This window comes from Tamandua tetradactyla, chromosome 23, assembly GCF_023851605.1.
Source record: "Tamandua tetradactyla isolate mTamTet1 chromosome 23, mTamTet1.pri, whole genome shotgun sequence".
NCBI classification, from domain to species: domain Eukaryota; kingdom Metazoa; phylum Chordata; class Mammalia; order Pilosa; family Myrmecophagidae; genus Tamandua; species Tamandua tetradactyla.
This window is the reverse complement of record NC_135349.1, coordinates 54,143,332-54,215,420: the sequence shown is the minus strand read 5'-3', so window position 1 is coordinate 54,215,420 and position 72,089 is coordinate 54,143,332. Positions and strand designations below refer to the sequence as shown.

At 40.5% G+C, this 72,089-nt stretch overlaps 2 protein-coding genes and 1 long non-coding RNA gene across 4 annotated transcripts; 1 reads left to right on the top strand and 2 right to left on the bottom strand.

Annotated features, from left to right (window-relative positions):
- The first annotated feature begins 14,851 nt into the window (after nucleotides 1-14,851).
- Nucleotides 14,852-60,584, top strand: LOC143667635 (uncharacterized). 2 transcript variants are annotated; one of them, XR_013168129.1, is made up of 5 exons: nucleotides 14,852-14,980; nucleotides 38,270-38,361; nucleotides 42,338-42,443; nucleotides 55,409-55,567; nucleotides 60,479-60,584. It is a non-coding gene; the product is annotated as an uncharacterized LOC143667635 (long non-coding RNA). The 2 variants fall into 2 exon arrangements; XR_013168130.1 differs by lacking the exon at nucleotides 42,338-42,443.
- On the bottom strand, nucleotides 39,727-41,138 carry LOC143667623 (olfactory receptor 1F1-like). Its single transcript, XM_077142034.1, has one exon. It carries the CDS (start codon nucleotides 41,133-41,135, stop codon nucleotides 40,191-40,193), a length of 945 nt encoding a protein of 314 aa, XP_076998149.1. The 5' UTR covers nucleotides 41,136-41,138; the 3' UTR covers nucleotides 39,727-40,190.
- Nucleotides 58,307-59,281, bottom strand: LOC143667822 (olfactory receptor 1F1-like). Its single transcript, XM_077142382.1, has one exon. It carries the CDS (start codon nucleotides 59,276-59,278, stop codon nucleotides 58,307-58,309), a length of 972 nt encoding a protein of 323 aa, XP_076998497.1. The 5' UTR covers nucleotides 59,279-59,281.
- Nucleotides 60,585-72,089: the final 11,505 nt, after the last annotated feature.

Genomic DNA, 72,089 nt, shown 5'->3' with positions numbered 1-72,089 from the left:
ATAGTTGTGTATTCATTACTATGATCATTTTTTGAGCATTTGCACGTCTTCCAGCAAAAGAAACAAACTCATACATGCCATGCCTCTTACCTCTTCTTCTTACTGACCACTGGTATTTCAATCTATTCAATTTACTTATCCTTTGTTCCCCCTATTATTTGTTTATTTTTATCCATATTTTTTACTCATCTGTCCATACTGTAGACCAAAGGAGCATCTCACGCAAGGTTTCCACAATCACACAGTCACACTGAAAAAGCTGTATCATTATGCAATCATCTTCAAGAAACAAGGCTACTGGAACACAGCTCTGCAGTCTCAGGTACTTCCCTCTAGCCACTCAAACACACCATAAACTAAAAAAGGGATATCAATATAATGTGTAAGAATAACTTCCAGGATAACCTCTCAACTCTGTTTGAAATCACTCAGCCATTAACACTTTATTTTGTCTCATTTCTTTCTTCCCCCGTTGAGAAGATGTTCTCAATCCCTCGATGCCAAGTTTCATCTCATCCTAGGATTTCTGTCCCATGTTGTCAGGAAGTTTTACACCCCTGGGAGTCATGTCCCATATAGAGTGGGGGAGGGCAGTGAGTTTGCTTGTTGTGTCAGCTGAGAGAGAGAGAGGCCACATCTGAGCAGCAAAAGAGGTTCTCTGGGGGTGACTCTTAGGCCTAGTTTTAAGTAGACTTAGCCTATTCTTTGCAGGGATAAATTTCATGTGGGCAACCCCCAAGATCAAGAGCTCAACCTATTTATTTGTTTGTCCACAGTGCCTGTGAGAATATCAGGAATCTCCAAATGAGGAATTTGAATTTTTCCGCCTTTCTCCACATTCCCCCAAGGGGACTTTGCAAATACTTCTTTATTTACTGTCCAAATCACTGTGGGATTTATCGGGGTGTCACACTAAGCTGGACAAACCAAAAAAAATCTCATGCCCTATTCAAGGTTCCATGTACTTATGGTGTTCAATTAAACTGTCCATATAAGTGAGATTAGGAAATGCACTAGTCCAAAATATAAATTTTGCACCAAATGAACATTTCTCACTCTAGTCTCACACGCAAAAACATTTTTTAATTTGCACATTTAGTCACCATCATTGCACACTTTAGGCATTCCTAATTTATAGCATCTCAGTCTTACCGTCTATCTTTCTTTCTGGTTTCATATATGCCCCCAGCCCTTCTCCCGCTATCATTCTCACATTCAGCTTCATTCAGTGTACTTACATTACTGTGCTAGCTATAATCAGGCAGTATTGTGATATCCATTTCTGAATTTTTACAATCAATCCTGTTGTACAGTCTGTATCCCTTCAGCACTAATTACCCAATCTCTACCCTATTTCTATCTCTTGATAACCTGTGTTCTAAACTGAGATTCTCCAAGTTCACCCATTAACATTAGTTCATATCAATGAGACCATACATTATTTGTCCTTTTGTTTCTGGCTAATTTCACTCAGCATAATGTCCTCAAGGTCCATCCACATTGTTACATGCTTCATGACTTTATTCTGTCTTACAGCTGTGTCATATTCCATTGTATGTATATACCACAGCTTGTTTAGCCACTCATCTGTTGATGGGATTTGGGTTGCCTCCATCTCTCGGCAACTGTAAATAATCCTGCTATAAACATTGGTGTCCAAAACAATGTTTATAGAAGGATTATTTACAGTTAATCCTTGCCCTCATGTCCTCTGAATAGATACCTACGAATGGTATTGCTGGATCATATGGCAATTCTACACTTCGCTTCCTGAGGAGCTGCCAAACCGCCATCCACAGTGGTTGTACCATTTTACATTCCCATCGACAGTGTGTCTCTTTCTCCACATCCTCTCCAGCACTTGTCATTTTCTGTTTTTTTTTTATCACGTCCATTCTAGTGGGTGTCAGATGATATCTCATTGTGGTTTTGATTTGCATTTCCCTAATAACCAGCGAAATTGGGCATCTTTCCATGGGCATTTTAGTCATTTGTATTTCTTCTTTTGTGAATTGTTTCTTCATGTCTTTTGCCCATTTTTAAATTGGATTGTTTGTCTTTTTGTTGTTGAGTTGAAGAATCTCTTTAGATATTCTGGATACTAGACCAAATTTTGTCTCTGATTGCATAGGCTGCCTTTTTCCTTTCTTAAGGTTCTTTGTTGCACAAAAGTATTTAATTTTCAGGAGTTCTCATTTATCTATTTCTTTCTTCAATGCTCGTGCTTTGGGTGTAAAATCCTGGGAGTCAACCCTTATTACAAGTTTTATAAGATATTTCCCTACATTTTCTTCTAAAGTTTCATGATCTTAACTCTAATGTTTATGTCTTTGATTCATTTTGAGTTAATTTTTATATAAGTTGTGAGATATGGGTCCTCTTTCATTCTTTTGCTTATGGATATCCAGTTCTCCATTTATTGAAGAGATTGCTCTGTCCCAGGTGAGTTGGCTTGACTGCCTTATCAAAATTCAATTGTCCATAGATGAGAGGGTCTATATCTGAACACTCTATTCAATTCCATTGGTCAGTATACCTACCTTTATGCTAGTACCATGCTGTTTTGACCATGGAAGCTTTGTAATACACCTTAAAGTTTGGTAGTGTGACCTCAGACTTCATTTTTCTTTCTCATGATATTTTTAGCTATTCGATGTGTTCTAGTTCGCTAGCTGCTGGAATGCAACACACCAGAGACAGATTGGCTTTTAATAAAAGGGGATTTATTTCATTAGTTCTTCAGAGGAAAGGCAGCTAACTTTTAACTGAGGTTCTTTCTTATGTGGGAAGGCACCTGGTGATCTCTGCTGGTCTTCTCTCCAGGCCTCTGGGTTCCAACAACTTTCCCCGGGGTAATTTCTTTCTGCATCTCCAAAGGCTGAGCTGTGAGTGCTGAGATGAAGTATGCTGAGCTGCTTGGGCTGTGCTATGTTGAGCTTTCTCATTTAAGCACCAGCCAATTAAGTCAAACATCATTCATTGCAGCAGGCACGCCTCCTAGCCAACTGCAGATGTAATTAGCAACAGTTGAGGTTCACATGCCATTGGCTCATGTCCCCAGCAATAGAACTAGGTATCTTCACCTGGCCAAGTTGACACCTGATTTTAACTACCACACAAGGCACCCTGCCCTTCCAAATAAATGTGGGTATTGATTTTTCTATTTGTGTAAATAAGTTTCTGGGATTTTAATCGGTATTGCATTGAGTCTATAAATTAATTTAGGTAAAATTGACATGTTAACTATATTTAGTCTTCCCATTCATGAACACGGCATGCCCTTCCATTTATTTAGGTCTTCTGTGATCTTTTAGCAAAAGTTTTCTTTGTATAGTTCTTTTGCATCTTTAGTTAAATATGTTCCTAAATATTTAATTCTTTTGGTTGCAATTGTAAATGGATTATTTTCCTTGATTTCCATCTCAGATTGCTCATTATTAGTGGACAGAAACACTAGTGATTTTTGAGTGTTGATCTTGTACCCTGTCACTTTGCTGTGCTCATTTATTAGCTATAGTAGTTTTGTTGTGGATTTTTTGGGGTTTTCAACATATAGTATCATATCATCTGTAAACAGTGAGAGTTTTACTTCTTCTTTTCCAATTTTGATGTCTTGTATTTCTTGTTCTTGTTTAATTGCTCTGGCTAGAACTTCCAATGCAATGTTGAATAACAATGGTCACAGTGGACACCCCTGTTTTGTTCCTGACCTTAGGCAGAAAGCTTTCAGTCTTTTTCCATTGAGGATCATGTTAGTTGTGGTTTTTTCACATATTCCCTTTATCATATTGAGGAAGTTTCCTTCTATTCCTATCCTTTGTAGTGTTTTCTTCAAGAAAGGATGTAGAATTTTGTCAAATGCTTTTTCTGCATTAATCGAGATGATCATGTGGCTTTTCTGCTTTGATTTGTTGATATGATATATTACATAAATTGATTTTCTTATGTTGAACCACCTTGCATACCTGGAATAAATCCCACTTGGTCATGATATATAATTCTTTTAATGTGCTGCTGGATTTGATTTACTAGAATTTTGTTGAAGATTTAATTTTCTAATTTAGTTTTTTTTTTATTAATTAAAAAAAGAATTAACAAAACAATTAGAAATCATTCCAATCTACATGTACAATCAGTAATTCTTAATAACATCACATAGTTGCATATTCATCATTTCTTAGTACATTTGCATCGATTTAGAAAAAGAAATAAAAAGACAACAGAATAAGAATTAAAACAATAATAGAAAGAAAAAAAAAACAGAAAAAACAAAAACAAAAAACCTATACCTCACATGCAGCTTCATTCAGTGTTTTAACATAATTGCATTACAATTGGGTAGTATTGTGCTGTCCATTTCTGAGTTTTTATATCCAGTCCCGTTGTACAGTCTGTATCCCTTCATCTCCAATTATCCCTTCTCTTTTTTTTTTTTTTTTAATTAACGGAAAAAAAGAAATTAACCCAACATTTAGAGATCATACCATTCTACACATGCAATCATTAATTCTTACCATCATCACATAGATGCATGATCATCATTTCTTAGTACATTTGCATTGGTTTAGAAGAACTAGCAACATAACCGAAAAAGATATAGAATGTTAATATAGAGAAAAAAATAAAAGTAATAATAGTAAAATCAAAACAAAACAAAACAAAACAAAACAAAAACCTATAGCTCAGATGCAGCTTCATTCAGTGTTTTAACATGATTACTTTACAATTAGGTATTATTGTGCTGTCCATTTTTGAGTTTTTGTATCTAGTCCTGTTGCACAGTCTGTATCCCTTCAGCTTCAATTACCCATTGTCTTACCCTGTTTCTAACTCCTGCTGAACTCTGTTACCAATGACATATTTCAAGTTTATTCTCGAATGTCCGTTCACATCAGTGGGACCATACAGTATTTGTCCTTTAGTTTTTGGCTGGATTCACTCAGCATAATATTCTCTAGGTCCATCCATGTTATTACATGGTTCATAAGTTTATCTTGTCTTAAAGCTGCATAATATTCCATCGTATGTATATACCACAGTTTGTTTAGCCACTCTTCTGTTGATGGAGATTTTGGCTGTTTCCATCTCTTTGCAATTGTAAATAATGCTGCTATAAACATTGGTGTGCAAATGTCCGTTTGTGTCTTTGCCCTTAAGTCCTTTGAGTAGATACCTAGCAATGGTATTGCTGGGTCGTATGGCAGTTCTATATTCAGCTTTTTGAGGAACCGCCAAACTGCCTTCCACAGTGGTTGCACCCTTTGACATTCCCACCAACAGTGGATAAGTGTGCCTCTTTCTCCGCATCCTCTCCAGCACTTGTCATTTTCTGTTTTGTTGATAATGGCCATTCTGGTGGGTGTGAGATGATATCTCATTGTGGTTTTGATTTGCATTTCTCTAATGGCCAGGGACATTGAGCATCTCTTCATGTGCCTCTTGGCCATCCGTATTTCCTCTTCTGAGAGGTGTCTGTTCAAGTCTTTTTCCCATTTTGTAATTGGGTTGGCTGTCTTTTTGTTGTTGAGATGAACAATCTCTTTATAAATTCTGGATACTAGACCTTTATCTGATATATCATTTCCAAATATTGTCTCCCATTGTGAAGGCTGTCTTTCTACTTTCTTGATGAAGTTCTTTGATGCACAAAAGTGTTTAATTTTGAGGAGTTCCCATTTATTTATTTCCTTCTTCAGTATTCTTGCTTTAGGTTTAAGGTCCATAAAACCGCCTCCAGTTGTAAGATCCATAAGATATCTCCCAACATTTTCCTCTAACTGTTTTATGGTCTTAGACCTAAGTTTAGATCTTTGATCCATTTTGAGTTAACTTTTGTATAGGGTGTGAGAGATGGATCTTCTTTCATTCTTTTGCATATGGATATCCAGTTCTCTAGGCACCATTTATTGAAGAGACTGCTCTGTCCCAGGTGAGTTGGCTTGACTGCCTTATCAAAGATCAAATGTCCATAGATGAGAGGGTCTATATCTGAGCACTCTATTCGATTCCATTGGTCGATATATCTATCTTTACGCCAATACCATGCTGTTTTGACCACTGTGGCTTCATAATATGCCTTAAAGTCAGGCAGCGCGAGACCTCCAGCTTCGTTTTTTTTCCTCAAGATGTTTTTAGCAATTCGGGGCACCCTGCCCTTCCAGATAAATTTGCTTATTGGTTTTTCTATTTCTGAAAAATAAGTTGTTGGGATTTTGATTGGTATTGCATTGAATCTGTAAATCAATTTAGGTAGGATTGACATCTTAACTATATTTAGTCTTCCAATCCATGAACACGGTATGCCCTTCCATTTATTTAGGTCTTCTGTGATTTCTTTTTGCAGTTTTTTGTAGTTTTCTTTATATAGGTTTTTTGTCTCTTTAGTTAAATTTATTCCTAGGTATTTTATTCTTTTAGTTGCAATTGTAAATGGGATTCGTTTCTTGATTTCCCCCTCCGCTTGTTCATTGCTAGTGTATAGAAATGCTACAGATTTTTGAATGTTGATCTTGTAACCTGCTACTTTGCTGTACTCATTTATTAGCTCTAGTAGTTTTGTTGTGGATTTTTCCGGGTTTTCGACATATAGTATCATATCATCTGCAAACTGTGATAGTTTTACTTCTTCCTTTCCAATTTTGATGCCTTGTATTTCTTTTTCTTGTCTAATTGCTCTGGCTAGAACCTCCAACACAATGTTGAATAATAGTGGTGATAGTGGACATCCTTGTCTTGTTCCTGATCTTAGGGGGAAAGTTTTCAATTTTTCCCCATTGAGGATGATATTAGCTGTGGGTTTTTCATATATTCCCTCTATCATTTTAAGGAAGTTTCCTTGTATTCCTATCTTTTGAAGTGTTTTCAACAGGAAAGGATGTTGAATCTTGTCGAATGCCTTCTCTGCATCAATTGAGATGATCATGTAATTTTTCTGCTTTGATTTGTTGATATGGTGTATTACATTAATTGATTTTCTTATGTTGAACCATCCTTGCATACCTGGGATGAATCCTACTTGGTCATGATGTATAATTCTTTTAATGTGTTGTTGGATACGATTTGCTAGAATTTTATTGAGGATTTTTGCATCTGTATTCATTAGAGAGATTGGTCTGTAGTTTTCTTTTTTTGTAATATCCTTGCCTGGTTTTGGTATGAGGGTGATGTTGGCTTCATAGAATGAATTAGGTAGTTTTCCCTCCACTTCGATTTTTTTGAAGAGTTTGAAGAGAATTGGTACTAATTCTTTCTGGAACGTTTGGTAGAATTCACATGTGAAGCCATCTGGTCCTGGACTTTTCTTTTTAGGAAGCTTTTGAATGACTAATTCAATTTCTTTACTTGTGATTGGTTTGTTGAGGTCATCTATGTCTTCTTGAGTCAAAGTTGGTTGTTCATGTCTTTCCAGGAACCCGTCCATTTCCTCTAAATTGTTGTATTTATTAGCGTAAAGTTGTTCATAGTATCCTGTTATTACCTCCTTTATTTCTGTGAGGTCAGTAGTTATGTCTCCTCTTCCATTTCTGATCTTATTTATTTGCATCCTCTCTCTTCTTCTTTTTGTCAATCTTGCTAAGGGCCCATCAATCTTATTGATTTTCTCATAGAACCAACTTCTGGCCTTATTGATTTTCTCTATTGTTTTCATGTTTTCAATTTCATTTATTTGTGCTCTAATCTTTGTTATTTCTTTCCTTTTGCTTGCTTTGGGGTTAGCTTGCTGTTCTTTCTCCAGTTCTTCCAAATGGATAGTTAATTCCTGAATTTTTGCCTTTTCTTCTTTTCTGATATAGGCATTTAGAGCAATAAATTTCCCTCTTAGCACTGCCTTTGCTGCGTCCCATAAGTTTTGATATGTTGTGTTTTCATTTTCATTCGCCTCGAGGTATTTGCTAATTTCTCTTGCAATTTCTTCTTTGACCCAGTCGTTGTTTAGGAGTGTGTTGTTGAGCCTCCACGTATTTGTGAATTTTCTGGCACTCTGCCTATTATTGATTTCCAACATCATTCCTTTATGGTCCGAGAAAGTGTTGTGTAAGATTTCAATCTTTTTAAATTTGTTAAGACTTGCTTTGTGACCCAGCATATGGTCTATCTTTGAGAATGATCCATGAGCACTTGAGAAAAAGGTGTATCCTGCTGTTGTGGGATGTAATGTCCTATAAATGTCTATTAAGTCTAGTTCATTTATAGTAATATTCAGATTCTCTATTTCTTTGTTGATCCTCTGTCTAGATGTTCTGTCCCTTGATGAGAGTGGTGAGTTGAAGTCTCCAACTATTATGGTATATGAGTCTATTTCCCTTTTCAGTGTTTGCAGTATATTCTTCACGTATTTTGGGGCATTCTGATTCGGTGCGTAAATATTTATGATTGTTATGTCTTCTTGTTTAATTGTTCCTTTTATTAGTATATAGTGTCCTTCTTTGTCTCTTTTAACTGTTTTACATTTGAAGTCTAATTTGTTGGATATTAGTATAGCCACTCCTGCTCTTTTCTGGTTGTTATTTGCATGAAATATCTTTTCCCAACCTTTCACTTTCAACCTATGTTTATCTTTGGGTCTAAGATGTGTTTCCTGTAGACAGCATATAGAAGGATCCTGTTTTTTAATCCATTCTGCCAATCTATGTCTTTTGATTGGGGAATTCAGTCCATTGACATTTAGTGTTATTACTGTTTGGATAATATTTTCCTCTAACATTTTGCCTTTTGTATTATATATATCATATCTGATTTTCCTTCTTTCTACACTCTTTTCCATATCTCTCTCTTCTGTCTTTTTGTATCTGACTCTAGTGCTCCCTTTAGTATTTCTTGCAGAGCTGGTCTCTTGGTCACAAATTCTTTCAGTGACTTTTTGTCTGAGAATGTTTTAATTTCTCCCTCATTTTTGAAGGATAATTTTGCTGGATATAGCAGTCTTGGTTGGCAGTTTTTCTCTTTTAGTATTTTAAATATATCATCCCACTGTCTTCTAGCTTCCATGGTTTCTGCTGAGAAATCTACACAAAGTCTTATTGGGTTTCCCTTGTATGTAATGGATTGTTTTTCTCTTGCTGCTTTCAAGATCTTCTCTTTCTCTTTGACCTCTGACATTCTAACTAGTAAGTGTCTTGGAGAACGCCTATTTGGGTCTAATCTCTTTGGGGTGCGCTGCACTTCTTGGATCTGTAATTTTCGGTCTTTCATAAGAGTTGGGAAATTTTCAGTGATAATTTCTTCCATTAGTTTTTCTCCTCCTTTTCCCTTCTCTTCTCCTTCTGGGACACCCACAACACGTATATTTGTGCGGTTCATATTGTCCTTGAGTTCCCTGATACCCTGTTCAAATTTTTCCATTCTTTTCTCTATAGTTTCTGTTTCTTTTTGGAATTCAGATGTTCCATCCTCCAAATCACTAATTCTATCTTCTGTCTCTTTAAATCTATCATTGTAGCTATCCATTATTTTGTCTATGTTTGCTACTTTATCCTTCACTTCCATAAGTTCTGCGATTTGTTTTTTCAGTTTTTCTATTTCTTCTTTATGTTCAGCCCATGTCCTCTTCATGTCCTCCCTCAATTTATCAATTTCATTTTTGAAGAGGTTTTCCATTTCTGTTCGTATATTCAGCATTAGTTGTCTCAGCTCTTGTGTCTCATTTGAGCTATTGGTTTGTTCCTTTGACTGAGCCATATTCTCAATCTTTTGAGCGTGGACAGTTATCTTCTGCTGCTGGCGTCTGGGCATTTATTCAGATTTCTCTTGGTGTTGGACCCAGCAAGGTTGTAATATTTTTCTGTGAAATCTCTGGGTTCTGTTTTTCTTATCCTGCCCAGTAGGTGGCGCTCGTGGCACACGTTTGTCTGCGGGTCCCACCAGTAAAAGGTGCTGTGGGACCTTAAACTTTGGAAAACTCTCGCCGTCCTGGGGGTTCGCTAGCCGAAGCGGCTTGAGCCAGCCCGGAGTCCGAACGCAGGGAGGGTTGCTGGTCGCCGCAGCCAGGGAAAGAGCCCGTCCGAATTTCCTAGTCGGCCCTGGGCAACAAGCGTGGCGGGAGGGCGCCAGCGGCAGCGGCCCGCCTGAGAGTGCACGTTCCCCGGGAGTCACGGGGTCACCGTTCTCCGCGGCCTGGGGGTTTCCGATCCAATTCTCTCAGTTGGTCCGGGGGCTGCGCGTGGTGTGGGCGCCAGTCGCCTTGGTTTCAGGGGACCGCCTCTCCAATTCTCCCAGCCGGCCCGGGAAGGGGGAAGGGAGTAACTCCGGCCGCTTGCCACCCCGCCCGGTAAGGCCCGCGCGCCTCGGCGATCTCACCCGAGCTGCTTCTCTCAGCCAGCCAGCCGTTCCAGGATGGGGTACGCTGTCTTTTTTATCTCTGTTGTGGCTTTGGGCGCTTTCTGTATCGTTTCTACTCCCCTAGTAGGTGTTCTGGAGAAGAAACTAAGATCCGCGCATCTTACTAAGCCGCCATCTTCCAGGAAGTCTCTAATTTAGTTTTGATTAGAGTTTTCTAATAATCTTTAGAGAGATTGGCCTGTAATCTTCTTTTCTTGTAGTATCTTTTCTGGCTTTGGTATAAGAGTGGTGTTGGCTTCATAGGATGAGCTAGGTAGCCTTCCCTTCTCTTCAATTTTTTGAAGACTTTGAGCAGGATTGGTACTAATTCTTGATGTTTGGTACAATTCACATGTGAAACCATCTGGTCCTGGACTTTTCTTTTTTGGGAGCTTCTTGATGACTGATTCAATTTCTTTACATATGATTGATTTGTTGAGGTCATCTATTTCTTCTCGAGTCAATGTTGGTTGTTCATACCTTTCAAGGAAGTTGCTTATTTCATCTACATTGTCTAGTTTATTAGCATAATGTTGCTCATAGTATCCTCTTATTGCGTCCTTTATTTCTGTGGGGTCAGTTGCTATGTCTCCTCTTCCATTTCTGATTTTATTTATTTGCATCCTCTCTCTTTTTATTTTTGTCAACCTTGCTGAGGGTCCATCAATTTTATTGATTTTCTCAAAGAATCAGCTTCAGGTTTTGTTGATTTTCTTGATTGTTCTAATGTTCTCAATTTCATTTATTTCTGCTCTAATCTTCCTTATTTCTTTCCTTTTGCTTGTTTTGTGGTGTTTGCTGTTTTTTCTCCAGTTCTTCCAAGTGAACAGTTAATTCCTCAATTTTTGCTCTTTCTTCTTTTTTGATATAGGCATTTAGGGCAATACATTTCCCTCTTAGAACTGCCTTTGCTTCATCCCATAAATTTTGATATGTTGTGTTTTCATTTTCATTTGCCTTGAGATATTTACTAATTTCTTCCTTGACCCACAGACTATTTAAGAGTGTGTTCTTTAGCCTCCATATATTTGTGAATTTTCTGGCACTCTGCTTATTATTGATTTCCAACTTCATTCCTTTATGATCTGAGAAAGTGTTTTGTATGATTTCAATCTTTTTAAATTTACTGAGATTTGCTTTGTGTCCCAGCATATGGTCTATCGTTGAGAATGATCCATGAGTACTTGAGAAAAAGGTGTATCCTGCTGTTGTGGGGTGTAAAGTTCTATAAATGCCTGTTAAGTCTAGTTCATTTATTTCATTATTCAACAATTCTGTTTCTTTATTGATCCTCTGTCTAGATGTTCTATCCATTGATGAGAGTTTGGAATTGAAGTCTCCAACTATTATGGTAGACGTGTCTATTTCTCTTTTCAGTGTTTGACTTGTTGAATTGTTCCTTTTATTAATACATAGTGTTTTTCTATGTCTCATTTAATTGTTTTACATTTGAAGTCTAATTTGTTGGATTTTAGTATAGCTACTCCTGCTCTTTTCTGATTGTTGTTTGCATGAAATAGCTTTTCCTACCCTTTCACTTTCAACCTATGTTTATCCTTGGGTCTAGGATGCATCTTCTGTAGACAGCATATGGATGGTTCTGTGTTTTCATTAATTCTGCCAGTCTATGTCTTTTGATTGGAGAGTTTAAGTCATTAACATTTGGTGTTCTTACTGTATGGGCAGTATTTTCTTCTACCAATTTCCCTTTTGGATTTTATATATCATATCCTTTTTTTTTCCTCTCTTTATCTTTACTGATAGTCTTCATTTCGACCATCTTCTCCACCTCTCTCTGCTGTCTTTTCCTATCTGTCTCTAGTGGTCTCTTTAGTATTTCTTGCACAGCCAGTCTCGGTCACAAATTCTCTCAGTGATTGTTTGTCTGCAATGTTTAATATCCTTCTCATTTTTGAAGGACAATTTTGCTGGATATAGAATTCTCAGTTGGCTGTTTTTCTCTGTTAGGATCTTAAGTATATCATACCACTATCTTCTTGCCTCCACGGTTTCTGCTGAGAAATGTCCACATAGTCTTATTGGGCTTTCCTTGTATGTGATGGATTGCTTTTCTCTTGCTGCTTTCAAAGTTCTCTTTCTCTTTGACATCTGATAGCCTGATTAGTAGATGCCTTGGAGTATATCTATTTGGATCTATTCTGTTTGGGGTACACTGCACTACTTGGGTAGGTAATTTTATGTCTTTCATAAGAAATGAGAAATTTTCAGTGATAATTTCCTCTATAAGTCTTTCTCCTCCTTTTCTCTTCTCTTCTCCTTCTTGGATACCCACAACATGTGTATATTCATGTGGTCCATGTTGTCATTCAATTCCCTGAGTCACTGTTCATATTTTTTCTTTCTTTTCCATATATATATATTTTGCACGTCAGATTTCAGATGATCAGTCCTCCAGTTCAATAATCTTTTCTTCTGCCTCTTCAAATCTATCATTGGTGGTTTCCATTTTTTTTTTGCATGGGCAGGCACCAGGAATCCATTGTTTCTTTCTTTTTTTTAATCTCTTCTACTGTGTCTTTCATTCCCATAAGTTCTGTGATTTGTTTTTTTTCAGACTTTCAATTTCTTCTTTTTGATTACCTATTCCCTTCTTTATATCCTTCCTCAATTCCTCAAAGTTATTGGACTTTTTACATCTGTTCAAACATCCTGTATATTGTTTCAACTCCTATATCTCATTTGAATTGTTAGTTTGTTCCTTTGACTTGGCAATATCTTCAATTTTCCTGGTATGACTTGTTATTTTTTACTGGCGTCTAGGCATTTGATTTCCTTAATTAGTTTATTCTGGAGATTGTTTTCACTCTTTTACCTAGGACTTTCTCTTGCTGGATGGCTTTGTTCTCTATCCATTCTTTGACATTCAATTCAGCTTATTCTAGACCTCCAGCATAGGTTTTAGGTGACGGATCAGAATTTGTTAATTCTTGTTTTTCTGTTTCTTGCCATGCCTTTAGGGAGAATTTTTTTTAGGAGGGTTTACTTAGATATTATAGACCCCAATCTGATTTTCCCAGACCGAATGGCCTCCTCTCAGGAGGAAAGTGTCACCTGCATCAGTCTTCCCTGAGGGAGAGACCTAGCAGATTGACAAGCTTTCCTATGAAGCCTCTAGACTCTGTGCTTTTCCTATCTTGCCAAGTATGTGGTGCTTTTCTGCCTACAGCTTCCCACCAGCATAAAGTGATGCAATACCTTTAACTTCAGCAGATTCTTCCTGCTGGGGGCAGGTTGAGCAAGAAAAGAGGTTGTAGGATGGCATTAATCGCTTCAGTTTTCCAGTCCTTGGGGCCCGAATTCCTTGAGGGAAGGATTCCACCCAAGCTGGGCCCCACCCCTCTCCTGGGGAAGGAACAGCCTCCAGGGAATTATCTCCTTTCACCTAACCGGTCTCTTTGTCTCTTAGACAAGCTTAATCCCACCCTTGCCTTGGGCAGTTTGAACCTGAGAAACTTTGCAGTTACACCTAATGAGCTATTAAGTAGTAGAAACAGAGCAAAAAAAAGAAAATTCATTTCAGAGAAGGACCCTTATCCCTCAGGTTTGTTAATCTAGAGTTTAAATTGGTACATGCTCTGTGTATCTCCAGGTTGTATGTGTCCCCCCACCCCCCTTATTTTTAGCACCCAGCACTTTTCAAGTATTTTGCACTGACATATCCAAAAAGCCTCCGTTTTTTTTTTTTTTTTCCCATCAGCCCTGTCCCCTCTCTGTTGGGGCAAAAACTCCTACTCCTACTATGTTTAGCTCTTTTGGAGGTTTATCTCAGCTGGGGGCCTATTTTCAGTAGTCAGAGGTTGTTAATTTCACAACTGGAGCTTGGTTGAGCTCCTCCCCTGCTGGTAGTAAAGTCTCTTTCCTTTCCCCTAGGGGCACTAGCCAGTGGGGGAGGGGCACCCTCTGCTTTGGGGACTTAAAAGTTCTGTGCGGGATCGCAGCTGGTCCAGCTTGTCCAGACTTGCATATGCTATGTGCCCTGTCACTGACCTGGCGCCAGCAATTGTTCTGTACTGCTCCTGGCTACTTACTAGTTGCTCTGGAGGATGAACTAAATTCCACACCTCACTAGGCTTCCATCTTGGAACCTCCATCAAAAATTACTCTTGACCAAGTAATAATCTTAAATAAAGTTACAGTCATTTCATAGATAGTTTGGTCATGGATATATATATATGTTTTTGGCATTAATTTTGTTTTTTAAAAATATTCTGTTAAAATATTTATCTTGATTTCTAAGATTTTTGGTGCCCATTTGGATTTGCACTTCCACCACCCCATGGTGTCTCCCATCTCCTCCTGGGGAAGGACTTTTTCCAGCGGAAAAAGCCATCAGCAGCCGCCGTCTTAGGAGGGTTCCCTACACGCAAGCAGGAGCAGAGCATGCTTTCCAACGGGACCAATCAGAAGTTGTCACGTGGGTCCCTTTGTCCTGACCCACCTCATCCGAAGAGCCCTCTTTAATTATCCAATAAAAGTGGCCCAATTTTCTGGGCTGGCATTCTCCTGTCCAATGAGAATGGGAAGGGGCGGGGCCTCAAGCTTAGCGCAGTCTCCCTGGGGCAGTGCGGAGCCGTGTTTCACTGAAGTGCCACTGGCTGGGGGCTCGGTGTGGAGCGGGAGGGACAGGTCTTTGTTGGAGCTGGTAGGACTGGCGCTTTTATTCTCAAATGGCCTGAAGTAGCTCCCCAGGGTGGGTCTCCGTCATACCTGGGCAAGTGGCGGGCCCATGATCCTTCCCCACTCCACCTGTGTCGGGTCCTTTAGGTCTCTGTCCAGTCTGGCCCTTGCGGGTGAGGGTGGGTCCCAGGATGTGCGGGATTCCTCTCTCCTGATGCGCATCCTGTGGACTGAAGGACTGTGGGAGGTGAAGGTCTGACTTCCAGTCTGGATAAAGTTTAAAGAGGCGAGGTTGGCAGGGGAACCAACTGTGCATAAACTGTTGTAGGTAGCTTTGAGAGCAACAATGCCTCTTCTTCTAAGGCTCCAAGGAGCAGGCATCCCCAGGGTTAGAAATGCAGGCTATCAGACTTCATCCCAGACCTACTGAATCAGAATGTTCATTTTAACTACATTCTCAGGTGATTTCTGTCCACCTTCATGTTGGGGAAGCCAAGCTTTAAGCTTCCCCAAATTTCCAGCTTAGGAGGCAGTGTGAGGCTTGTATATGTTCTGCAGACAGTGGTTTACACCACAAACATAAAGAAGGTTATGAGATTTGAGACTTGTTAGACTCAGGCTTCCTATGACTACTAAATCAAGGTGTCACCCATCAGTTTGGCTCTGGTGAATCTGTTCCATACCTCTCTCCTGGCTTCTGGTGGTGGCCAGCAATCCTTGATGTTCCTTGGCTTGTAGACAAATCACTCCAGGTACTTCCTCCATCATCATGGCCTTCTCCCTGTGTAACTCTCTGTCCAAATTCCCCTCTTGCTATAAGAATACCGGTTATTGGGTTAGACACACCCTGACTCAGTATAATCTAATTTTAACTTAATTACATCCCTGATGACTCTATTCCAAATAAGGTCATATTCACAGGTACTATGGAATAGAATTTGAACATATCTGTTTTGGGGGACATAGTTTTGTTTTTAAATTTTTATTCATAAAATAACATAAAAAACACATACATTCTTAACATACATACATTCCAAACATGGTGTACGATCAATGGCTCACAGTGTCATCACATAGTTGTATATTCATCACCTTGATAATTTTTTATTTTTTAATTTATTTATTAATTAAGAAAATAAAATAAAACAACATACATAATCAGTAATTCACAATATCATCACTTAGTTGCATATTCATCATTTCTTAGAACATTTGCATTAATTCAGAAAAAGAAATAAAACGAACACAGGAAAGAAGAAAAAAAAGATTGTACCTACCATACCCCTTACCCCTTGCTCTCACTGATCACTAGCATTTCAAACTAAATTTATTTTAACATTTGTTCCCCCTATTATTTATTTTTATTCCATATGTTCTACTCCTTTTTTGACAAGGTAGATAAAAGGAGCATCAGACACAAGGTTTTCACAATCACACAGTCACATTGTGACAGCTGTATCATTATTCAATCATCATCAAGAAACATGGTTACTGGAACACAGCTCTACATTTTCAGGCAGTTCCCTCCGGCCTCTCCATTACATCTTGAATAACAAGATAATATCTATTTGATGCATAAGAATAACCTCCAGGATAACCTCTCGACTCTGTTTGGAATCTCTCAGCCATTGACACTTTGTCTCATTTCTCTCTTCCCCCTTTTGGTTGAGAAGGTTTTCTCAATCCCTTGACGCTAAGTCTCAGTTCATTCTAGGGTTTTTCTCAATCCCTTGATGCTGAATCTCCGTTCGTTCCAAGATCTCTGTCCCACGTTGCCAGGAAGGTCCACACCCCTGGGAGTCAGGTCTGGGGGACACAATTTAACCCACATTCTCAAAAAAGGGAGATCTGTCATTAGTTGGGAAGCCTCCCAAGAGCACTGTAAGAACATGGATTTTCTGAATTATGGCCTGCTGTGCTTTCCTGGATATAGCCTCTCCCAATTACAAACAAGTTGCCTTTTTTTTTTTTTTAACTTTTTAAATTGTATGATATAACATATATGCAAAGCAAAGAAAGAAAAAAGCAGTAGTTTTCAAATCACTCTTCAACAGACCCCAGACTTTGTCGTGGGCTGCCATACCATCATTTCAGATTTTTCCTTCTAGCTGCTCCAGAATATAGGAGGCTAGAAGGAATAAATATTTTTTATTGCCATAATTGACTTTTCTTTCTTTCTTTTTTGTTAAAAATAACATATATATTAAAAAGTAATAGATTTCAAAGCACAGCACAACAATTAGTTGTGAAACAGAGTTCAGAATTTGGTATGGGTTACAATTCCAGAATTTTTGGTTTTTACTTCTAGTTGCTCTAAGATACTAGAGACTAAAAGAAATATCAATTTAATGATTCAGCAATCATGTTTGTTTGTTAAAACCTACCTTCTCTGTAAAACTCCACCACCACCTTTGATCTTTATATCTACTCTTTAGGGGTATTTGGGCTATGCCCATTCTAACTTTTTCATGTTGGAAGGGATTGTTAATATATGGTGTAGTGAGATGGAACTATCTGATGTCCTAGAGAGGCAGGGCCCTCTAAGTTTCAGGACTTACCTGGTCCAGAGGACCCATCTGGAGGTTGTAGATTTTTGGAAAGCTACCCTAGTGCGTGGAAACTTTGTAGAATCTTATATATTGCCCTAGGTGTTCTTTAGGATTGGATAGAATGGTTTTGGCTGGGGTTTGGCAAATTATGATAGGTAGCAATGTCTAACTGAAGCTTGCCTTAACAGCAACCCCTAGAATAGTCTTTCAACTCTATTTGAGCTCTTTAAGCCACGAATATTTTACTAGTTACACTTCTTTTCCTCCTTTTTGTTAGGATGGAATTATTGACGCCACAGTGCCAGGGCCTGACTCATCCCTGGAAGTCATCTCCCATTCTTCTAGGGACTTTCACCCCTAGATGTCATGTCCCATATAGTGGGGAGGGCAATGATTTCACTTACAGAGTTGGGCTTAGAGAGAGTGAGGCTGCATCTGAGCAACAAAAGAGGTCCTCCAGAAGTAACTGTTAGGCATACCTACAGGCAGGCTAAGCTTCTCCGCTGCTTACATAAGCTTCACAAGAGTAAACCTCAGGATCAAGGGCTTTACTGCAGGGTGCTGAAAATAGATGGTAATTAATATTTTAAAATTTCAACTTATATGTGAGACTAAAACAAAAAATGTTTATTTGGTACAAAATTTATATTTTGACTAGTGCATTTCCTGATATAACTTATGTAGATAGCTGGGTTGAACACTGTAAGCACTTGGAATCTCAGGTAGGACATGAGATTTTGTTGGTTTGTCCAGAGTGAAGCCCTGATGAATCCCAGAGTGATTTAATCAGTGAGTGGAAAAGTATTTGCAAAGTCCCCTTCGGGGAATGGTGAGAATGGGGAGATATTCAACTTCCCCAAGGTGAATTCTTGATATACTCATAAGCAGCATGGACAACCAAAGCTATAGGCTGAGCCCCCAGTCTCGGGGTTTGTTCATATGAAACTTAACCCCACAAAGGATAGGTCAAGCCTACTTAAAATTTAGGCCTAAAAGTCACCCCCAAGAGAGCCTCTTTTGTTGCTCAGATGTGGCCTCTCTCTCCAGCCAACACAACAAGCAAACTCACCACCCTCCCCCTGTCTATGTGGGACATGACTCTCAGGGGTGTGGACTTTCCTGGCAATGTGGGACAGAGATCCTAGAATGAGCTGGGACTCAGCATCAAGGGATTGAGAAAAACCCTGGAATGATCTGAGACTCAACATCAAGGGATTGAGAAAACCTTTTCGACCAAAAGGGGGAAGAGTGAAATGAGACAAAGTGTCAGTGGCTGAGAGATTCCAAACAGAGTCGAGAGGTTATCCTGGAGGTTATTCTTATGCATTGAGTAGATGCCACCTTGTTATTCAAGATGTAATGGAGAGGCTGGAGGGAACTGCCTGAAAATGTAGAGCTGTGTTCCAGTAGCCATGTTTCTTGAGGATGATTGAATAATGATATAGCTTTCACAATGTGACTGTGTGATTGTGAAAACCTTGTGTCTGATGCCCCTTTTATCTACCTTGTCAACAGACGAGTAAAACATATGGAATAAAAATAAATAATAGGGGGAACAAATGCTAAAATAAATTTAGTTTGAAATGGTAGTGATCAATGAAAGCAAGGGGTAAGGGGTATGGTATGTATATCTTTTTTTTTGTTTTCGTTTTATTTCTTTTTCTGTTGTCTTTTTATTTCTTTTTCTGAATTGATGCAAATGTTCTCAGAAATGATGAATATGCAACTATGTGATAATATTGAGAATTACCGATTATATAGTAGAACGGAATGATCATATGCTAATGTTTTTGTTCGTTTGTTGTTAATTTTTAAATTAATAAATAAAGAAATTAAAAAAACAAAAACAAAACAAAAAAAGATCAAGGGCTTGGCCTATTGATTTGGGTTTCCTTAATGTTTGACACAGTATCAGGAGATTTCCTGATGGCATAGTTTAATAGTTCTATATATTTTCTCCCATTCCCTCAAGGGATTTTTGACAATACTTTTTGATTATCTGCTTAATATATTCTAGGATGTATCCAGGGATTACATTAAGCTATACAGGATTAATTAATTTTTATTGTGAGCTCCCTGTATTTCAATCGTTGAAACACCAATGAACCATCCAGACAGGTTGGGTTAGATTATGTGCTACAGAAAATTTAGGTTCCAGACAAAATAAACCTTCCTTTTTTGATCTCAAAGAATAGGTGTGGTTCTAAAATATAGACAGTGTCTTCAAACAGGTTATCTTTTATGCTGAATGCTTTAAGGAATTACGTGCAATTCTGAAATGTCCCCGCCAGTATGCCCATCTCAAACACATCGCTAAGTCTACACAGTTGAAGACCAGAAATGAGGAAAAAAAGGTTCACTCAGATAACACTACAGTACCTCCAGTTTCTGAGTTGAGAGAGTAAGAACAAATGTTTTAAGAACTCAATTTCCATATCCATAAATATAAGCCCACATAAGCAAGCGAAGAGATTCCAAATTCCGGGGAACTTTGTCTGGAAATTGTCTCCACCTGTAGTGCTTCATCTCTTAAGTTCTAACCCGGGAGCTAGATGATATTCTTTGCTATCATTGTTAGGTCCAAAGGGACCAGGAAGTAGGTAGGGTAATTACTTTCTACTTGTTTGTAATGGGACTCTCAGGGGAATCAGGTCCCAGGGCCATGGACATTCCTGTAAATGCCTGCTCTGTGATTCTCCCAAATATTCTTCGTGCACTGAGGGCTAAGGCCATGAACTTCTGCTCCTCATTCCCTCATGGCCTAGATCTGTAAGACTTTCCAGTCCTTAGACTAAAGAGGAGTATTGACCAGTTCTTTAAAGATGAAAAACAGTGGATCACAGCAGCTTCGGTTCATCCCAAGTAAGATTATAACAGTGGAGATGTTAATACTTGTTTATTAAGGAGTAAAGTTCTTTTAGGAGCTCACTGCTAAATTTTCTGGATCCAGACAGCCATGTAGTAGGAGTCCTGAATTGATAGGCTGGAGTCTTAGATAACCCAGAAATAATTAGCTGTTTATTTTGTCCCCTTATGATAAAATCTGATGTCTCTTTTGCCCCCCCAAAGGAGTAATTTTAAAGACACACATAAAGTTGCAAAGATGGACTGTGCATGTGCCTGTGAATTGTTTTTATGTTTCATTTTATAAAATGTAATGAATGAGTACAGTGGGATGAGCATCATTTAGAACTGGAGTTGGGAGTTGGAAGTTGGGGGCAGATTCTTACTGCACAAATCTATATGTGTTTTGTTAACATGACAGTGGCTGGAGCCTGACTTGTCACATTGGAACCTTAAGATTCTAGCTTTTTAAACTCTGTTTCTTTTCTTTGCATCTGGGCCTGGGCTCATGAGAGGGACCAATGAGTGAACTGTCTCTGAGTTTCTCTTCCTAGGTCTCTCCAAGCAGCTCCACCAATAGTAGCTCCTTTTGGTGCTCTTCCTGATTATGTACCTGGCCACAGTACTAGGGAACCTGCTTCATCATCCTGGCCTTCAATGCAGACTCATACTCTGCACCCCATGTACTTATTCCTTAAGCAACCTGTCCTTCATGGGTATCTGTTTCTTCTTTACTAGTGTCTCCAAATGCTGGCTAATCACATATTTGGGATTCAAGTAATTTCATAACATGTGTGTTTCACACAGATGTAAATTTTTCTTAAAGCACTTTAATTGAGATATATTCATACATCATAGGCTCTATCCAAAGTATATAATAAATGGCTCACAATATTATCACAGAGTCACACAGATGTATTTTGTCATTCTGTTTGCCAACATGGACAAGTTCTTCCTGGTTGTGATGGCCTATGACTACTGTGTCACTGTATGATACCCCTTATATTACTCAACAAAGATGACCCATCAGCTCTGTGCCATGCTGGTCATTGGATCATGGACCACTGCCAACCTGAGTGGTGTGTAGAATACTATTTATCTGACTTTCATATTAGGGTGATATTGGCCTGATAGAAGTGTTCCCTTCTCTTCATTTTCTTGGAGGAGTTTGAGAAGAATGGGTGTTAATTCTTGGAGTGTTTGGTAGAATTCACCTGTGAAACCATCTGGTCCTGGACTTTTATTTGTTGGGAGGTTTTTGATTACTAATGCAATCTCTTTATTAGTTATTTTTTGTTAAGGTTATCTATTTATTCTTGAGTCAGTGTATGTAGTTTGTGTATTTCTATGAATTTGTCCATTTAATCTGGGTTATCTAATTGTTGGTGTATAGTAGTTCATAGTATCCTCTTATAATCCTTTAAATCTGTAGGGTCAGTAGTAATATCCCCCCTTTGATGTCTGATTTTAGTCATTTGCATTTTCTCTCTTTTTTTAACTTGTCAGTATAGCTAAAGTTTTTTTGATTTCATTGGTCTTTCATGGAACCAACTTTTGGTTTTGTTGATTCTCTATTGTTTTTTATTCTCTAGTCATTTATCTCCATTCTGATCTTTGCTATTTCCTTCACTTTTCCTGCTTTGGGTTTAGTTTCTCTTACTTTCATAGGTCTTTCAGTTGTGAGGTTAGGTCTCTGATTTGGGATCTTTCTTGTTTTTTAATGTAAGCATATAGAACTCTAAATTTCCCTCTCATCACTTCCTTTGCTGAGTCCTGTAAGTTTTGGTATGCTTACCAAATTAAATAATCATGGCTCACATGATTATAGATTTTATGATTTTTCCCTTGTGATTTTTCTAATCTAATCACAAGGGAAAAATCATAAAGTTTATCGTTTCCCTTGTGATTTTTCTTTGACCCATTGGTTCTTTAAGAGTGTGTTGCTTAATTCCCATATATTTGTGAATTTTCTAGTTCTCCCCTGTTGTTGATTTTTAGTTTCATTCATTGTGGTTGGAGAAGATACATTATATGATTTGAATATTTTTGTTTGTTTTGCATGGGCAGGCACCAGGAATAGAACCTGGGTCTCTGGCATGGCAGGCAAGAATTCTGCCACTGAGCCACCATTGCACCATCCAGTTTTTTTTTTTTAATTACAAATTATATCTTTATACACTGTGTGTCCAAAACCATAGATTTATCATTATTTTTTATGCACTTGCATTTTAAAACGTCTAAGAAGTAAAATGTGAAGTTACATATAAAAAAACTACAATACGGTAGTACTGGCATTTATAATTATCCATATGGTTACTTTTATCAGAAGCCTTTATTTCTTTATGCTGCTTCAATCCCCAGTCTAGGGCCCTTTCCTTTCAGTCTGAAGACCTCCCTTTAGCAGTGCCTATAGGGCAGGTCTAGGGGAGACAAATTCCCTCAATTTTTGTTTGTCTGGGAATGTCTTAATTTCTCCCTCTCTTTTGAAATAAAGTCTCACCTAATATAAAATTCTTGGTTGGCAATCATTTTCTTTCAGCACTTTATATATTTCATCCCACTGCCTTCTCTCCTCCGTGTTTTTTTTTTTATGAAATTGGCACTTAATTTTATTGGGATTCCACTGTACATACATTCTTTCTTCTTGTAGCTTTCATAACTCTCTACTTGTCCATAGCATTGGACAGTTTGATTACCATATGTCTGGGTGTGGTTCTTTTTTTAGTTCATCCTGTTTGGGGTTTGTTGAGATTCTTGAATGTGCTTTTAAATGTCATTTGTTAATTTTGGAAAATTTTATGCCACTATTTCTTTGAATATTCCTTCTGTACCTTTCTCTCTTTCTTCTCCTTCTGGGATTCCCATAACAAATATATTGGTATGCTTGATGGTGTCCCACAGGCCTCTTAGGCTCTGCTTTTTAAACTCTTTTTTCTTTTTGCTCCTTAGCCTGAATCATTTCAATTGTCTTGTCTTTGAGATTACTGGCTCTTTCTTCTGCCAGCTCAAATCTGTTGATACCCTCTAGGGAATTTTTCATTTCAGTTATTGTGATCTTCAATTTCTGTATTTCTGTTTGGTTCATTAAAAGTATTTCGGGTGGGCCACAGTGGCTCAGCAGGCAGGAAGGCTTGCCTGCAATGCCAGAGGACCCGGGTTCAATTCCTGGTGCCTGCCCATGTTTAAAAAAAAAAAAAGTATTTCTATCTCATGGGCGGGCCATGTTGTGACTCAGCAGGCAGAGTTCTTGCCTGCCATGCTGGAGACCTGGGTTTCATTACTGCTGCCTGCCCAGGCAAAAAAAAAAAAAAAAAAAAAAAGAAGAAGAAGAATATTTGTATCTCTTAATTCATTGTTTTCCTCATATTCTTTAATTATTTTTCCTTGTTTTCTTTGATTTCCTTGAACATTTTTTTAAAAGTTTGTCTGGTATGTCCAAGGTCTGGTCCTCTTTGTTAATGGTTTATGGATTTTTATTTTGTTCCTTTGGATGGTTCATCGTTCCCTATTTCTTTGTCTTGTATTCTTTTATTGTACACTGTACATTTTAATGTTTTAAAGTGTTAACTGGAATATACTCCTTGAGCTGGCTGTTCCTTAAGTTATTATCCAACTAGTGATATGACAGAGATTTCCTTGAGTGCCAGGAGCTAACAAAAACAAACAAATAAAAGCAAAAAGCACCTTTTATAGTCTGCAAATTGGTTCTGCCCTGGCAGTTGGCCTCCTTTTGAGTTTAGCCCTCCTCTCAAGAAGATTAGCCTGAGGTGAATGTGAAATGCAGGGTTCTCTCTGTCTTCTTGTCCTGAACTTGTGCTTGTTTGTGGCCTTAAGAATTCCTCCATTTACAGGAATTTGAATGTTTACTCCAGTTCATTTGAAATAGATTTTCACTCCCTTTGAGTGCTCTGTTGAATGACTTAATTATTTCTCACATTTTTTTAGCTTTCTGCAAGCTGTTTCTCTGCCTTCCGTACAAATTCTGGGAGGGTGAGTTCAAGACAAATTTCCTGGCTCTGTCTTTCAGACTTTCACTCAGTAGATGACACTGATGTATAGGCACACCAGTATGCAATAGGGGTTATTCTGCTCCCTTAGGGACAGGGTCTTTCAGACTTTCACTCAGTAGATGACACTGACGTATAGGCACACCAGTATGCAATAGGGGTTATTCTGCTCCCTTAGGGACAGGGTCTTTCAGACTCTCACTCAGTAGATGACACTGACATATAGGCACACCAGTATGCAGATAGGGGTTATTCTGCTCCCTTAGGGACAGGGTCTTTCAGACTTTCACTCAGTAGATGACACTGACGTATAGGCACACCAGTATGCAGATAGGGGTTATTCTGCTCCCTTAGGGACAGGGACAGGGACCCACAGTAGGAACACAGGCTGGCTCCACACCTTTCTGGTGAGGAGTAGGGCAGGAGCTACTAAGGGCACCGCAAGCTTTGCCCACTGTTTTTCAGGCTGTTTTCTAGACTTGCCCAGTTACTACAATCCTTTGATTGTTTTCTGGAATTTTGAGGAAGATGGCTTTTTCAGGTTTTTCTAGCTGTTCAAAGATTCTGCTAAGCATCTTACACCACTGCCTTGGCTGACCAGAAGTCATTCCCCAGTTCATTTTTAGTAATCCTTCCTTTCTTTACTAGTTTGTAGTAGCATTTCTATCATTTGGAAAATGCTAATAATTGAATCTAATACGTAACATGTTTTGAGAACTTATGTGCCAGTGATAGCTGGACAGTTAGGAAAAAATATTCAATATAATCCTTTAGCTGGAAAATGCTTAGTATAGTCTTCAATACTAGAAAAATATTTATTATGATCACACAATCAAACTTGAGTGATTTTAGGCCTAAAAACTCTTGTTGAAATAGCTTGCTGTTGATCTGATCTCAAAAGTTTACTCTCTGTTCCTTGAAACCTTCCCAGCATTGCCTGTAGGGATGAGATTACAGGTCAAAGAAGGATAGAAAGATGCCAAAAAACACCATATGGCGTGTTAGTCAGGGTTCTCTAGGGAAATAGAACCAACAGGAGAGATCTGTAAATATGAGATTTACAAAGGTGTCTCATGCAACTGTGAGAATGGAAGAATCTAAAAACTGTAGGGCAGGTTGTGAAGGTGTGAAGGGTCTGGATGAAATCCACAAGAGAGACTTCCTGGCTGAAGCAGTGAAAGAGTCTCTCTTCTTCCTTAAAAGCCTCCAACAGATTGGATTATTTCATGTGGGAGACACACCTTAGTTGATCACAGATGTAACCAGCCACAAATGCAATGAGCTGACTGATGACTTAATACACCAGCCTCTAGTTTATCAACCAGTTTCAAAATATTCTTATAGCAGTGGTCAGGCCAGTGCTTGCCTTACCAGACAACTAGGCATAATCACTTGGCCAAGTTGATACCAGAACCTAACCATCACATACGGTTTGATAATTAGTTCCTTCTTCGCCTTGAAAAACAATATCAAAGACTGAATGAGGGTAGGACTTCTAAGAGAACAAGATATGCTGACCAAATAGCTTTTCCTTTTCTATTTTCTTCTGGATCCTGGCCATTTCTTTGTCTGTTAGGACTATAGAAGCCCAAATTACCATTCTCACTCTGACTTGGCCAAACATCATACTCAATGATAAACTCAATACTGAAAGCTTTCCCCCTAAGATCAGGAACAATACAAGGATGCCAGCTGCTATCACTTCTATCAGCATTGTACTGGAAGTTCTGACCAGAGAAGTTAGGTAAGACCTTTGATCTTTCTATCCCTCTCTTTAGGGGTGTTTGGGCGATGGCCATTCTAACTTTTTTATATTGGAAAGGTCTGTCAATAATATGGTGTAGGGAGATGGAACTATCTGATGTTCTGGAGAGGCTGGGCTAGGTTTCAGGACTTATTTGGGCCAGGGACCCATCTGGAGGTTGTAGGTTTCTGGCAAGTTACTCTGGTGTTTGGAACCCTTGTGGAATCTTATGAATTGCCCTAAGTGTTCTTTAGAATTGGCTAGAATGGTTCTGGTTGGGGGTTGGCAGGTTATGATAGGTAGCAAGGGCTACCTGAAGCTTGCGTGAGAGCAACCTCCACTGTAGCCTCTTGACTCTATTTGAACTGTCTCTGCCACTGATACTTTATTAATTACACTTCTTTTCCCCCATTTGGTCAGGATGTAATTGTTGATTCCATGGTGCCAGGTCTGGATTTATCCCTGGGAGTCCTCTCTCATGTCACCAGGGAAACTTTCACTCCTGGATGTTATGTCCCACATAGAGGGGAGGGCAATGATTTCACTTGCAGAGTTGGGCTTAGAGAGACTGAAGCTTAGAGAGACCTGCGCAACAGCAGAGGTCCTCCAGAAGTAACTCTTAGGCATGCCTATAGGCAGTCTAAGCTTCTATGCTACCTACATAAGCTTCACAATAGTAAGCCTCCTGATCGAGGGCATGGCCTATTGATTTGGGTGTCCCTAAAGTTTGACATAGTATCAGGGGATTCCCTGATGGTAAAGTTTAATATTTCCATAGTCTTTCTCCCCTCTCTTAGGGGACTTTGCTAATACTTTTTGATTATCTGGTTAATATACTTTAGGATGCTTCCAGGCATTATAATAATCTATCCAGGCATTATAATAACCTATACAGGATTAAAGGTCCTCTTTCTCATTCTGTGCTCGCTGTGTTTCGATTGTTCAAATGAGCTATACAGGTAGGTTGAATTAGGTTATATCCTACAGAAAATTTCAGTTCCAGATCAAATAAGCCTTTCTTCCATTGTTCTCAAAAAGTATGTTTGGTTCTAAAATATAGACACTGTCTTCCTTACCCCTATGTTCTGGATTACTTTAACCCCAACCTGTTTGGCTTCATTCTTATCTCTAAATATTAGGTTATGTATATAAACCAGCCTCTCAAAATCCAGAAATAATAATCACCACTCTGGACTTAATGTGTCTGCTCTAAAAGTTGAAAATCTAGGCCCTTGTTTTCTTATAAGCATTTTCTAAAGGTGACCACACCATTGTTGTTTTTTGTTTCTGGCTTATTTTGTCTCACATGTTCATTCACATCATTGCATGCTTCACGACATTGTTCCTTTTCATAGCAGCACAACCTTCGTTCATAAGTATACACCATTGTTTGCAGTTCTACTTCTCCATCAGTGCATCCCTCAGCTACCTTCATTCATTTGGCATCATGTAGAGGGCCCAAAGTCCACAGTCCATGAACATTCTCAATTTTGGATAGAGCTAATGACTTTTAAAAAAGTGCAGGGTATATGATAAACAGTCAGAAATAATTTGTGTTTCTATATACTAAGAATGAAAAGTCTGAAAAGGAAATTAATAAAACAATTCCATTTACAATAGACTCTAAAAGAATAAAATACTCAGGAATAAATTTAACCAAGGAGGTGAAAGTCTTGTTACACTGAAAACTACAAATTTGCTGAAAGAAATTAAAGAAGACAAAGAAATAGACATACTGAGTCTTGGGTTGGAAGTCTTAATATTGTTAAGATGTGTTAAGTAATATAAAATGTCTGTCTTCATTCTTCATTGAGCATTTCTTGGTGGGGCGGGGAGAGACCCCTTTCTGAGAAAGGATTTTCCAGAAGACAAAAACAATTGACCTGCTGGGGCTTTCCAAGAAAATGGAGCAATGGAACATATTCTAATTCTAGAGATTTGCAGATAAAAACACCCTGGTATAAACCAGTGTCAGTCCAGTAGAATAGTTATCTAAATGAACAAGCATACCATACTAATCAATATATTCTTGTCCCCACTTTGTTAGCCTCCCTTTCATGTAAAATGGAAACTTAACATCAGCCAATCAGAACATTTCTTCATTGCTTCCATATTTGCCCTATATAAGCTCCCCCTTTCAATCCTTTTGTTGGAGCTCCCTTCTAATTTCTGAATGTGTTACTGCTTGATTCATTAATCACTCAATAAATCTGTGGTATCCTTAATTGCATGAAAAGTTTTTCTCTTAAGAGATGTCAATACTATCCAGAGCAACGCACAGAGTCAATGAAATTCCTATCATACTCTTCATAGTTTTTTTATAGAAATGGAAAAACTGATCCTCAAATTCATATGGTATTGTGAGAGGCCCTGAATAGCCAAAAACAGTTTTAAAAAGATGAATAAAGTTGGAGGGCTAATACTTCCTGATTTAAAAATTTACCACAGTGATTTCTGGGAACGATGGTGGAATAGATTGCTCCAGGACCCAGTCCTCCCACCAAAACAACTATTAAACATGCAGGAACTATCTGAAATAACTACTTTGAAACTTCAGAAGCCAGAAGAACACTGCCCAGCATCCAGGGAAGAGCGGGAGAAGGAGACAGATAAATTATAGTAAAGAGGTAGTTGCCTATCCATGAGGTGGCTACTGGTGCCCATTTCCCACTCTCATAGCAGGCTGCCATGGGATCCAGTCCCTGTTTAGTTGCTGGTGACATAAAGGGATGTAAAAATCATCTTCCTTAAGAACAGAGGTGGTCACAGCTGATAGGATTTTGATCAGTGAATTCAGATCACTGTTCCTGGCTCTGAGAGCAGCTATTGTTTCAATCTGCCCAGGACAAAGGCTGTGGCAGCCATGGTTTCCACCCTTCCCAGACAGGGGCAGAGGCTGTGGAGATTTAAAGAGGTAGCATCTCCTCAGAGCTGTGGAAGATAGTTAGATGAAGAGCTGCATTTTGGGGGGCATGTTAGGAAAGCTCCCTGTGCTGGTTTGAAATGATGTGTGTACCCTAGAAAAGCCATGTTTTAGTACTAATCTCATTTTGTAAAGGCAGCCGTTTCTTCTAATCCCTATTCAGTATTGAATGTTTGAAACTATAATCAGATCATCTCCATGGAGATATAACTTAATCAAGAGTGGTTGTTAAACTGGATTAGCTGGAGGTGTGTCTCCACCCATTTGGGTGGGTCCTTATTAGTTTCTGGAATCCTATAAAAGAGGAAACATTTTGGAGAAAGAAGGAGATTTGGAGAGAGCAGAGAATGCTGCAACACCATGAAGCAGAGAGTCCACGAGCCAGTGACCCTTGGAGATGAAGAAGGAAAATGCCTCCCAGGTTGCTTCATGAAACCAGAAGCAGGAGAGAAAGCTAGCAGATGATGCCATGTTCGCCATGTGCCCTTCCAGCTGAGAGAGAAGCCATGTATTCGCCATGTGCCTACTCACTTGAAAGAGAAACCTGAACTTCATAGGCCTTCTTGAACCAAGGTATCTTTCCCTGGATGCATTAGATTGGACATTTCTATAGACTTGCTTTAATTGGGACATTTTCTTGGCCTTAGAACTGTAAACTAGCAACTTATTAAATTCCCCTTTTTAAAAGAAATTCCATTTCTGGTATATTACATTCCGGCAGCTAGCAAACTAGAACACTTCCTTTCAAGGAGCTATCAGAAGGCTTTGAAACCCTTCCTGGTCCCCTCCCCAGGGCATTTTGAAGACGGTCTGCACCCTCTTTGTGAGTTCATGACCTTGTTTTGGCTGGGAGAGACTGAGTGAGAAAGTCCTCTCCGGAGTGACCCTCCTCCCAGAATTTGCCCTCCAGGCAAAAGCAGTATGAGATGACAAAAGGAATGTCAAAACCCAATAGAGGTAATCTAGGACAACGGCCTACTGGCATCAAGACAATCCCTGTTTCATCAGTAGCTGTGTACAAAACCAAGAAACATACATCCAAGGGAGTAAATCCCAGAGTTAACATTTTAAAATATTAAAATGAACTGTGTGCAACAAAAAAGTACAAGACAAAGAAACAGAAAGTGATGGCTCTTCCAAAGGGAGACTATAAAAATATAGAAAACACCAATGAAGGCGATGAGGATGTGGACATGCCGAACAAAACCTTTACGAAAGTATCTTAAAAATGCTCGAGGAGATGGAGAAAAATACAGAGAAAGAACTAAAGAATATTAGGAAAATAATGAATGAACAATACGAGTCTTAGTAAAGAGACAGAATTTTAAAAAAAGAACCAAACAACTACTGGAGATGACGACTACAATAACAAATGAAAATGCCCAGAAGGATTTCAAGAGCATATTGGAGCTGGAAGAAGAAGGATCAGTGAAGCTAAAGACAAGATACTTGAAATGAATCAGGCTGAGGACCATAAAGGGAAAAGAAATATTAAAAGCAAAAATAGCCTAAGACAGCTAGGGGACACCATCAAGCACACCAATATATGCATTATGGGAGTCCTAGAAGAAGAAGAAAGAGAAAGGGGCAGAAGGAATGGTAAAATAAATTATACAACTTCCTAAATTTAGCAAAGGACATGAATATCCTTTATTCAGGATAAACAATAAAAACACAGGATAAGCAATAAAACACACCCCATCATAGATTGATCAACCATCGAATACAAAGGACAAGGAGAGAGTTCTGAAAGCTGCAAGAGAAAGGCAATGGGTTAAATACAGAGGTGTCCCAATTAGATAAAGTGCCAATTTCTCAGAAACCATAGAGGTGAGAAGGCAGTAGGTTGAAATACTTAAAGTACTGAAGAAAAACAATGCCAGGAATTTTATATTCAGCAAGCTCTCTTTAAAAAATGAGGGCTAGATTAAGACATTCTCAGATAAACAAAAGCTGAGGGAGTTCATCACCACTAGCCTGGCCTATAATAAATGCTAAAGGGAATTCTTCAGATTGAAAGGAAAGAACACAGTGGTTCAAAGCGCATAAAGAAATAAAGACCAGTGACAAAGGTAATAATTTGGGTAATTATAAATGCCAGTATTATTATATTGTATTGTTTCATATATAACTCCATATCTTACTTCCTGCAGGTGCTAAAATGAAATGCATAAAATATTGATAAATGTAGGTTTTTGAACAATGTACAAAGACATAAGTGATAACAGGTCTAAAAAAAGTGAGGGGTCAGAGGAGTAAAGAAAATGTATATGTGAATACATTTGAAGCTAAGTTGGCATCAAACCAAATATAATTATTATATATTTAGGATATAAAATTTTAACCCATAGTAACTATAAGGAAAATGGGTGAAAAATATATCCAGATAGAAGTGTGAGCAATAAAAAAAGCAAATAAATATAAAAGTAGGCTTTAATAGAAGTGAAGGAAAAAAAAACCATTTGACTTACAAAGGGTAAACAGCAAAATGGCAGAAGAAAATCCTGTATTATCAGTAGTGACACAAATGTAAATGGATTAAAATTTCCAGTCAAAAGGCAGGGACTGGAAGAATAGATAAAAAAGCATTACCCAATGTTCTAGTTTGCTAGCTGCTGGAATGCAATATACCAGAAACAGAATGGCTTTTAAAAAGGGGGAATCTAATAAGCTGCTAGTTTACAGTTCTAAGGCCGAGAAAATGTCCCAATTAAACAAGTCTGTAAAAATGTCCAATCACAGGTATCTAGGGAAAGACATCTTGATTCAAGAAGGCCAGTGAAGTTCAGGGTCTCCCTCTCAAGTGGAAGGGCACATGGCAAACACAATCAGGGCTTCTCTCTCAGCTGGAAGGGCACATGGTGAATATGGTGTCATCTGCTAGCTTTCTCTCCTGGCTTCCGGTTTCATGAAGCTCCCCGGGAGGCGTTTTCCTACTTCATCTCTAAAGGTTGCTGGCTCGTGGACTCTCTGCTTTGTGCTGCTGCAGCATTCTCTGCTCTCTCCGAATCTCCTTCTTTCTCCAAAATGTTTCCTCTTTTATAGGACTCCAGAAACTAATCAAGACCCACCCAAATGGGTGGAGACATGTCATCACCTAATCCAGCTTAACAACCACTCTTGATTAAATCACATCTCCAGGGAGATCTAATTACAGTTCCAAATATACAATACTGAATAGGGATTAGAAGAAACGGCTGCCTTTACAAAATGGGATTAAGATTAAAACATGGCTTTTCTAGGGCTCATACATCATTTCAAATTAGCACACCCAACAATATGCTGCCTGCACGAGACTCACCTTAAAGTCAAACATACAAGTAGGTTGAGGGTGAAAGTATGGAAAATATATACCGTGCAAGTAGTAACCAAATGAGAGTTAGGGAGGCTATACTAATATTGGATAAAATAGACTTTAAGTAAAAAAGGTTATGAGGGACAAAGATGATCATTACACTGATAAAAAGGATAATTCAACAGGAAGATGTAACAATTATAAATATATATGCACCTAACAGAAGAGCCTATAATATACAAAGCAAATACTGAGAGATTTGAAGGGAGAAAGTGATGGTTCTACATCTATAGGAGAGGAGACTTTAACACACCATTCTTGATAATGGATAGAACATCCAGTTGGAAGATCAATAAGGAAGTACAGGACTTGAATGATTTACTAAACCAACTAGACCTAACAGGCATATATAGAGCACTGCACCCACTGAATGCAGAATACACATTCTTCTCAAGTGCACATGGATCGTTCTCCAGGATAGATCGTATGTTCAGTCACAAAACAAGTCTCAATATATTTAAAAGTATTGAAATTATACAGTGTATATTGTATGACTACAACATGATGCTAGAAGTCAGTAACAGAGGGAGAAGTGGAAAATTCATGAATATCTGCTTCATACTTGTAAACAACCGATGGGTTAAAGAGGAAATCAGAAGTGAAATTTGGAAATAAGTTGAGGTGAATGAAAATGAAAAATATGGCATACCAAAATTTGTGAGATGCAGTCAAGATAGTGCAGAGAAGGAAATTTATAACTCTAAATGCTTACATAAAAAAGAAGAAAGAATTCAAATCAGAGACTTAACCTCAAAATTGGAAAAACTAGAAAAAAAGGAGCAAATTAAACCTAAAGTGAGCGGAAAGAAGGAAATAAAGATGAGTGGAGATAAATGAAGTAGAAGACAACAACAACAACAAAATAGAGCTTGTCCACAAAACCAAAAGTTGGTTCTTTGAAAAGATCAATAAAATTGACAAACCTTTAGCAAGACTGACAAAGAAAAAGAGAGGATACAAATAATGAAAATCAGAATTGTAAAGAGGGACTTTACTACCAACGCCGCTGAAATAAATACATCTATAAGAGGGTACTGTGGACAACTGTACACCAGCAATTAGATAACCTAGATTAAATGGACAAATTCTTAAAAACAAACTAGCTACCGATACTGACTCAAGAAGAAACAGAAGATCTAAATAAACCAATTATTAGTAAAGAGATTGAACCAGTAATAAAAAACTTCTCAACAAAGAAAAGCCCAGGACAGATAGTGTCACAGGGGAATTCTACCAAGCATTCTAAGAATTAACTCCAATTCTGCTCAAACTCAAAAAGAATGAAAGAGGAGGGTACACGTCCAAACTCATACTGAAGCTGAATAAAGATACCACAAGAAAAGAATACTACAAACCAATATCTCTTATGAATATAGATGCAAAAATCCTCAACAAAATGCTAGCAAAAGGAATCCAACAGCATGTTAAAATAATTATATGTCATGATCAAGTGGGATTTATCCCTGGTATGTAAGGTTGGTTGAACATAAGAAAATAAGTAATATAATACACCATATTAGCAGAATGAAGGAAAAACCCCACATAGTCATCTTGAGCGATGTGGAAAATGCGTTTGACAAAATAGAGCACGCTTTCTTGATAAAAACATTTAGAACATTAGGAATAGAAGAAAACTTCCTCAATTTGATTAAGGGCATATATGAAAAGCCCACAGCTAACATCCTACTTCATGGTGAAAGATAAAGTTTTCTCTTTTAGTTCAGGAATTAGATAAGGATGTTCATTGTCATTGTTATTATTCAAAATTATCCTGGAAGTTATTTCCAGAACAATCAGGCAAGAAACAGAAATAAAAGGCATCCAAACTGGAAATAAATGAGTAAAACTTTCCCTATTTGCAGATGATATGCTACTATATTACAAAAAAAAAAAAACCACCAGAAAAATCCACAACAAAGCTCCTAGAGCTAATAAATGAATTCAGCAAAGTGGCAGGATACAAGATTGACATTCCCAAAAATCAGTAGTGTTTCTATACACAAGCAATGAACAATCAGAAAAAGAAATCAAGAAAGAAATTCCATTCACAACAGCAACTAAAAAAAATTGAATATCTAGGAATAAATCTAATCAAAGATATAAAAGACTTGTACATAGAAAACTACAAAATATTGCTAAAAGAAATTAAAGAAGATCTAAATAAATGGAAGGGCATTCCATGTTCATTGACTGGAAGACGATCATTAAGATGTCAATCCTACCCAAAGCAAGGTGGCAAAATAACTTAATTGAGAAAAAAATAATCTCTTCAACAAATGGTGCTGGGAAAACTGGACCTCCATTTGCAAAAAAAAAGGACCCCTACCTTACACAAAAATCTACTCAAAATGGATCAAAGACCTTAATATAAGAGTAGAACTATCAAACTCTAGAAGAAAATGTAGGGAAGCATCTTCAGGGCCTTGTGATGCACCTGAAACATGAGAAACAAGAAATAATAGATAAATGGGACCTCACAAAACTAAAAACTTTTCTTTCCCAAAGGACTTTATCATGATAGTAAAATGACAACCTACACAATGGGAGCAAATATTTGGAAACTACATATCCGATAAAGGATTAATATCCAGAATATATAAAGAAATCTTTCAACTTTACACCAAAAAGACAAGGAATCCAATTACAAATTGGGCAAAAGACTTGAGCAGACTTCTCTCCAACTCTCTCCAGAGAACATACACAAATGGCCAAATAAAGCATGTAAAGATGGTCAACATCATTAGCTATCAGGGAAATGCAAACCAAAACTACAATGAGATACCATTTCATAGCCATTAGAATGGCTGCTTTTTAAAATATAGAAAATAACAAGTGTTGGAGAGGGTACAGAGAAATAGGAACACTCATTCATTGCTTGTGGTAATGTAAAATGGTGCAGCTATTGTGGAAGATAGTTTGGTGGTTCCTCAGAAAGCTAGGTTTAGGACTACCTCATGAACTTTCGATCTTGCTTCTAGGAGGATTTTTTCAAAAGAATTGAAAGCAAGTACTCAAACAGATAATTTCATATTGATGTTCTTAGTGGAATTATTCACAATTGCCAAAAGATGGAAGTAACCCAAGTGTCCATCAACTGATGAATGGATAAACAAAGCGTAGTATTGCATAGAATGGTGTAGTATTTAGCCACAAAAAGGAATGATACTTGCAACAATATGGATGAAACTTGAAGCATATTGTGTGAAATAAGCCAGGCACAAAAGGACAAATATTGAATGATCTCACTGTTTTGAAATAAATAGAATAAGCAAATTCATGGAGTCAGGATTTAAAATATAAGTTACCAGTGGACAGTGGGTATAGGGATTGGGAGGTTAAGGTTTAAAATGTACAGTGTTCTTATTTGGAATGATGAAAATGTTTTAGTTATGGTGATGATAGAACAACATTGTGAATGAAATTAATAGCACTGAAATATATTTCTGAATGTGATTAAAAGGGAGTAATGCCCATATGGTAATAGAATAAAGATGTAAAGAAAATTCCATGGAACTATACTACACAGACAGTGAAACCTGAGTTAGATGATGAACTTTAGTTAATAGTACAAATATGCTATTGTAATAAATGTTCTACACCAGTGCAAGGTATTGGTGGTGGAGTGGTATATGGAAATCCTGTATTTTATTCGTGATTGTTCCATAAATCCATTACTTCTCTAATAAAAAGTTATTACAAATATACAGTAACAAAAAGTGCATGGAACTGTCATAAAGGTAGACATATAGACCAATGGAATAGAATCGATTCCAGAACTATACTCATACATCTATAACCAATTTATTTTCAACAGTGGAGCCAAGTCATTTCAATGGGGAAAAAATAGTTTCTTTAATGAATGGTACTGGGAAAATGAAATCCATATGCAAAACTCCATGTACAAAAATTAACGTAAAATGGAGTAATGACCTAAATATACAAGCTAAAATGATAAAATACTTTAGAAAAAAATTTAGGGAAAATCTTCAGGAACTTGTATAAGGCAATGGATTCTTGGTTATGACACCAAAGCATGAGCAACAACAGCAAAATGGTTAAATTGAACTTCATCAAAAACCATTTTGTGCATTAAAGTACATATCAGGGAGAAGAAAAGACGACCTACAGAATGAGAGAAAATATTCGGAAAACATATATAAAACAAGAATTTAATATCCAGAATATATAAAGGGCTACTACAACTCAACAACAAAAAAGACAAACAATGCAATTTAAAAATGGGCAAAGAACTTGAATAGTCATTCAAAGAAGATACAGCAATGGCCAATAAACACAAGAACAGATTCTCAGCATTGTTAGACACTAGGGAAATGCAAATCAAAACCACAACGAGATACCACTTTGTTGCTATTTGGATGGCTTCTATTTAAAAAGAAAAGAAAAGAAAATAAATTTAGGTGAGGATGCAGAGAAGTAGGAACACTTGCACATTGGTTGGTGGTAACGTAAAATGGTGCAGCAGCTGTGGAAAGCAATATAGTGGTTTTTCGAAAAAGTTACATATAGAATTATCATATGACCCAGCAATTCAACTATATATATATTTTTTTTTTTGGGGGGGAGAAGTACATGAGCCAGGAACCTGATCAACCAGATATATTTTTTAAAAAGTGAAAATAGCATCTCAAACAGATACTTGTATAACAACGTTATAGCACTGTTACTCACAATATCCCAAAGATGGAAACAACCCTAGCATCCATCAATAAATGAATGGATAAACAAAATGTGGTACATGTGCACAATGGGATATTATATGGCCATAAGAAAAATGAAATTATTTGAAATTATGAGACATGCTGCAACATAGACGAACGTTGACAACAATACACTCTGGGAAATAAGCGAGGCACAAAAGGACAAATATTGTACATCACTTCAAGAGATGGTAGAAATAGCACATCCACAGACATAGAAAGTAGATTTGAGGTTACCAGACAATGGGGGTAGGGGAGGTGGGGAGTGTTTGTTTGGAAAAATAAATAATAAATTTAAATAAAAAGGGTTTTGGAAGAACTTTTAACGATATTGGTAAAATTTTACATAATAATGTTAAAGTTCAGAAAAAGCAGAATACAGCATTTTATATAGAATATAATCTAAATGAATAACTGCATAAATATAGATACACTGATTAGGCGCACAAAGGAGAAAGACTGGGTAGAAATGCAAAAACTATTCATGAAGGTAAAAGTGACAAAATGCAGTAAACTACAATTGGGTTGGCTTTTACAATGGGGATTTATTAACTTACAGGTTTACAGTTCTGAGGCCATGGAAAAGTTCACTTCAAGGCATCTACAGGCAATGCTTTCTCCCTAGTGACCGGCTACTGAGGATCTGGGACTCCCCTGTCACATGACAAGGCACAGGACTGGGATCTGCTGGCCCCTCCCTCCGGGTTTCATTGCTTTCAGCTTCTGGCTGCTTCATCTGTGGCTTTTCTTTCTGAGCTTCTCAGTGTTTTCTCCTTTAGCTTCTGCCTCTCTTAGCTTCTCTGGCTTTTCTGAGTTTCATTTCTCATAAAGGACTCCAGTAAGAGCATTATGTCCAATTTAGGGTATGCCTCAACTGAAATGACCTAAATAAAAGGTTCCACCCACAACTGATCCACACCCACAGGAATGGATGACTTTTAAGAACATGATCCTTTCTGGGGTACATACAGCTTCAAACCATCACAATTGTACTACCAGAGGTTTAAGTTCCCTTCCATAAAATTATCTGCACTTTCGGAAGAGAAATCTGCAATGAGGATATATTATATTGTACAATAAAAAAAATTTAAAGAATGAATGTATGGTGGAGGCATCACCTGTAGAATCTTTCCAGAAGAGGGTCTGGAGTCTGATTTTTTTCTCACTGAAACAGGACAAGAACCCATTTCCCAAGTCACACCATGCAGTCAGGTGATGGAGAACGGAAAGGTATACACCTGGCAGCCCAAACAGCAGAGAGCAAAGGTAATGATTTTTACCATTAAACAGTTATAGAGTTTTAGCAAACGAAAGATTAAAAGGACAAAAGCACTGCATGCATAATCCAAAGATGAGTCTAGTAAATTCATGACGTTCTGGGCTTGGCTGATTGCTTTGCACTGAGTGAATTTGGGGGTCCCTTACCTACAAACCTGAGGTGTGGGACCCCATGGTAATCAAGGCCGGTGGGATCAGGTGGAAATAACAGAATAAAGGAAATATGATTCAATTCTTGTCCCAGCTGGTGAAGTGAGTCGCTTTGTTTACCTGTGGAAATGGTCATGGTTGCGGACAAAGCTGAGTGACCCTGGATGTGAATCCAATGTAATTTACAGCTGGGGAAACTGAGTCTACTTAAAGTTGGGATTAGCTGAAACAAATTATAATACATCTAAATCATGAGATATTATACAGCCATAAAAATCATATTCTTAAGGCATTTAATGACATGAGAAACGGAAAGTGGAAAAATCAGGATAAAAATTGTAATAATAGCTTGAGATCAATTTTGGTTAAAACAATTTTCATGTGTTTTTAACAGTAGTGTTACAGGTTACTACAAAATTTCCTTATATATTTTTAATATTTTTCAGTATATAAATATTCTTGAATATAAAATGTAAAAATTCCCAAAATGTAATTTTTAAGCCTTTTGACCAATGGGTTGTCAAATAGAAAGCTAAGATAATGTCCATTCATTCAATTATTCAGTAAAATGTGTTGTGTAGGAACTTGGTGTTGGGAGCCAAGCCTTGCACAGGGCATCCAAGGAAAGCAGTGAATGTGTGAGTCCCATGCATCTCACAATTTATATGAGGCTTTGATGGGGAAGAGGGTGGAAGGAGATGACCTTTTAATAAGCAGACAATACCACATGTACGATAACACAAAAAGGACTTTTCTGTGAGAACCCAGAAGAGATAATGACAGTCTCCATCAAGAGGAATCAATAAAGGATTCAGAGGAGGTGACATTTGATTTGGATCTTGAAGGTTCATGGAGAATTTGCTACCTAGGAAGAAGGGACAGGGAGGTATCCCGTTTAGGTGGAATAGTAAATGTTTAATCTATTTTTTAGAAATCAAAGACATACCTCATGCTAACTATAAGTTAACTTGGAGGGGGCCACTAATAATTATTCATGAAGTATTCTTAGGATTCTCTTTGAATGGCCAAAAGTCTGATGTTCTTAGCACTAGAATTTGTGTTGGTCTGGAGAGAACTTCCAGTGACTATTTTTCACCTTTACTAAGATTACCCACATTAGACCTCAGAGTTCCTCTAAGGGTTTTCAGGTATTTCTTCATGATGAGCAAGCAGAAAGGATATTCAAAGCAGCATGACTGCCAACTTAGTACATTAGAACACCTCCCCACCCGCAAGTTTACCCCGCTCAACGATGGGCAAAGTAAAGGAAGAAAAATTCTGAGATTCAGATTTAATTGTTAGAGGTTTGGCCCACCAACATTTTATTTTCAAAATTCCCTATGTGATGCTGAGATACAGCCAGGACTAAAAACCACTGCTGTAGATTTGGAAAGGATTTCCAAAAGGGAAGTGCAAACTATTTGTATTAGAAAACGTAAACTAGACCATACTGGGAAATAACTTGAATCATGGTAATTAGAAACAAATATAATTCTCTTTTAGAAAACAGGGTTGTATTTAAATAGGAGTTCATTGATAAATGTCTATTAGGAGTATTTATTCTTATTCTCACAGACACTTTTTTTTTTTGAAATACAAACATTGCTACTTATAGTCACTTGGCAAAGATTTATATGACCGGGGATGACAGGTCCATGGTACCTTCATCAGTAAGAACATGTCTTCCTGCCCATCACTTTGCTTAGAGCCCCTTTCAAGTCCCGGTTCCTCAGGCTGTAGATGAAAGGGTTTAGCATGGGCGTCACCACCGTGTACAGCACGGTCGCTGCGGTGTCCTTCTCAGCCGAGTGCGAGGATGAAGGGCTGAAGTACACAGCAAAGATGGTGCCATAGAAGAGGGAGACCACGGAGAGGTGGGAGCCACAGGTGGAGAAGGCTTTCCATTTTCCCTTGGTGGATGGGACTCTCAGAACAGCCCCGATGATACGGATATATGAAGCCAGGATGCAGACAAATGGGGTGACCATGATCAGGGCACCCTCAGTGAGGATCATCATCTCATTGAGGTGAGCGTCAGAGCAGGAGAGTTTCAGAAGAGGGGCAATATCACAGAAGAAGTGGGGGATGGCGTTGTCTGCACAGAATGAGAGTTGAGCCACCAGCAGCGTGTGCAACAGGCTATTTAAGTTAGCTGTGACCCATGATCCTATGACCAGCAGGGCACAGAGCTGATGGGTCATCCCTGTGGAGTAATGTAAGGGGTGGCACACAGCAACAAAGCGGTCATAGGCCATCACAGCCAGGAGGAAATTGTCCATGTCTGTAAACTCAAAGAGAAAATACATCTGCGTGAGGCATCCAGGGAAGGAGATGGTGTGGATCCCAAGGATGTGGTTGGTCAGCATCTTGGGGACGGTGGTGGAGGAGAAGCAGATGTCCACGAAGGACAGGTTGCTGAGGAAGAAGTACATGGGAGTGTGCAGGCGGGAGTCTGCACCGATGGCCAGGATGATGAGCAGGTTGCCCAGGACTGTGGCCAGGTACATGATCAAGAAGAGCCAAAAGAGGAGCTGCTGCTGCTGGGGCTGCCTGGAGAGACCCAGGAGGAGGAACTCGGAGACACTGGACTGGTTGGCCCCTCTCATGGGCATGGAGACTGTAAATTGAATACAGCAAAAATTCTGAAAGTTGGACAGATGATCACAATGTGGCAAATAAGGCTCCAGGCAGGATCACGTTTGCAAATCTGTCGATAGTGTTAATAGGAGAAGACCTACACACCCAATCTCTAACATTTAGTCTCAATGCTTTCCTGTTGGACTCAGTTATTCTCATTTTGTATATTGAATGCTGAAAATCACACAGGCATATACACAGCTCTGCCTTTGAGTATCTCTGATTACATTGCCATTCCCCCCTCCACTCCCTAGTAGCTCATAAACAGATCAAGGAATGGTTGATTATTGTTGGGTTCACTTCAAGTGACAACTGTTGGATTCAGGATTCCAACTATTAGTTCCTACACATGGAAGATTTAGCAGTGGGGATTCGTGAAAGAGCTGCACATTTAATATACTAATATTTATGTCTCCATTGCCATAATCTTACCTGGGGGTGGTTGGTGCTATCAAGTGTCCTCCACTTTTGCATAACTGGACAGTGCTCCTCCTTAATCTGGGTGTTGGAGTGTCGTGGAAATCTATGCAGGTTCTGAACAGCAGGCGTTCATGGTCTTAGCTCTCCGTGCAGGAAGGATGATTGAAGCAATCACAGAGCTGGAATTTACAGGAGCTTTGCAAGCACTGGGACCAGATTCCCTGAGAGCCTCATTATAGCCAAGACGGCACTAATTGTCCCACCTTCTGTTTGGCCCCTTTGGATCAAACAGTGAAGACAAAGAATAAAAGTTTAGGTGTAGGGCCACGGTGGCTCAGCAGGCAGAGTTCTTGCCTGCCATGCTGAGACCCGGGTTTGATTCCCTGTGCCTGTCTATGCGATAATAATAATAATAATAATAATAATAACTTAAAAAAAAACAAAAACATAAAACGGGTGCATGGGGAGTTCAGCGTTTACAACATCCACCTTTCATGCGGGTGACCCGGGTTTGATTCTCGGACCATGCATCCAAAGAAAAAAAAAAGTTTAGGTGTAATTCTTTGGTCAAATCTTGAAGATACTGGAAAGGAAATCTAGAGGAGGCAAATTCTAGACAAAATTCCCTTGGACCTCAAATGCTGAGCTGGGCCTGTACCTGTAGATGTGGAAATTCAGTTATTAAAACCTTTTTTCTCCTTACTTCCTTTGTGTAGAGCCGGGATTAATTGTGTTTTCTGTGCAATCTTCTTCTCAGGTCTGGTATTCAGAGAAGAGCAGTGATGCCTTATCTCCTCCCATGTGCAGATGGGAATGTGGAGAGCACAACAGGGAAAGCATTGGGGACAAAGGACAGCCTGATGGTAAGGGGTTTGTCTTAGGGACAGGCCAGCATGAATGATTTGCAAACACCTGGTCCTTAAGATAAATGCATTTTGGGATAGCTTTCTAATTCATATATTCCAATTCTTTTCTTGGAATAGGGACTCTTAATCCACATAGTCACAGTATGGTGGGGTCCCAGCAATCATGTTTATATTAACGCCCCTCCTCTTTTACATAGCTGATTGGACCAGGGTATTTAGAACTGGGATTAAATTCCAGGCTTGGCTGGAATGTGTCAATCCAGACCTCATCTACCTGCCCCGTTCCTAGCCCATGGACTGAGATCAGAAAGGTACTGCAAAAGAGGGACACAGAGAGGAGAAGACATCACTTGAGAAAATCCTCCAATTGATTTTCCATTTCTGGGTTTGGGTCCTTTTCTGAGGACTGTGTACATTTCAGCATGTTTCACTAAAGGCTCTTAGGTGCAAGAAGCAAAAAACTATGCTGGCTAATTTTAGAAGAAAAGGATTGCACTAAAAGAATATTGAGCACCTCTCACAATCAGTAGGGGGCTGTCTTGCCAGGCTTAGAAGCCACTCATCTCGTAACAGTGCCCCAGTCATGGCTGAGATCCAGTTGGAGAGGACACTGATGTTTCTGCCACCAGGCCCTGAATGCTGCTGTCTGTGGTTCTGATGCAGCCATCACTGGACATGGGATGCCGCCACTAGCATTGCCCTCCCCATGCTTCAGGATTCCATCTTGCAGCAATGGCTGCCAGTGTTAGAGAAGATTCCTCCTGGTCCCTCTTTTCAGTGTCAAAGGCAGGTGGATCTGGTGGGCAGAGCTTGTGTCGCTAGCTGCAAGGGAGGCTCAGGAGTGGGATTCTGGTGTATTGATTTCTAGAGTGGGAGGTAGGTCGTGTTTCCAACAACATCCACAAAGGAGGGAATTCCACAAACGGTGGAAGTGGGTGTAGATGGTGGGCACCACATGTCCACTTGAGGCCTTCTAGGGCTTGAGACAATAGCATGCACACCTTTCCCTTCTGAAAAAATTAGTTTTGGCCCTAATATCATTCAAGTATCCTCAAATGATTGAAAGCCCTACTCACCCAACCTCAGACAAAGGGATGACTCAAAATCTTATCAGTTACTCATCCAGGTCTAAATCCAGGAACTCTCCCTCTTTGTCCTGTTTTTACATTCTAAAATCTCTGAACAAAAATTTAAAGCCATCCAGCACTTATCTCCTCTTATTAAACATAAACAGAGGAATGGAAAGAAAGAAGATGATACTCAACTCCTATGACAAGTACCACCCACCAGTTGGCTTAAAAACAGGAATTGGTGACCCACAGTTTCAGAGCCTTGCTTCTTCCTGGGGTAAGAGGCATTTGACTGGCTGGCAACCCTTGAGTTCCTTGGCTTTCCCATGACTTGGTGCTGTCCTCTCCTTTCTTTTTTAGGTTCCTACAGCCCCCAAGTTTCTTGCTCCTCACTGTGGCTTTCTCTATCAGGTCCCTAGGAATAGAATTAAGACCCATCCCAATTCAGCTGCCCCCCTGAACTCAAAATAATATCTTTACAAAATTCTATTTCAGTGGATTCACACCCACAGGAATGGGGTTAAGATCAGGAGCATGTTTTTCTGGGATACATAAATTCAACCTACTACGTATGGCAAGGATAAAATGTGGGAATACAGACAGTAAACACAAGTAAAAGAATTTTGAGTTGTGATCAAAGCCTTAAGTACCTCTGATGCTATCTTCAGGATGTGAACCTTTGTTAATATTCTTTCTTTCAGTAAGCATATTCCTCCTTCTGCATACCAGCCAGAGCCTGTTGCTGGGTGTATACATATGAAAAAAAGGTTTCTTCACAGGTTGGCCTCCCTGGGGAAGGGGTCGTCTAATGAAGACAAGCTGGTAGGTGCCTTGTTAGGGAGGGCTTGTGGGATCAACCCCTGCAGAAGAAAAAGGAAGAGAAACAAGCAGGAAGGGCAGAGAGAAGTTGGGCTGCAATACTTTAGCACACCTTTTGGGGAGCTGTGAATTTGAGATGGCATTTCAGAGTTGCTTAGTTAGGGGGAGTGGGTCAGGCATTTAACCGCAACACTTGTCACTGAGGATAGGCTGTCCAGGAAATGGGGCGTGACCTTGGATTAAGCAGCTCCCTTCAACCTAGGCAACATCAAGACACGTTGAAAGCTGATGGCTGTCTGCCAGCAGCAGTCCTAGTAATTGGGAAAATGAATCTTTCATTCCTGAAAGGGATGTTGGTGGTGCTTTACAGTACTGATAGTACCAATCCTGCTTCCAGGGGTGAGTGTGTGGAAGCTGTATAAGAAAGGACAATCTAAGACTGTCACAAAAGTTGTCCGGGACACATGGGTAGCTTAAAGCAAGGAGTAAGCTGTTCTACTCGGGTGGTGTTGGAGGGTAAGGAAAGGCTTGAGTTGAGTCTTAAACATGATGGGTGATTTCTAGGAAAGGGAAGAGGACGTGGGGAGGAAAAACTGTGAGGGCATTCTAGACAAGGAGAAGAAATTAAGTCGATAAAATAGTCTGTGCTCCTTGAGAAGAACCCATCAAGTGTGTCTGGAATTATGGTGGGCAGTGTGGAATAGGGGATGAAAGGCTAGAGAGACAGACAGTCTCACAGTAGGCTTGCAGATGAGGTACTGTGCTGGTTTGAAACGGTTATGTACCCCTGAAAAGAGTGTTCTTTAATCCATTCTAGTGGGGGCAGAACTGTTGTAAGTGGGACCTTTTGATTCAGTTGTTTCACAGAGATGAGACCCATTCAATTGAAGGTCTTAATCCTTTACTGGAGTCCCTTATGGAAGGACACATTGCTCAGAGCTCAGGGACGTTTGGAGACAGAGGGTCAAAGGTGCTGGAAACAATAAGAAGGACCGATAGATGTTCAGAGAGAAGACCTCTGGAATCAGAAGCTGAGGACAATGGAACCCAGGAGCAAAGGATCAGCAGACATGGGTCTTATTCCTTCTGATGTGACAGACGAACCCCAGATGCCATTGGTCTTTCTTCAGTGAAGATATATGCTTGTGGAACCAGATACCTTAATTTGGACATAGTCATGGCCTTAGAATCGTACCTGGTAACTTAATAAATCGCTTTTGTAAAAGCCAATCCATTTCTGGTATCCTGCATTCCAGCAGCTTTAGCAATCCAAAACAGTGACATTGCATTCTCGTTTTCTCAGAACAGTCCTGGTTTACACTGGTTGTCCAGCTTTCATTTTAATAACCCCACCTTTTTTTCTTCCAAAGTGTCTTCATTTGGATGGTAAATTACATAGGCACCCTGCTATTAAGTCTTATTAAGCAGTTTGGATTTTTTCCTGGGCCAGTGGAAGTACTTTCAAAGATTATAATCAGAAGAATGACATGAAAAGAGATTCATTTTACAAAGATCACTGTGGTAAGGAAGAGGGACTTGTCTAAGGCCAATTCTATGGACAGATTTTTTAAATCTGCAATAAAAAGCCTGTAGTAAGGCAAAAACAGTCAGTGGAAGGGAACATTTTTGAGAAGAACCAGGGAGGTAGAATGTAAAGGCTTTGATCATATGGGAGTGAGAAAATCTTTGGTGGCGCCCACAATTTTGCCTTGAGTGACTGTATGGTGGTGTTCATTGAGATAGGATGAAGGCAGAAGAAAGGTGTTGTTTCATTGTGTGTGTGTGTGTGTGTGTGTGTGTGTGTGTTTGTGTGGGTGTGTTGGAGTGCAGGGATGGTGCAAAGTGATAGGACATTTGGACATGTTGCATTTGAACTCTTTAGGCCATCCAGGTTGAAGGTTGAGGAGTTGATTGTTTTGAGCCTGAATCTCTGTGACTTCAGGGGAGGATCTGATTGCACATGAATTCAGATGTCACCAGTCCAGAATTCTGTTTGAGGGTATGAAAGTAGATATGATTGTCCAGAGAATGGCTACATAGACTAACAAGGAAAAGGCCAAGAATAAAACCCATGAAAGAAAAAACAAAACATAGTATGGGATGATAGAGAAAGATAGACCACCAAGAGAGATGTGTAAAAGTAGGAGCCAGGGAACAATATAGGAACAAAAAGAAAGTGGTGTCTCAGAAACCAAGACCTGAGTTTCAAAAGGAATTGTACCAAGGATACTATAAAGCATGGTTTGTTTATTTTGGACATTATCCATCATGCCCAATAGATGGAGGGAGCTGAAAGGTACAAGGAGTGAGAAGCAGAATGGTGAAATGTGATACATTTATGTCATGGAATGTGGTGTAACTATCAAAAGGAAGTACATTGAGAGAGATGCAACAAACCAAATAAACCTTGGGGGCAATGTGTTGTGCAAAATAAGCCAGAAACAAAAGAACAAATATGCCAACACCTTTTTCAGAAAATACTTATAAGAAAATGGGAGGCAGGAGTGTCAGCCCTCATAGCAGCCAAACTTAGTCTGAACTTGTAAATATATTTCTAGATTCTGAGACACTGAGTTGTATGTACATCAGGTAAGTCTGTCAATCCTAAGACCCAGAAATGGAGTGCTGAAGTCCTGAACGTTAGCATAATTATATATAACAGTTAAAGTAACTGAAATAGAAATCAGGCCTCAATTAGAGTTAAAAAGTAAGGCCAAGAGGGGTCCAAGATGGCGCCTTAGTGAGGTGTTGGAATTTAGTTCTTCCTTCAGAGCAGCTAGTAAATAGCCAGGAACAGTACAGAACAACTGCTGGGGGACATCAGTGACTGGACACACAGCGTCCTCCAGTCTGGACAAGCTGGATAAGCTGCAGTCCCACCCAAACCTGGAGTTCCCCAAGCCATGGAGGCTGGAACCCCTCCCCCACAGGCTGCTTACCAGAGGGGATAGGAAAGGGACTTTACTAACAGCAAGGGGCTGGGCTGAATCAAGCTCCAATTGTGGAATTCATTAACAGATTCTAACTACTAAACATAGGCCCCCAGCTCAACTGAGCCTCGAGTAATAGCTGAGGTTGCTGGGTCTTGCCCCTGTGTAGAGGGGGCAGGGCTGATGGAAAAAGAAAGAAAGAAAAAAACCAGAAGCCGAGGCTTTTTTTCAGATCAGATAGCACAAAACACTTGAAAGATTCTGGGCCCTGAAGGAAAGGAGCGGGCACATAGCACCTGGAGATACACACAGCAACGTTCCAACTTTCGCTCTTGATTGGCAAACCTGAGGACGGGGGTCCTGCTCTGAAAAGGATTTCTTCTTTTCTTTTCTTTTTTGTGGTTATGTTTCTACTGCTAGACTGCTCTTTGCATATAATTGCAAGTCTTCTCAGGCTCCATCTGCCCCAGGCAAGGGCAGAATTAAGCTTGTCTGAGAGCTTGTCTGGAGGTTGTGCCTTCCCCAGGAGAGGGGTGGGGCCCAGCTCAGGTGGAACCCCTCTCTCAGGGAATTCAGACCCCAGGGACTGGAAACCTGAAGCGATTAAAGCCAGCCTAAAACCTCTCCTCTGTCTCGACCACACCCCAGCAGGGAGAGTCTGCTGCAGTTAAAGACACCACATCACTTTATGCTGGTGGGACCCGCAGGCAGACAAGCACCACATACTTGGCACGATAGGAAAAACACAGAGTCTAGAGGCTTCATAGGAAAGTCCATCACATACAAGGGAAGCCCAATAAGACTATGCATAGATTTCTCAGCAGAAACCAAAGAGGTGAGAAGACAGTAGTATATTTAAGATGCTAAAAGAGAAAAACTGTCAACTAAGAATTCTATATCCAGCAAAATTGTCCTTCAAAAATGAGGGGGAAATTAAAACATTTTTCAGACAAAAAATCACTGAGAGAATTTTTGACCAAGAGACTGGCTCTGCAAGAAATACTAAAGGGCACTAGAGACAAATAGAAAAAGACAGGAGAGAGAGGTGTGGAGAAGAGTGTAGAAATGAAGACTATCAGTAAAGGTAAGAAGAACAAAAATTAGATATGACAGATAAAATCCAAAAGGTGAAGTGATAGAAGAAAGTACTGCCCTTACAGTAATAACACTAAATGTTAATGGATTAAACTCCCCAATCAAAAGACAAAGACTGGCAGAATGGATTTAAAAAACAGGACCCATCTACATGTGTGGCATATTTCTCAGGGATTGGAGCCTAGTCATACTTAAAAATTGTCAATCATTTCTACCTTCTCTCCCTGTCTCTCAGGTCTGTAGCCTAACTCACTGTTCTCCCTTCCCCCCCTCATCAGAAACCTCCCGTCTCAGTAGCTTATCTCAAAACTACAAGCCTTCTTGTTATTCTGTCCTTGCCTCTAGCTATCTTCTGCCGCCCTTGCCTAGCAACTACCTTTTAGCTTGTGTAATTGGCTCTCTGAACCCCCTACCCTCTCCCCTACTCCTCCCCCTGTGCAACTGTATATAACCTAAGCTCCCTGTAGCCTCGGGGTCTTTAGCGCACTTGAGCCGCTTCGGTACCTAAGCTTGTCCCATGTAACAATAAAGACGCTTTGTACTGATTAATTGGCCTCTGGCTCAAGTCCTTTAGACCCCTCGCCGCACTAGGCGAGCAGGCCCGGCTTACCACAGGTTATATCCCAGCGAGCTCGCCCCCCGAACCACCCGAAGTCTGGAGCCGAAACCGCCCGGCTGCGCAACCGGCTGAAGCTATCCCCGCAATTGGCGCCCGAACAGGGACCGAGGAGCAGCCGCCATCTCATTTGCACCCTCCAGACCTTCGGAGACACACTAGGACTATCCGAACCAGGGTAAGCACCAGACTCTCTCGCGAAATAAAGCCGTCCTAGTCCTTCTCTTAGAGAGTTCGCGGTTATCATCCCTCTCTTTGAGAACGCGGAGCAGTCCACCTAAATTCATCATGGGACAATCCCTATCGAAAAGTCAGGTCCCCCAAGTGAGAGCGCTGGCCGCTCTGCTAGATACTCATAGGTGTAAGGTTTCAGCCCGGCAGCTGCAAGTTTATTGGGATCTCCTGCTGTCGTTTAACCCCTGGCTACTAACCAGTCCACTTTGGGCCCCAGCTACCTATGATCGATTAATTGCCAGGGTCACAGACGAAATGGAGCATGAAGGCAAGCGTTTTCCTCCGGAGCTTCTCCCCACGCTAATCACCATCCGCTCTTGCCTACAAGGCTCCTTGCCCCCCACTGATGGCCGGCCGAAACCAACTAAAAGCGTCACTACAGCAGCCGCTGCAGAGACGCAGTCCAGCTCTAAGTCGGAGCCCGACTCCGACGCTAAGTCCCTCCTCGAACAGCTTGAGGAACGCCTCGAAAGGCACCCGCCCCTACAGGACTATGGCGGAGAGCCTCACGGCGGATAAACTAACTCCACCCTTCCGCCTTCTTCCCCATCATCCAACCCGGAAAAGGGCCGTAGCCTTTATCCCGCCCTCCCGGAGGAAGTGGAGGCGGGACGTCCTGTCCCCTCCTCCCTACCCTCCGGCCCTCCCCCGGCTGCCTATCATCCTCCCCTTAGCAACACCAACCCCTTCTTCCCGAAAGCGCAGCCGCAGTTTTACGCACCCCCGCCACCACCTTACGCAGGGCCGTGCACAAAACTATCACCATCTCGTTCACCCCGGCCGCCCTGTTACAATCCCACAGGCGGCAACCCCCCCTCGGGTCCAGGGCAGCTCTAGCCCTCGGTCCGGCCGCTGCCGCCGACACAGGCAGCACTCTTCCCCATTAATCTCACCCCATCCCCGCAGCGCCCATTCCCGTGAAGCGACTGCTCAAAGCAGGCAAAGAGGATGGGTTTACCGGTCCTTACGCTACCCAGCAACAGTTGCTCCAAAGGATTGGAGCCTCTTCAAAAGAATCCTACTTGCCATAATTTTCCTGTGCATCATCGTGTTTTAACCTGCTCATTTTCTTCCTCCAGGTGCTAACCTGCTTATTATTTTCAGTAAAAATGTTTTTTCTAGCACACCCCTCCGGAATTCCCACCTGGCGACTCCTCCCTGTAACACTTCTAATTTTCTCCACAGCCACTTCTGCAAAACCTCCTGAAAGCAAAGTGTGGGCCGCAATTTAATATCCCCCAGGATTACTGTTTCTCACTCCTAATTCCTCCACATTTCCACAACCTTTTGTTAATAATTGCTTACTAAATCTCCCGTGTGATCCCAATGTCCTCCCCGCTAGTGCGTCTCTCAACCTATCATCATTCCCCAATTTCTCCCCCCCCTCCTGAAGCCCTAACGATTAACCTTACCTTTTTGCAGAATTCGTCAATGCAAGCCATCCCCGAAGTCTCCCAGCCAAACAACAAACTACTAAACCTCTTATTAGCTAATCTTTCAGGACAAGCAGAAAACAGGCTCCCGTGTTCTCCTCAATAGCCTAATTGCATCCACCTTATCTACTCCCGAACCATAAGCGCCGGTATACTCCGTGAGAACAAGTCAAAAGCCCTCCTTTTCACAGGACCTTGGCCAGCTAGAGGAACTGCACCCGGATATAACCGAACTCACCCGCACCCGCCGGTGCGGCCCCCAGTTCCCCTCTGCTCGCCTAGCAGCTTTACACCCTCAACTTCCTTTACAGAAATCCCGTGGCTTCCGTGTCATTCTCCCCCTCGAACTTTCAACTCTTCCAAATATACACATGTCACCTACTTAACTACCTTAATACCTCTTTCTCAGTAGTTTTCATAGTACTTCAACCTAGACTCCTGTAGATCCCGCTCAACGCAACCAGGTGGGTCGCTCCTGCACTGCCCATGGACAGCTCCGTCACTCAGCTCAGCCCACACGCGAAGCGAGACTTCGGAATCACCGCCGCCAGCTCTGCAGCCATCATCGCCTCTGTAGCAGCAGCCGTCACCGCAGCCGTCGCCCTCACCCAAACATCTACCACCGCTGAAGTGCCGTGCAGACCGGACTCAACACCCTTACTCCCCAAGCCATATCTGCCCTGCAGCAATAAATAGACTTACTAGCTTTATATGCCAAAGCACTGTATAAAGCAGCCGCCTCTACTTGTGATGGACGTTACTCCTTCTCCTGCCTCTGTATCACACCTGTCCTTGTCAATACCTCTTGGCCCCGTCTCACCCTGCGTGAGTGGACATTCTCTGCCTATAATAAATCTCTCTGGAACTAAGCGCACAGCCTACTAACTCAACTTCTAAACATAAAAAGCTTGTCTGTACCCAAACTCTCTAGCTCTGTCCTTACAGACCTCCTCCACAAGTTTCTTCCTTCTGTCAACTCTCTAATCTCATCTTCTACGGCATTATGCTAATAATCCTCCTCTGCATCTTCTTCCTATTCTAGTGCCTTTTCTCAAAAATACCTCACCATAAACGACAAGCTCAACTCCTAATCCTAGCTGCTCTTAAGCTCCAAAATCCCTTTGCCGATACAAACAATCGTCGGCAAACACAAGTTTGGCTGGCTAGTGTCACTCACCCCCAGGACTGATCACCCTGGGGCCTGGGTCTTGCCCTCAAGACTGATCACCTTGAGGAGCCTGCCCCATACTGCTGTAACACTGGCCCAGCAAGCTGTGTGCCTCCGTCACTCCTCTGTCCTGTATATTCCCCTACGGGGGCTGCACGTTACCAGAGCACGTGCATCTGGGGCCGGCTGGCTACCAGATGGGTACCGCTGGGTGCAAGGCGAAGCACTGCAGAAGACGGGCCGCTCAAACAGGCCTCCTCTGGCTCTTCTGGGGCATATGAGATTTGCATAAGGGTCGGCTCAGCACATACCCTTCCCCTGAAACTCTGAGCCCCACGCACAAGGGGAATCTCATCCCTACCCCTCCCAGCAAAGGTTAATGCCCACCACCTGTCATGCAGGTGAGCCTTTAAAAGAAAAAGGAGAGGAATTGTGGCATATTTCTCAGGGATTGGAGCCTAGTCATACTTAAAAATTGTCAATCATTTCTACCTTCTCTCCCTGTCTCTCAGGTCTGTAGCCTAACTCACTGTTCTCCCTTCCCCCCCTCGTCAGAAACCTCCCGTCTCAGTAGCTTATCTCAAAACTACAAGCCTTCTTGTTATTCTGTCCTTGCCTCTAGCTATCTTCTGCCGCCCTTGCCTAGCAACTACCTTTTAGCTTGTGTAATTGGCTCTCTGAACCCCCTACCCTCTCCCCTACTCCTCCCCCTGTGCAACTGTATATAACCTAAGCTCCCTGTAGCCTCGGGGTCTTTAGCGCACTTGAGCCGCTTCGGTACCTAAGCTTGTCCCATGTAACAATAAAGACGCTTTGTACTGATTAATTGGCCTCTGGCTCAAGTCCTTTAGACCCCTCGCCGCACTAGGCGAGCAGGCCCGGCTTACCACAGGTTATATCCCAGCGAGCTCGCCCCCCGAACCACCCGAAGTCTGGAGCCGAAACCGCCCGGCTGCGCAACCGGCTGAAGCTATCCCCGCATACATGCTGTCTACAGGAGTGCATTTTATACCCAAGGATAAACATAGGTTGAAAGTGAAAGTTTGGGAAAAGAATTTCATGCAAGCAACCATCAGAAAAGAGAAGGAGTAGCTATACTGATATCCAACAAATTAGACTTCAAATGTAAAACAATTAAAAGAGACAAAGAAGGATACTATGTATTAATAAATGGAACAATTCAACAAGAAGACATAACAAAAAACAAAGCCAATCTGGCTGTGTCTAAGGTAAATCAGAATACAGGGTAAAAGATAATAGTGTATGTACTCTAAACCTTCACCTACCATATGAGACAAAAGACAGAGAGGTTTATTATGTCTAGAACCTCAATCTTTAGTAACACCTAAACTAAAGCAACCTGTCTGGATAGTTCATTTAAACAACCCAAACTCCTGAGGTCCAGATGAGGAATGAGGTCCTGTAATTCTGTATAGCTTAATGTAATACCAGGATACATCTCAGGCTATGTGTGCTGATAATTAAAACGTACTGGTTGAGTCCCTCGAGGTCTGAAGGAAAAAAATATATATGGTGCTAATAAGCATTCTGATCTGAAAAACCTCAGGTACTGTCTCAACCATTGGCAATTCCCAAAGAAACAGGCCAAGCCCTTGATGTGTGGCTTGCCCTTATGAAATTTATTACTGTAGAAGAGAGGCAAAAAATACCCATAATGAGGCCTGAGAGAACCTCTTTTGTTACTCAGATGTGGCCTTTCTCTAAGCCCAACTCTGCAAAGAAAATCATTACCCTTCCCCCTACATGGGACATGCCATTCAGGGGTGAGAATCTCCCTGACAATGTTGGGCGTGGCTCCTGGGGATGTATCTGGCCCTGGCACTGTGGGAATGATAATGCCTTCTGGACCAAAAAGGGGAAGAGTAGTATATAAAATAAGGCCTCAGTTGCCAATAGAGATCAAATGGAGTCAAGAGGCTGTTCTGGAGGCTGCTCTTATGCAAGCTTCAGTTAGTTAGTGCTAATTGCTGTGGTTTGCTGAACCCCAAACAACATCACTCCTGTGACTCTTCAGAACACCTAGGGCTCAAACTGAGACTGTATAAAAGTTTCATGCAGTAGATTTGCTTGCCTGGAAACTCTAATTCCCAGAGGATTCCAACATCAGGTACATCCTGAAAACCAGAGGGATCATTCTCTCCAGGATTAACAATTAATTTCAACCCCTATCCTTTAGTGTTTACACCCCTTAACAACATGATAAAGTCAGAATGGGCGCTGCCCAAAGATCCCTATAGATTGGAAAAAGGATCATAGAAGATGGAGGAGGTATAACAAAGAAATTAAGATTTATCACATGAGTATGATTTTGAATCATTATATTAATATTCCTTCTAGCTTCCATAGAAGTTGAAATTTTAAAATATATTATAGTCATAAAGTTTTCTTTGTTTGTTTTTAGTGGGGAATGGGAGTTAAAGGCATCCATTATAGATTATTCTTTCCAGGTGTAGGATGGTATGTTAATTTTTCTCACTTACTAGAAACATTAAAAAAGAAGATCCTGACAGTAAGGGAAATGATTCTTCATTCCACATAACTGTTTCTGAGAGTCTGAAGAAATGAGCAAACACAGGCAAAAGACAGTCTGAATGTAGGATTGATAATGACTTCCTGACCAACAGGGGCAAAAGAAATGTAACAGAACAAGGTTTCAGTGGCTAAGAGAGTTAAAATGGGAACCAAAAGTCTATTTTTGAGTATGCTCTTATGAAAACTTTAGCTAGATATTTCTAATTACCATGGTTTGCCAAACCTCAAACAAAACCATTTCTGTTAACCCTAAAGAACACCTAGGGCTCTATCTGAGATTCTACAAAGGTTCCATGCACTGTGATTACTTTCCAGAAACTTACAATCTCCAGATGCATTCTGCAACCCAGAGGGGCCAGCCTCTTCAAGCACATCAACTAGTTCCATCCCCCCATCCCATATTATCTACACCCCTTTCCAAGAATAAAATGTTAGAAAGGACAGACACCAAATACCCCTAAAGATTGGGGGAAGGATCAAAGGAGAAGGAGGAGTTATAACAGAGAAGATAGGATTTAACAAATGAAAATGACTGCTGAATCAATATATTGATATTTCTCTTTGTCTCCAGTGTCTTGGAGCAGCTAGAAGGAAAAACCTAAAATTGTGGAACAGTAAGATCTGTGCTATTACTGCTTGTTACAAGGTGCCTTGAAATGTATTGCTTTTTTTTTGCATGTGTATAATTATATTTCTTTTTAAAGTGTTAAAAAAAGAGCATCTGAGGGAATGATCAAACACAAGCCGCAGGAAAGCAGAGCTGGTGGTACTAATATTAGCCAAAGGTCCTCTTACAGAGGAAAAAAGGACTAAAAAGTACCGTGATCATTGTTAGTAAAAGGCACAATTCATGAATATACTACATTCATGAAACTGTTCCCCTTCCATAACACAACATCAATTCATAAAGTAAGAGCTATTAACATATGGAAATGAAACACTTGAAACATTAATTATAGACATTAATGATAAAGTAAATAAAATCAAAAAGGGTATTTGGATGCTATAACTGTCATGCACACTTATTTAGATTCTACCTTACAGATGTTCCCATAGTTGAAGACCACTCCACATACACAGACTGCAAGGGCTAGAGGGGATGTGAAAGGAATTATACACCATGGCCCCAAGTCAGGCTTTAATGGAGAAGAAAGTGGATGGATCTCAGACAGCTGTGACTTTGGAGCCAGGGCAGCCCCCGAGGTAAGTGGGGCACAGCCATTAACGCTCAGCGAACGGGTCTCCAGCAGACCAAGAAAGATCCAGGTCCCAGAGGCACACTGTGCGCTGGCAACTCACTCAGTCATGCCTGTGGGCCCGGCCAACCGCCAGCTCTCTCTCCACCCGGCAGGGAAGGCAGGACCGGCTGGCTCCTGTGCACTGAGTGAGCTTCTGTGTGCTTTGGCATCAGGAGGGAGGTGTTGGATTCCCTACTAGTAATGGCAGCAGGGTGGCAATAATGAAGGAATAAAGGAAAAGTGACCTCCATTTTTGCCCCAATTTGGAGAAGTAGGTCACACAGGTCACCTGTGGCAATAATCAGGGATGCAAAGATCCACACATAAGGACGTGAGGAGCAGAGTTATTTACAGCAGAGAAACATTTAACATTATTCAGAGTAGGGTAATGGATAATTTATATTACATCCATGTAATGACATATTTTGAAGCCAGTAAAATGGCAGTTTTGAGATCCTGTAGTAGTTCTGTTCAGGTGTCAGCTGGGCCAGGTGATGGTGGCCACAGTTTTTCTGTGGCTGTGGACTTAAGTCATCAGCATGTGAATTTCATCTATGGCTGATTACATCTGAAGTCGGCTAAGGAACGTGTCTTCTGCAATGAGTAAAATTTAATTTAATTAGATGGAGGTTGAAAAGGAGAGTTAGAAGAGAGAGAAGTAGCTCAGCACAGCTCAGCACAGCCCAGCACAAGTCAGCTCTGAGCTCAGAGCCGACACAGACCCAGAAACTTGAAGATGCAGAAAGGACATGTCTGGGGAAAGCCACTTGAACCCAGAAGCCGGGAGAGGTGGCAGGTGGACGTTGCCTGTGCCTTCTCATGTGACAGATAAAACCGAGATGAAAGCAGCTGCTTTTCCTCTGAGGAATTGTAAATTTGTATCTAAATAAATCTCCTTTATAAAATCTGGTCCATCTCTGTTGTATTGCATTCTGGAAGCCTTAGCAAATTAAAACAGATCCTTACTGACACAGGAAAAAAGAAGATGACATGAATTATATGGACAGACAGCAGCCAACTTTTGTAAAACTATATTCATATATGTCTGATTGTGGTTATCTTGAGTGGCAAGTTCACCGATTATTTTCATTTTCTTCTTTATGATTTTTGGCCTTCTATACTGTATAGGTATTGCCTTTTGAATAGCAAACTGTTATATATCTTAAAGTTCTTCTCAAGCAAGTAGGTCGAAATTAAAAGTTAAAACAATATTCATTCACTCATTTTTTTTCTTTCAATTAAAATTGATTGTAAGCTATGGTCTAGGAACAGAGCAAGGTACTGGGGATCCAGGCTGAATAGTAGGGGCATTTGGGTCTGGAGGGTCTCATAATGTGTGGAGAGTGTGGTGGAGGGGACGAGGTGACAGGCAGGTAATTATTCCGCCATGTGTCTGCGCCAAGGGAAGAGAGAGCTGTGAGCACCCAGAGGAGGCGGACAGGGAGGCTTGGTGGAGGAGGAAGTGAACGCTGACTTGGTTCTCAAGTGTGTGGGTCCAGATGGGGCTGCAACCAGAGATGAAAGAAGGGGATCTGGGTAGAGGAGTAGCAGGTGCTCATTCATTTCCGGGTGACAGAGACATGGCCGTGGCTGACCCACCCCCAGGCAGGCAGCCTTGGGGGTCTGTGAAGTGCTTCCCCGAATCTGCTCATCACTTCTTGATGCTGTAGCCAGCTCAGCTCCTCACGTGAAGAGTCACTGCCACTTTCGTACTCAGACGTCACACTGCTGTTCTTTTCTTCTGAGCATCAAAACTAATTTTGTGATCACTTGTGAGCCCCAACCTTTCTGACTGAGCACCATGGAGGACATATAAAGGGATGAGGAGCGCCTTGACCCTGACTGCACGTGAGAATCAAGTGATAATTCCTGGAAAGGTCAGTTTTGATTACCCCACCCGGAGATCCTGTTTATTCAGTCAGTGTCGGGGCCTGGAAACCAGAGCATTTTAAGGGACTCCCAGATGATTCTAATACTCAAAAGTATTCCTAGCACATATCCTTTCAAACAGACCACTCAGGAAAAATTTGACTTGATTGTAAAACAATTTAAAACTTAGTGATTAGTGTTCTACAATCAGGTAGTATTGTGCTATCCTTTTCTGAATTTTACACAGTATGATGTATGTACACAATACAATGTGACTGTGTGATACGGAAAACCTTATGTCCGATGCTCCTTTTATCTAGTGTATGGACTGATGAATAAAAAATATGATTTAAAAAATAAATAATGAGAGAACAAAGTTAAAATAAATTGAGTAGATTGAAATTGAAATACTAATGAGAGAGAGGGGTAAGGGATATGGTATGTATGAGTTTTTTCTTTTTTTTTTTTATTTCTTTTGCTGGAGAGGTGTAAATGCTCAAAAAAATGATCATGGTGATTAATACATACCTATATGATGATACTGTGAGCCCTTGAATGTACACCATGAATGGAATGTTGTTTGTCAAGAATATTTGTATGTTTGTTTGTTAAAGTTTGACAATAAAAATATTTACACAAAAAAGTTAGTGATTAAAAGGAAATCTCATTACTAAATATATATAGCAAGGTCACAGGTGAATCAGAGTCTAATAATAAATAAATAAGGATAAATTTACAAATGTCCCTAGATCAGAGAGCAATATACTTATTTCCAGACTAACTTCTATATAACAATTCTTATTGTTGTACTCAACTAGTGAGATATAAATTTTTCTTAGGAGAGTGAACTTTGATTGTTTCCCCAGACAGAGACTCTCTTCCTGCCCATCACTTTGCTCAGAGCCCCTTTCAAGTCCCGATTCCTCAGGCTGTAGATGAAAGGGTTCAGCATGGGCGTCACCACTGTGTATAGCACGGTAGCTGCGGTGTCCTTCTCAGCCGAGTGCGAGGATGAAGGGCTGAAGTACACAGCAAAGATGGTGCCATAGAAGAGGGAGACCACGGAGAGGTGGGAGCCACAGGTGGAGAAGGCTTTCCATTTTCCCTTGGTGGATGGGACTCTCAGAACAGCCCCAGTGATACGGATATATGAAGCCAGGATGCAGAGAAGTGGGGTGATCATGATTAGGGCACCCTCAGTAAGGATCATCGTCTCATTGAGGTGAGTGTCAGAGCAGGAGAGTTTCAGAAGAGGGGTACTATCACAGAAGAAGTGGGGGATGGCGTTGTCTGCACAGAAGGAGAGTCTAGCCATCAACAGGGTGTGCAACAGGACATTCAGATTAGCCGTGACCCATGATCCTATGACCAGCAGGGCACAGAGCTGATGGGTCATCCTTGTGGAGTAATGTAAGGGGTGGCACACAGCAACAAAGCGGTCATAGGCCATCACAGCCAGGAGGAAATTGTCCATGTCTGTAAACTCAAAGAGAAAATACATCTGCGTGAGGCATCCAGGGAAGGAGATGGTGTGGATCCCAAGGATGTGGTTGGTCAGCATCTTGGGGACGGTGGTGGAGGAGAAGCAGATGTCCACGAAGGACAGGTTGCTGAGGAAGAAGTACATGGGAGTGTGCAGGCGGGAGTCTGCACCGATGGCCAGGATGATGAGCAGGTTGCCCAGGACTGTGGCCAGGTACATGATCAAGAAGAGCCAAAAGAGGAGCTGCTGCTGCTGGGGCTGCCTGGAGAGACCCAGGAGGAGGAACTCGGAGACACTGGACTGGTTGGCCCCTCTCATGGGCATGGAGACTGTAAATTGAATACAGCAAAAATTCTGAAAGTTGGACAGATGATCACAATGTGGCAAATAAGGCTCCAGGCAGGATCACGTTTGCAAATCTGTCGATAGTGTTAATAGGAGAAGACCTACACACCCAATCTCTAACATTTAGTCTCAATGCTTTCCTGTTGGACTCAGTTATTCTCATTTTGTATATTGAATGCTGAAAATCACACAGGCATATACACAGCTCTGCCTTTGAGTATCTCTGATTACATTGCCATTCCCCCCTCCACTCCCTAGTAGCTCATAAACAGATCAAGGAATGGTTGATTATTGTTGGATTCACTTCAAGTGACAACTGTTGGATTCAGGATTCCAACTATTAGTTCCTACACATGGAAGATTTAGCAGTGGGGATTCGTGAAAGAGCTGCACATTTTAATATACTAATATTTATGTCTCCACTGCCATAATCTTACCTGGGGGTGGTTGGTGCTATCAAGTGTCCTCCACTTTTGCATAACTGGACAGTGCTCCTCCTTAATCTGGGTGTTGGAGTGTCGTGGAAATCTACACAGGTTCTGAACAGCAGGCGTTCATGGTCTTAGCTCTCCATGCAGGAAGGATGATTGAAGCGATCACAGAGCTGGAATTTACAGGAGCTTTGCAAGCACTGGGACCAGATTCCCTGAGAGCCTCATTATAGCCAAGACGGCACTAATTGTCCCACCTTCTGTTTGGCCCCTTTGGATCAAACAGCGAAGACAAAGAATAAAAGTTTAGGTGTAGGGCCACGGTGGCTCAGCAGGCAGAGTTCTTGCCTGCCATGCTGAGACCCGGGTTTGATTCCCTGTGCCTGTCTATGCGATAATAATAATAATAATAATAATAACTTAAAAAAAAACAAAAACATAAAACGGGTGCATGGGGAGTTCAGCGTTTACAACATCCACCTTTCATGCGGGTGACCCGGGTTTGATTCTCGGACCATGCATCCAAAGAAAAAAAAAAGTTTAGGTGTAATTCTTTGGTCAAATCTTGAAGATACTGGAAAGGAAATCTAGAGGAGGCAAATTCTAGACAAAATTCCCTTGGACCTCAAATGCTGAGCTGGGCCTGTACCTGTAGATGTGGAAATTCAGTTATTAAAACCTTTTTTCTCCTTACTTCCTTTGTGTAGAGCCGGGATTAATTGTGTTTTCTGTGCAATCTTCTTCTCAGGTCTGGTATTCAGAGAAGAGCAGTGATGCCTTATCTCCTCCCATGTGCAGATGGGAATGTGGAGAGCACAACAGGGAAAGCATTGGGGACAAAGGACAGCCTGATGGTAAGGGGTTTGTCTTAGGGACAGGCCAGCATGAATGATTTGCAAACACCTGGTCCTTAAGATAAATGCATTTTGGGATAGCTTTCTAATTCATATATTCCAATTCTTTTCTTGGAATAGGGACTCTTAATCCACATAGTCACAGTATGGTGGGGTCCCAGCAATCATGTTTATATTAACGCCCCTCCTCTTTTACATAGCTGATTGGACCAGGGTATTTAGAACTGGGATTAAATTCCAGGCTTGGCTGGAATGTGTCAATCCAGACCTCATCTACCTGCCCCGTTCCTAGCCCATGGACTGAGATCAGAAAGGTACTGCAAAAGAGGGACACAGAGAGGAGAAGACATCACTTGAGAAAATCCTCCAATTGATTTTCCATTTCTGGGTTTGGGTCCTTTTCTGAGGACTGTGTACATTTCAGCATGTTTCACTAAAGGCTCTTAGGTGCAAGAAGCAAAAAACTATGCTGGCTAATTTTAGAAGAAAAGGATTGCACTAAAAGAATATTGAGCACCTCTCACAATCAGCAGGGGGCTGTCTTGCCAGGCTTAGAAGCCACTCATCTCATAACAGTGCCCCAGTCATGGCTGAGATCCAGTTGGAGAGGACACTGATGTTTCTGCCACCAGGCCCTGGATGCTGCTGTCTGTGGTTCCGATGCAGCCATCACTGGATATGGGATGCCGCCACTAGCATTGCCCTCCCCATGCTTCAGGATTCCATCTGCAGCAATGGCTGCCAGTGTTAGAGAAGATTCCTCCTGGTCCCTCTTTTCAGTGTCAAAGTCAGGTGGATCTGATGGGCAGAGCCTGTGTCACTCACTAGCTGCAAGGGAGTCTCAGGAGTGGGATTCTGGTGTATCGATTTCTAGAGTGGGAGGTAGGCCGTGTTTCCAACAACATCCACAAAGGAGGGAATTCCACAAACGGTGGAAGTGGGTGTAGATGGTGGGCACCCATGTGTCCACTCAAGACCTTCTAGGGCTTGAGACAATAGCATGCACACCTTTCCCTTCTGAAAAAATTAGTTTTGGCCCTAATATCATTCAAGTATCCTCAAATGATTGAAAGCCCTACTCACCCAACCTCAGACAAAGGGATGACTCAAAATCTTATCAGTTACTTATCCAGGTTAAACCCAGAACTCTCCCTCTTTGTTCTGTTTTTACATTCTAAAATCTATGAACAAAATTTTAAAGCCATCCAGCACTTATCTCCTCTTATTAAACATAAGCAGAGGAATGGAAAGACAGAAGATGAGAATCAACTCCTATGACAAGTACCACCCAGCAGGGTGGCTTAACAACAGGAATTGGTTGGCCCACACTTTCAGAGGCTTGCTTCCTCCTGGGGTAAGAGGCATTTGACTGGCTGGCAACCCTTGAGTTCCTTGGCTTTCCCATGACTTGGTGCTGTCCTCTCCTTTCTTTTTTAGGTTCCTACAGCCCCCACTTTTTGCTCCTCACTGTGGCTTTCTCTCTAAGGCCCCTAGGAATAGGATTAAGACCCATCCCAATCCAGCTGGCCCCCCTGAACTCAAAATAATATCTTTACAAAATCCTATTTCAGTGGGTTCACACCCACAGGAATGGGGTTAAGATCAGAAGCATGTTTTTCTTGGATACATAATTCAACCTACTACATATGGCAAGGATAAAATGTGGGAATATAGACAGTAAACACAAGTAAAAGAGTTTTGAGTTGTGGTGAAAACCTTTACTTCTGATGCTATCCTCAGGATGTGAACTTCTGTTAATATTCTTTCATTCAGTAAGCATATTCCTCCTTCTACATACCAGCCAGAGCCTGTTGCTGAGTGTATACATATGAAAAAAAGGTCTCTTCATAGGTTGGCCTCCCTGGGGAAGGAGTCGTCTAATGAAGACGAGCTCGTAGGAGCCTTGTTAGGGAGGGCTCGTGGGATCAACACCTGCAGAAGAAAAGGGAAGAGAAACAGGTAGGAAGGGCAGAGAGAAATTGGGCTGCAATATTTTAGCAAACCTTTTGGGGAGCTGTGAAGCTGAGATGGCATTTCATAGTTGCTCAGTTAGGGGGAGGGATCAGGCATTTTAACCGCAACACTTGTCACTGAAGATAGGCTGTCCAGGGAACGGGGGATGACCTTGGATTAAGCGGCTCCCTTCAACCTAGGCACCATCAAGACACGTTGAAAGCTGACAGCCGTCTGCCAGTAGCAGTCCTAATAATTGGGAAAATGAATCTTTCATTCCTGAAAGGGATGTAGGTGGTGCTTTACAGTACTGATAGTACTGATCCTGCTTCCAGGGGTGAGTGTGTGGAAGATGGATAAGAAACAAAAATCTAAGACTGTGGCAAAAGTTGTCCAGGATACATGGGTAGCTTAAAGCAAGGAGTAAGCTGTTCTACTCGGGTGGTGTTGGAGGGTAAGGAAAGGCTTGAGTTGAGTCTTAAACATGATGGGTGATTTCTAGGAAAGGGAAGAGGATGTGGGGAGAAAAAACTGTGAGGGCATTCTAGACAAGGAGAAGAAATTAAGTCGATAAAATAGTCTGTGCTCCTTGAGAAGAACCCATCAAGTGTGTCTGGAATTATGGTGGGCAGTGTGGAATAGGGGATGAAAGGCTAGAGAGACAGACAGTCTCACAGTAGGCTTGCAGATGAGGTACTGTGCTGGTTTGAAACTGTTATGTACCCCTGAAAAGAGTGTTCTTTAATCCATTCTAGTGGGGGCAGAACTGTTGTGAGTGGGACCTTTTGATTCAGTTGTTTCACAGAGATGAGACCCATTCAATTGAAGGTCTTAATCCTTTACTGGAGTCTCTTATGGAAGGACACATTGCTCAGAGCTCAGGGACGTTTGGAGACAGAGGGTCAAAGGTGCTGGAAACACTAAGAAGGACCGATAGATGTTCAGAGAGAAGACCACTGGAATCAGAAGCTGAGGACAATGGAACCCAGGAGCAAAGGATCAGCAGACATGGGTCTTGTTCCTTCTGACATGACAGATGAACCCCAGATGCCATTGGTCTTTCTTCAGTGAAGGTATACGCTTGTGGAACCAGAGAATACCTTAAATTGGACATAGTCATGGCCTTAGAATCGTACCTGGTAACTTAATAAATCGCTTTTGTAAAAGCCAATCCATTTCTGGTATCCTGCATTCCAGCAGCTTTAGCAATCCAAAACAGTGACATTGCATTCTCGTTTGCCCAGAACAGTCCTGGTTTACACTGGTTGTCCAGCTTTCATTTTAATAACCCCACCTTTTTTTCTTCCAAAGTGTCTTCATTTGGATGGTAAATTACATAGGCACCCTGCTATTAAGTCTTATTAAGCAGTTTGGATTTTTTCCTGGGCAAGCGGAAGTACCTTCAAAGATTATAACCAGAAGAATGACATGAAAAGAGATTCATTTTACAAAGATCACTGTGGTAAGGAAGAGGGACTTGTCTAAGGCCAATTCTATGGACAGATTTTTGAAATGTGCAATAAAAAGCCTGTAGTAAGGCAAAAACAGTCAGTGGAAGGGAACATTTTTGAGAAGAAGCAGGGAGGTAGAATGTAAAGCCTTTGATCATATGGGAGTGAGGAAATCTTTGGTGGTGCCCACAATTTTGCCTTGAGTGACTGAATGGTGGTGTTCACTGAGATAGGATGAAGGCAGAAGAAAGGTGTTCTGTTTCGTTGTGTGTGTGTGTTTGTGTGGGTGTGTTGGAGTGCAGGGATGGTGCAAAGTGATAGGTCCCATTTGGACATGTTGCATTTGAACTCTTTAGGCCACCCAGGTTGAAGGTTGAGGAGTTGAATGTTTTGAGCCTGCATCTCTGTGACTTCAGGGGAGGATCTGACCACACATGAATTCAGATGTCACCAGCCCATAATTTTGTTTGAAGGTATGAAAGTCGATGTGATTGTCCAGAGAATGGCTACATAGACTAACAAGGAAAAGGCCAAGAATAAAACCCATGAGAGAAAAAACCAAACATAGTATGGGATGATAGAGGAAGATAGACCACCAAGAGAGATGTGTAAAAGTAGGAGCCAGGGAACAATATAGGAAAAAAAAGAAAGTGGTGTCTCAGAAACCAAGACCTGAGTTTCAAAAGGAATTGTACCAAGGATACTATAAAACATGGTTTGTTTATTTTGGACATTATCCATCATGCCCAATAGATGGAGGGAGCTGAAAGGTACAAGGAGTGAGAAGCAGAATGGTGAACTGTGATACATTTTTGTCATGGAATGTGGTGTAAGAACAAAAAGGAAGTACATTGAGAGACATGCAACAAACTGCATAAACCTTGAGGACAATGTGTTGTGCAAAATAAGCCAGAAACAAAAGAACAAATATGCCAACACCTTTTTCAGAAAATACTTATAAGAAAATGTGAGGCAGGATTGTAAGCCTTCAGCAGCCAAACTTAGTTTGAACTTCTAAATGTATTTCCAGATTCTGAGACACTGAGCTGTAGGTACATCAAGTAAATCTGTGACTCCTAAGCCCCAGAAATGGAGTGCTGAAGTCCTGAAAGTTAGCATAATTGTCTATAATAACAGTTAAAGTAACCAAAAGAGAAATCAGGCCTCAGTTAGAGTTAAAAAGTAAAGCCAAGAGGGGTCCAAGATGGTGCCTCAGTGAGGTGTGGAATTTAGTTCTTCCTTCAGAGCAGCTAATAAATAGCCAGGAACAGTACAGAACAACTGCTGGAGTGACTGGACACACAGCGTTCACCAGTCTGGACAAGCTGGATCAGCTGCAATCGCACTCAGAACTGGGATTTCCCCGATCCGTGGAGGCTGAAGCCCCTCCCCCACAGGCTGCTTCCTAGAAGGGATAGGAAAGGGACTTTACTAACAGCAAGGGGCTGGGCTGAACCAAGCTCCAATTGTGGAACTCATTAACAGATTCTAACTACTAAACATAGGCCCCCAGCTCAGTTAAACCTTGAGTAAAAGCTGAAGTTGCTGGGTTTTGTCCTTGGGTAGAGGGGGCAGGGCTAGGGAAATAGAAAGGTTTTTTTTTTTTTGGATCAGATAGCACAAAATACTTGAAAGATTCTGGGCCCTGAAGGAAGGGAGCGGGCACATAGGACCTGGAGATACACACAGCAATGTTTCAAATTATGCTCTTGATTGGGAAACCAAGGAATGGGGGGTCCTACTCTGAAAAGGATTTTTTCTTTTCTCTTTTGTGGCTATGTTTCTATAGCTTGACAGCTCTTTGCATACAACTGCAAGGCTTCTCAGGCTCCAACTGCCCCAGGCAAGGGCAGAATTAAACTTGTCTGAAAGCTTGTCTGGAGGCTGTGCCTTCCCCAGGAGAGGGGTGGGGCCCAGCTCAGGTAGAACCCCTCCCTCGAGGAATTCAGACCCCAGGGACTGGAAAACTGAAGCGATTAAAGCCAGCCTAAAACCTCTCCTCTGTCTCGACCACACCCCAGTAGGGAGAGTCTGCTGAAGTTAAAGACACCACGTCACTTTATGCTGGTGGGACCTGCAGGCAGACAAGCACCACAAACCGGGCAGGATAGGAAAAACACAGAGTCTAGAGGCTTCATAGGAAAGTCTTTCAACCTGCTGGGTTTCACCCTCAGGGAAAACTGATGCAGGTGACTCTTTCCTTTTGAGAGAAGGCCAGTTTGGTCTAGGAAAATCTGACTGGGGTAAAGGAACAAAAAACAAAGGCACCACATAGGCAGGGCAAGAAAGAAGAAAACAAGAACTGAAAAATTCTGATCTGTTAAACTAAACCTAAGCTAGAATTTAGAGTTCTAGAATAAGCTGAACTGAATGTCAAAGAACAGATAGACAACACAGTCATCCAACAAGAAAATCCTAAGTAAAAAAAGGGAAGACAATCTCTAGAATAAATTAATTAAGGAAATCAAATGTCTAGATACCAACAAAAAATAACAAATCATACGAGTAAAATTGAAGATATGGCTCAGTCAAAGGAACAAACCAACAATGCAAATGAGATACAGGGGTTGAAACAATTAATTCAGACTGTTTGAACAGACATAGAAAATCTCATCAAAAAACCAAATCAATGAATTGAGGGAGGATATAAAGAAGGCAAGGGATGAGCAAAAAAACGAAATTGGAAGTCTGAAAATACAAATCACAAAACTTATGGGAATGAAAGGCATAGTAAAGAGATGGAAAAAAATACAATGGAAACATGCAATGTTAAATTTCAAGAGGCAGAAGATTGGATTAGTGAACTCGAAGATGGGACATCTGAAATCCAATAGGCAAAAGGAAATATAGGGAACAGAATGGAAAAACATGAGCTGGGACTTAGGGAATTGAATGACAACATGAAGTGCATGAATATACGTGTTCTGGTTGTCCCAGAAGGAGAAGAGAAAGGAAAAGGAGGAGAAAGACTAATGGAGAAAATTATCACTGAAAATTTCCCAACTCTCATGAAAGACTTAAAATTACAAATCCGAGAAGTGCAGCATGCCCTAAACAGAATAGATCCAAATAAACATACTGCAGGACACTTACTAATCAGAATGTCAGATGTCAAAGAGAAAGAGAAAATCTTGAAAGCAGCAAGAAAAAGCAATCCATTACATACAAGGGAAGCCCTATAAGACTATGCTTAGATTTCTCAGCAGAAACCATGGAGGTGAGAAGTCAGTGGTATATTTAAGATACTAAAAGAGAAAAACTGTCAACCAAGAATTCTATATCCAGCAACATTGTCCTTCAGAAATGAGCGGGAAATTAAAACATTTTCAGACAAAAAATCACTGAGAGAATTTGTAACCAAGAGACTGGCTCTGCAAGAAATACTAACGGGAGCACTAGAGACAAATAGAAAAAGACAGGAGAGAGAGGTGTGGAGAAGAGTGTAGAAATGAAGACTATCAGTAAAGGTAAACAGAACAAAAATTAGATATGACAGATAAAATCCAAAAGGCAAAGTGATAGAAGAAGATTACTGCCCTTACAGTAATAACACTAAATGTTAATGGATTAAACTCCCCAATCAAAAGACATAGACTGGCAGAATGGATTTAAAAAACAGGACCCATCTACATGCTGTCTACAGGAGATGCATTTTAGACCCAAGGATAAACATAGGTTGAAAGTGAAAGTTTGGGAAAAGAATTTCATGCAAGCAACCATCAGAAAAGAGCAGGAGTAGCTATACTAATATCCAAGAAACTGGACTTCAAATGTAAAACAAAAGAGACAAAGGACCCTATGTATTAATAAAAGGAACAATTCAACAAGAAGACATAACAAAAAAACAAAGCCAGTCTGGCTGTGCCTAAGGTAAATCAGAATACAGGGTAAAAGATAATAGCGTATGTACTCTAAACCTTCACCTACCATATGTGACTAAAGACAGAGAGGTTTATTATGTCTAGAACCTCAATTTTTAGTGACACCTAAACTAAAGCAACCTGTCTGGATAGTTCATTTAAACAACCCAAATTCCTGGAGTCCAGATGAGGAATGAGGTCTTATAATTCTGTATAACTTAATGTAATACATTAAGGATATATCTCAGGCTAAGTGGGCTGATAATTCAAAAGAACTGGTTGAGTCCCTCAAGGTCTGAAGGAAAAAAATATATATGGAACTAATAAACATTCTGATCTGAAAAACCCCAGGTATTGTCTCAACCATTGGTGACTCCCAAGGAAACAGGCCAAGCCCTTGATTTTGTGGCTTGCCCTTATGAAACTTATTACTGTAGGAGAGAAGCAAAAAATACCCATAATGAGGCCTGAGAGAACCTCTTTTGTTGCTCAGATGTGGTCTCTCTCTCTCTCTCTAAGCCCAAATCTGCAACGAAAATCATTACCCTCCCCACTACATGGGACATGCCATTCAGGGGTGAAAATCTCCCTGACAATGTTGGGCATGGCTCCTAGGGATGTATCTGTCCCTGGCACTATGGTATCGATAATGCCTTCTGGACCAAAAGGGGGAAGAGTAGTATAATAAAATAAGGCCTCAGTTGCCAATAGAGATCAAATGGAGTCAAGAGGCTTCTGGAGGCTGCTCTTATGTGAGCTTCAGTTAGTTAGTGCTAATTGACATGGTTTGCTGAACCCCAATCAACATCACTCCTGTGACTCTTCAGAACACCTAGGGCTCAAACTGAGACTGTATAGAAGCTTCATACAGTGGATTTGCTTGCCTGGGAACTCTAATTCCCAGAGGATTCCAACATTAGATACATCCTGAAAACCAGAGTGATCAGCCTCTCCAGAATTATCAATTCATTTCATCCCCTATCCTTTAGTGTTTACACCCCTTCTCAACATGGTAAAGTCAGAATGGGAACTCCCCAAAGATGCCTATAGATTGGAAGAAGGATCATAGAAGATGGAGGAGGTATAACAAAGAAAATAAGATTTATCACATGAGTATGATTTTGAATCATTATATTAATATTCCTTCTAGCTTCCAGTTTTTTGGAGTAGCTAGAAGGGAAAATCTGAGATGGTGAAATGGTAGCCCATGACAAACTCTGGGATCTATCCTGTAACTACTTGTTGAACAGTGCTTTGAAAACTATTGATTTTTTTATTTCTTTGCTTTGTATATATGTTACACTATACAATAAAACTAAAAACAAATAATTATGTAAAGGGAAAAGACTGTGGAGAAATACACAAAAGTGATTCGAGTGATTATTGCTGAATGATGCGGTTTTTAGAGATTTTTCTTTCTTATTTATAAATTTCTGCATTTTCCTGAAAGGTTCTTCAGTAAGTATTTCAAGAACTGTGAAGAGTAGGATTTTACTCCAGCTGCCAGTTGACAAGCTAGCCTGACAGTCTCATTGGTGTTAGCAAAGAACATAAGACTCTTGGATCAGAGACAAAGGACAGTTTGCTACTCACGGCAATATCATTATCTAGAGTATCAGCATTTATACCAGTCATCAGAACCCCAATTTCAACAGAAAAGTCTGAAAAAATAAGGTGATGCCTCACACACAGTGGATTGTGTTAAAGGAGAGGATTCCCAAGCTTAGGGAAGAAGAATGTTTTATAATGGAGCGTAATTATGTGTGTTCTTTGAACCAGTGGGAAACACTGTCTTTCTCATACCGGACAGTAAAATCATCTGAACTTTGCTTTGGAAATAAATGCCACTTATAATTTCCAAGGCTGTTTGTTAGGAGCACTTTTACAGAAATAGCGTGGAACAAAGGCAGGCAGTGTCACTGCTCACAAAATGTGCAGAAAAGCTCCAAACACACGTGCTAATTTTATAGTTACAAAGTTTAACAAAAATGTTTTTATTGAAATATCATGCACCATACAGTCCATCCAAAGTATACAATCAATGGTTCACAATATCATCACATAGTTTTGCATTCATCACCATGATCATTTTAAGAACATTTGCGTCCCTCCAGAAAAAGAAATAAAAAGAAAAATGTAAAATCCTATAGACACCATACCCCTTTCCCTCCCTGTCATTGACCGCTCATATTGCAATCTACTCAGTTATTTTTTACCCTTTACCCCCCTATTATTTGTTTATACGTCTTTATTTTTTCACTCAGCTGTCCATATCCTGCATAAAGCGAGCCTCAGACATAAAGTTTCACAATCACATGTTCACATTGTAAAAGCTATATAGTTTTACAATCGTCTTCAAGAATCAAGGCTACTGGAATACAGTTCAACAGTTTCAGGTATTTCATTTTAGCTACTCTAGTACAGTAAAAACTAAAAAGGGATATCTATATAATGCATAAGAATAATGTCTTGACTCAATTTGAAATCTCTCAACAAGTGAGACTTTATTTTGTCTCATTTATTTCTTCCCCCTTTTGGTCAATAAGACTTTCTGAATCCCATGATGCCAGGTCCTGGCTCATCCCCAGGAGCCTTGTCCCACATTGCCAAGGAGATTTACACCCCTGCAAATTATGTCCTATGTAGGGCAGAGGGTAGTGAGTTCACCTGTGCAGGTGGCTGAGAGAGCGAGGCCACCTCTGAGAAACAAAGGAGGTTCTCTGGGGGTGACACTTAGGAATAATTATCAATAGGCTTAGCTTCTCCTTTGCAGGAGTAAGTTTCATAGGGGCAAGCTCCAAGATTGAGGGCTTGGCCTCTTAAATTTGTTGTCACCAATGCTTGTGAGAACATTGGGAATTCCCTCGATGGGAAAGTTTAATATTTCCTCCTTTCTCCCCAGTTCTCCAAAGGGACTTAGCAAATACTTTTTTATTCTCTGCCCCAATACTCTAGGTTGTATTGGGACATCACACTAACCTGTACCAACCATCAAGATAGCACTCCCTATTCAAGATTTCATGTAATTGTGATGTTTGAATAAACTGACCATACAAATTATATAATGTCCTACCAAAAATATAAATTCTGTACCAAATAAACATCTCTTCCTTTGTTCTCACATAGAAGTTGAAAGTTTAAAATATATTATAGTCACAAAGTTTTCTTTGTTTGTTTTAAAAGGAGAATGGGAGTTAAAGGCATCCATTATAGATTATTCTTTCCAGGTGTAGGATGGTATGCTAATTTTTCTCACTTACTAGAAACATTAAAAAAGAAGATCCTGACAGTAAGGGAAATAATTCTTCATACCATGTAACTGTTTCTGAGAGTCTGAAGGAATGAGCAAACACAGGCAAAAGAGAGTCTGAATGTGGGATTGTCAATGCCTTCCTGACCAACAGGGGCAAAAGAAATGTAACAGAATAAGGTATCGGTGGCTAAGAGAGTTAAAATGGAACCAAGAGTCTATTTTTGAGGATACTCTTATGAAAGATTTAGCTAGATATTTCTAATTACCATGGTTTGTCAAAACCCAACCAAAGCAATTCCTGTTAACCCTAAAGAACACCTAGGGCTCTATCTAAGATTCTACAAAGGTTCCATGCACTGTGATTACTTTCCAGAAGCTTACAACCTCCAGATGCATTCTGAAACCCAGAGGGGTCAGCCTCTTCAAGAACATCAACTAGTTCCATCCCCCCTATCCCATATTATCTACACCCCTTTCCAAGAAGAAAATGTTAGAAAGGACAGACACCAAATACCCCTAAAGATTGGGGGAAGGATCAAAGGAGAAGGGGGAGTTATAACAGAGAAGATAGGGTTTAACAAATGAGTATGACTGCTGAATCAATATATTGATATTTCTCTTTGTTTCCAGTGTCTTGGAGCAGCTAGAAGGAAAAACCTAAAATTGTGGAACAGTAACATGTACCAAACTCTTAAATCTGTGCTATTACTGCTTGCTACAAGGTACTTCGAAATTTATTGCTTTTCTTTTTTTGTGTGTGTGTGTGTGTGTATTTCTTTAAAAAATGTTTAAAAAAGAGCATCTGAGGGAATGATCAAACACAAACCACAATAAAGCAGAGCTGGTGGTATCAATATTAGCCAAAGGTCATCTTAAAATGGGAAAAAGGACTAAAAAGTACAGTGATCGTTATGTTAGTAAGTCACAATCCATGAATATATTACATTCATGAAGCTGTTCCCCTTCCATAACACAACATCAATTCATA

Excerpts from the sequence above, each read along its gene's own strand:
- LOC143667623 (XM_077142034.1), bottom strand. The coding sequence starts at position 41,135 with ATGCCCATGAGAGGGGCCAACCAGTCCAGTGTCTCCGAGTTCCTCCTC.
- LOC143667822 (XM_077142382.1), bottom strand. The coding sequence starts at position 59,278 with ATGCCCATGAGAGGGGCCAACCAGTCCAGTGTCTCCGAGTTCCTCCTC.